Source organism: Tamandua tetradactyla, chromosome 3 (assembly GCF_023851605.1).
Source record: "Tamandua tetradactyla isolate mTamTet1 chromosome 3, mTamTet1.pri, whole genome shotgun sequence".
NCBI classification, from domain to species: domain Eukaryota; kingdom Metazoa; phylum Chordata; class Mammalia; order Pilosa; family Myrmecophagidae; genus Tamandua; species Tamandua tetradactyla.
Genome location: NC_135329.1, coordinates 119,576,710 through 119,648,798, shown reverse-complemented (window position 1 = coordinate 119,648,798; position 72,089 = coordinate 119,576,710). Strand labels below are relative to the sequence as shown.

The 72,089-nt window shown below is 36.6% G+C and overlaps 1 protein-coding gene across 5 annotated transcripts; it reads left to right on the top strand.

The window, feature by feature from the left end:
- The first annotated feature begins 30,331 nt into the window (after positions 1-30,331).
- On the top strand, positions 30,332-61,675 carry MMADHC (metabolism of cobalamin associated D). 5 transcript variants are annotated; one of them, XM_077153790.1, is made up of 8 exons: positions 30,332-30,351; positions 32,548-32,607; positions 34,436-34,580; positions 48,174-48,391; positions 51,481-51,586; positions 52,155-52,285; positions 59,397-59,483; positions 60,385-61,675. In XM_077153790.1, exons 2-8 carry the CDS (start codon positions 32,599-32,601, stop codon positions 60,577-60,579), a joined length of 891 nt encoding a protein of 296 aa, XP_077009905.1. In that variant the 5' UTR covers positions 30,332-30,351; positions 32,548-32,598; the 3' UTR covers positions 60,580-61,675. The 5 variants fall into 5 exon arrangements, with proteins under 5 accessions (XP_077009905.1, XP_077009901.1, XP_077009904.1 ...); XM_077153789.1 differs by lacking the exon at positions 30,332-30,351 and adding an exon at positions 31,963-32,030; XM_077153787.1 differs by lacking the exon at positions 30,332-30,351 and adding an exon at positions 31,963-32,094.
- The last annotated feature ends 10,414 nt before the right edge of the window (positions 61,676-72,089 follow it).

Sequence of the window (72,089 nt, the reverse complement as noted above, 5' to 3'; positions counted from 1 at the left end):
AAAAAAAAAAAAAAAAAAAAAGGAACTTGAAGAAGCTACCCAGAGTTACTGATATTCTGGTAATTTTCTAGTTTTGTCTCTTTAGTTCAAGAGAACTATTTCAAAATGGTATGTTAACACTCGATGCAGGGTCTGGGTTTCTCTATAATAAATCCCTTTGCCAAATGCAGGAATGGCAGACTTGATACTAATAAGAGTGAAGCAAATGGGCGAATAAAACTATCTTGATGTGGGAGCATTTTTCTGTAGGAGTTCAGTCTTGATGAAAGTGTCAATGCAAGAATTGGACTCCTAGGAGGGTTAGGGTGTCTTTTGACAGGACCTGCCAACTACTTCTGAGCAATAATGTTGGCATTATTTGAGGTGGCAGAAAAGATGCTTGCTTTCTGAGTTATTTAGTCAACTAGCTGAGCTACGTCAAGGAGAGGTTGGATGATTAAAGAGACACAAGAGATTGTTGGTTGTGGTAGTTAGGTTCAGTTGCCAACTTGGCCAGATGAAGGTGCCTAGATCTATTGCTGTGGACATGAGCCAATGGTACATGAACCTCATCTGTTGCTGATTACATCTACAGTCAGCTAGGAGGCATGCCTGCTGCAATGATGTTTGATTTAGTTGCCTGATACTTAAATGAGAGAGCACAATGTAGCACGGCCCAAGTAGCTCAGCATACCTCATCTCAGCACTTGCAGCTTGGCCCAGGCCTTTGAAGATGCAGAAAGAAATCACCCTGGGGAAAGTTGTTGGAACCCAGAGGCCTGGAGAGAAGGCCAGCAGAGATCACCCTGTGCCTTCCCAGGTAAGAAAGAACCTCAGTTGAAAGTTAGCTGGCATTCCTCTGAAGAACTAATGAGATAAATCCCCTTTTATTAAAAGCCAATCCATCTCTGGTGTGTTGCATTCCAGCAGCTAGCAAACTAGAACATTGGTTAAACTAAAGATACATCTTTTCCAGCAAAATCTTGTTGGGTATTACATTTTTTTAAAGAACGAACTTAAACCAAACTCCCTCTGCTTACCTGTAAAAGTTGAGGGACCCAGTAAGGAAATATTCAGGGAGGGACCCTGATAGTCCTGTGATCCAAGGATGTAAAGGGACCTTGGGCTGACATTCAGAAAAAGATCCAGAAAATAGACAGGTGGAAGGATAAACCGCTAGGAGCATTATAAAGTCTCAGTTATTTTAGTTGTGATGTTTTGCTGTATTCAACTTTGCTGGTAATGGCAGCCCTTGAGACACAATTGGGCTCCTTTCTTCACTTCCACATTTTATTTTAGATGCAGGATCACCTGTTGCTTCTTTGGCGCAGGCATGGACTTTTGTTTGTTGTTTGTCTGTTCTGCTGGGCACAGTCAACCACATGGTCAAAAAAGGATTAGAGATAAATCAAGGAGGAGACAGGCAGAGGCAAAGCAGAGAAACAGTCTGGGCCAAAGTGGATAAAGGAGTGTTATCACTGTGGGAAACCTGGTCATTTCAAAAGGGAATGCCCAAATTTAAAGAAAGAAGGTCAGGGGATAACCTGATGAATTTTGAAAATTAGGGAGGTTAAAGCCTCCTCATCTCAAGAGCCCACCAGGAGCCTTTGGTAACTCTAAAGGTGGGCCATATCAGGGAGAAATTACATTTTTTTGGTGAACACTCAGGCAACTCAATCTTCTGTGGCCCACGTTGCAAAGGGGATCAAATTCTTCATAGCTCCCTCACAGTTTCAGGGGCAAAAGGGGAAAGACTTTAAAGTCCCCATTTTCAAACCTACTGATCTCTATTGGGAAGATAACAAAATTATAAGCCCCCTGCTGTACATTCCAGAAGCTGGGAGTAGCTTGTTGGGAAAGGACCTGATAATACCCATGGGACTGGCTAATAGGCACAACCCAAAACTACTACATAGAAGAACAGCAAGAGTATTACAGTATCTGTATAAAAATAGGCCACTGCCATTGGGACTGGGAGGGGCAGGGAAGGGTTACATTGGAGGAATACGGCTTCAGGGGCAGAACTATGGAGGCTAGGATCTGAAGTCAGAAGGCCTTGGGAAAGTGGACCCACCCAAGCACTTGGAGAGGGTGAGCTTGCCCCAAAGGCAGAGGATGGGCCTCCACCTCTGGTGGAGGAATGGTGCCACCCCAGGCCTTGGAGAGAAGGTTGGGCACATTCCTTGGAAATTGGGGAGAACCTGTCTGCCACCACATGGAGGGGTTGAACACGTGCCCCAGAAATGGCAGAGAACCCAGGTGCAGCCCCAATGTTTGGAGAGGATGGATCCAAGAGGGGTGTGATCTCCACAGTGTTCCTCAAGGCTGCATTCAGAGAAAGGCAGGCAGGCCACTGTATAGGCCCTTGGAAAGGGTAGGACTGCCACTTTCTAAAACCCTGAAGATAAATAACTCTTAGACTTTGAAATCTAATGGAGTTTGCCTACAGGTTTTTGAAACTGCTTAGATCTGGTGACCCCTGTGTTACTTCCAATTCCTCCTTATGTAAATAGGAAAATGTATCCTATGACTGTCCCTCCTTTTTATGTTAGCAGCAAATAACTTACTCTGAGCTTTACAGGTCTAGAGCCTGAGGAGAATTTTGCCTTAGGATAGACCACGCCAGTAGCTGACTTTGCAAAAGACCTCTTCTTTAAGAATTATATGCTGGCTTTGTCCTCAGCTCTGTTATCCCTCAGCCACCTTGGCTTGCTGACCCAGACCCCCACCTCTTGAATTTGCTGTCCATCAACACCAACCTGGCACTTGGGTCCTCATCAAATTGTGGAAAGAGTCCAAACTCCAACTGGCCTAGGAAAAATGTTGACAACTGAAGTGGTCATCTGGGTGGCAGAGAAAAGCTAGACTCATCATGCCCAAGTGAAGGGACCAATACTTGAGCTGAGCAATAAGTACCCAGCAACACAATCTGATTCCTGGGAAATAATTCCACTTCAGACTCTTTAAAATCACGTTAAAGAGACAATAATTGTGAAGGTAAAAGGGGTTTTGAATTTGGAGTTTAGATTCTGTACTTTAATCTAACATAGTTAACAGTGACCCTGGCCAAAGGTCAGGTCAGATGAGGGATCTGAGGCTCAAATTTAAAATGATAATAATTATACTAGTCCTAATGTTCCAAATTGGGGACACAATAAGCCCTGTCAAATTGATAATGAATGTAACTGAAGGTTTAAAGCCCCAACTGTACAATTTGATGAAAGGCAGACTCAACAAAGTCACTAACAATGAGGTGGAACAAAAGAGGTTAAGCAAAAGGTTCATTTCATGGAAAAACAGAGCCACCTGGGCAGTGTTTCAAGAGGAAGAGAAAATGGTTGCCCTGTGGTAGTGGTAGGGGAGTGGTAGGTGGATTGGGTTTTTAAGGTTTAGGGTTAAAAGGTTGGGGGGGTGGGGGGACAAGGGTTAGGCAATTCCCTATTGGCTAGTTTTCAGAAATAGGGGGCTAAGTTTGGAGTTGGCAGCTTTCCATTGGTAAAGTTTAAAATTTCAACACTGCCTTAGGCACACAGGGTTATAAATGCTGGAAGGCAAAAATAAATAAGGGGAGTTTACACAAGAATGCATTTGCCAGAGAGTGGAGGCTAAATAATGGGAGGTTGTTGCAAGAAGGCAGATGCTGGAGGGTGAAGGAGATGCCAGGCTGAGGCAGTTTGGGGTAAGAGGTGCTTTTGAGATATTTGCCAGGGGTAGGTTACATCTTGGGGAGAAGGGATCCTGTCCTCTAGGCCTAACATTTGATGCTTGGTGAATAATAGTCTGCAGAGACTTAACTAATCAATGGCAATTGAATGGGAAAAACAAGTACTTATGTCCAGAGCATAAGAGGGTGTTAAATTTGATTCTCTCTTTGCCCCTCCTGGAATGATGTATGATGGACTACCCAATTTCAAGGATGAACCATGGACATGGAATTAATTCCAAAGACCCAAAGGCAGTGTAACCTGGTGATAATAACCATCAAGAAAGCAAATATCTAGCAGGGGGCTGCAGCAGAGATGCAGTAATAGTTGATAGAATATATGGGATGAGGACAGACCTCACTAGAAAAGACCATCTAGGAAGGTTCAAGATACAAGTCCTTTCCCTAACACCAATACTGCCCTCTCCAGTTAACTCTTCAATAGTGCCTAAGGACACTCAACTAAAGGTTAGTTCACCAATGCAAAATAATCCCAAAGTTGTCAGGGTGGACAGAAGAGAAAATTTGGAGCAAACCATAAGGATAGGGACAGGGTGCAGAAATACAAATGCCTGGGTGGAATGGATCATATATACGGTCCAGAGTCTAAATAAAAGCAATTGTTACACTTGTCCAACAGGCTGACCCACTGTTCTTGTCATGCCCTTTCTAGTGGGTATGGAGGAATACAAAAAAGAGTTCAAGTGCATGGTACTCTTTCTTCACAATACTACTCCTGGTGAAAATTATAGTATGTTGTCCCCTCTTTTCCCTCCAGTCAGGGTGGAAAAGCCAAGGTCATACCAGCTTCTCACCTCAGTTCAGGAAACCACTTTGTCTATCTCTCCAAATGGGAAGAAGGGCTACAGGATCTTGGGACCATGGTCTCACATACCCAAGCATGGAATGTGACTGAGGATAATACTAGCAATTACTCCAGTTTAACCACACCGCAAGCAGGCCTTTGGTGGTATTGTGGAAAGGGCATCTTCTGACCAATTTTACCCAAGAAGTGGAAAGGGACCTGTGCTCTGGTCCAATTGGCCATCCCATTCACCCTGGCATTTGAAAAGGAGGAGGACTGAGTTTATTTAAACAATATAGAGGTGCCAAGGAAAATCCCAGATGAATTTAAAGCTAGAAATTAAATAGCTGCAGGATTTAAGTCATCCTTATTCTGGTGGGTCACCATCAACAAAAATGTGGATTGGATTAATCAGATCAATTACATCAAGGATGCAGTTAAAGAAGAGCAGAAGAGTTGGATGCTACTAGCCAAAGAACATGGGAGAATAGAATGGCCCTAGATATGATGTAAGCTGAAAAGGGCGGTGTTAATATTATGGTCAGGGGTAGCTGTTATACATTTATCCCCAATAATATAGCCCCAAATGGAACTATCACCAAAGCTTTACAAGGTCTGAGGGCCTTATCTGAAGAATTGGTGAAAAATTGATGATGCCTCATGAGATGGTTAGAAAACTGGTTTGGGAAATGAAAAGGGGCGTCACTGTCCATGCTAACTGCTTTAACCATCATAGGTGGGGTACTCACAGCCCTTAGGTGCTGCATTATCCCATGTGCCTGAGGGTTAGTTCAGAGACTCATTGAGAACCCACTTAAAGAGGAAGATCCCTTGATGAAGGGTGTGAAAAAACTCCTATCAGGTTTGGAGACTAAAATGTGAAAACTAAAGGTTTTAAATACAGAAAAGGGATTTCTAAGAAACAAGCTAAGTTTAGTTTTCACAGAAGGTGATGCAGGCAGGGAAAGGGGAGAGCCTCTGACTCAAGCCTGGAACTGGTGCCAAATCCTTAATGGCCAGGGTCATTAAAATGTAAAACATAATCAAAGGGGGAACTCTTGGTGGGAAGTTCAAATTAGTTAGACTATCTGGATAAGCTGTAACCTCTGAAGTGTCCAATCAGTGGAGAAACAGGGGAGAGTCTGCAAACTAGGCAGAGGTATAACCATTTTAGTATTCTATTGTTCAGTGTACCAGCCACCATTTTTCAGTTAGGCACCCATTCTTGCAAGATCATAAATAAATTATTTTCTTCTCCACAATCAGATGAGCATTTGTTCTTCTTCAGGTATGGTGTTCTTTCTAACAATGGGTATAGCAATAGTCTCCTATCTGTCTGACCCAACACCAGCTCCTTTCCAACCTGCCCTCCTCACTGAAACCAGAGGATTTTCCTAAATTACAAATCTGATAGCATTTCTCTGCTTAAATCTGGCCAGATGATTTCAGTGTTCCTAGGGTTAAATCTATCTTAGTCCTGCATCAAGACTGACTAATATCTGGCCCCTGTCTACCTCCAATTCAATCCCTTGAACTACTTGCAACTCCCCTAAACTACCTACAGTGTTTCAGATTCTATACTTCTATTTCACACTGCTTCCTTTGCATGAAATGGCTTTGCCTATCTATATTTCTGCTTGGCATTCAGTAAAACACCCACTCATCTTTCAAAATGTGGCTCAAGCATCACATCCACTATGAAGTTATCTCTGACAGCCTCCCACTATACCATGATCACTGCCTCCTTGTCTCTCTCACCTGTATCTGAGAGATGATTTTCTATCATGGCAAAGATGAATAACATATGGTTATTCATATAACCAAATAATTCATATAATAAATGGTTCAAAAAATCTTATAATCATCATTCAACTAGAAATCTTCTATGTAACCCAAATAGAAAGAGGAATTATGAGGCATGAAAAAACAAGAAAAGAGTTACAACTAACTTCAACATTCAGCTCAGTGGTCCCCTCTCAGAAGTCACAGAGACTGTGCGCTCACTTGTGTTCTCAGAGGGCCCCTGAATATACTTCTATCCCTATTCTCATCATATCCTGCCACTTAATTCTGTCCTTTCTTCACTTATTCATTGATTAAAGAATTATTTATCAAGAGCCTACATTGTGAGATGCACAAAGCCCACACCATGATAGTAAAGAGACTAAACAAATAATTACACAACTGATTAAATTATAATTTCAATGGTAACATCAAAGATAAGTACAAATTCCATGCAGATTATTAATTTTTTTTTTTTTTTGCATGGGCAGGCACTGGGAATCAAACCCAGGTCTCTAGCATGGCAGGTGAGAACTCTGTCAGCTGAGCCCTGTGACCCTCCATGCAGAGGGAATTAACCATATCTTGAAAAAGTAACTATAAGCTGCAACCTGAAGAATGAGTAGAAATTGACTAGACCATAGAGAGTGAAGAGAAGCAATGTTCTAGGTAATGCAAATTACCTGTTATGTAAAGATAAGAAAAAAATATGACATGTTCATGAACCTGAAAGGATGTCAGTGGGACTAGAATGTTGAGAGCCACGGGTTGAGTGACCTAAGATAAATTTGTAGATCGGCAGGGCATGTAAAGAATGTTAAAGCATATGAAGGATTTTTTGTTTGTTTGTTTCTGGAAAAAAAAAAAAGGGAAAACATTGAAGGGTTTTAAGACAGAAAATGGCAATCTTCAATTTACATTGGGAAAAATCACTCTGGCTACAGAGTAGTATGTGCATTCTGGATAGGAAACTATTGCAGAGTTCAAAAGAGATAAGATGGCTTGCACTTGAATAATTGTAGTTGTAGGGGGAGGGGAAGGAACAAAATGACCAATATAAGAAACATTTAGGAAGTAGAACAATAAGACTCTGAGTAAAATTAGATATTAGAGGAATAGGGAAGATGGTGACTTAGTGAGGTGTGGAATTTAGTTTGTCCTCCAGAGAAGCTAGTAAATAGCCAGGAACAGTAAAGAACAACTGCTGGGGCCACATCAGTGACCAGACACAAAATGTGCTCCAGCCTGGACAAGCTGGACCAGCTGTGATCCCACCTGGAACAGTGAGTCCCCCAATCCATAGAGGCTGGCATCCTTCTTTCACAGGCTCCCAGATGGGAAAGGAGAGAGACTTTACTAACAGCAAAGTCTGTTTACAAAGTTGGGTGCTGTGCCAAACCAAGCTACAACTGTGGAGTTAATTAACAAATTCTGACTACTAAAGATATACCCCCAGCTCAGCTGAACCTCAAGTCAAAGCTGAAAGATTGCTGCTTTTTACCCTGGCACTGAGCAGGCAGGGCTGATGGAAAAAGAAGAAGAAAAAAAAAAGCAGAGGTTTTTTTGGATCAGATAGCACAAAATAATCAAAAGGGTATGGGCCCTGAAGGAAAGGAGTGGGCACATAGGACCTGGAGATACATAGGGCAATGTACCAACTTAAGCTCTTGATTGGCAAACCCAAGGTATAGGGCTCTGCTCTGAAAAGTATTTTTTTTTGTAATGGTGTTTCTACATTGTGACAGTTCTTTGGATACAACTGCAAGGCTTCTCAGACTCCAGTGCTGTAGGCAAGTGCGGAATTAAGCTTGTCTGAGAGACAAAGAGGCTGGTCAGGTGAAAAAGGAAATAATTCCCTGGAGGTTGTACCTTCCCCAGGAGAGAAGTGGGGCCCAGCTCAGGTAAAATCCCTCCCTGAAGGAATTCAGACCCCCAGGTTTGGAAAGCTGAAGCAAATAAAGCCAGCCTACAACCTCTCCTCTGTCTCAGCCACACCCCTAGCAGAGAGAGTCTGCTGAAGTTAAAAGTAACACATCACTTTATGCTGGTGGGACCTGCAGGCAGACAAGCACCACATGCTGGGCAGGATAGGAAAAACACAGAGTCCAGAGGCTTCATAGGAAAGTCTTTACCTGCTGAGTCACTCCCTCGGGGAAAACTGATGCAAGAGACTCTTTCCTCCTGAGAGGTCACTCTGGTCTGGGAAATCTGACTGGAGTCTATAATATCTAAGCAAATCCTCCTGAAGGGGAAAAAAAAGGCACTATACAGGCAGGCAAGAAACAAGAAAACAAGAACTGAAAAATTCTGACCTATTAAACAAAACCTAAGCTAGAGGTCTAGAATAAGTTGAACTGAATGTCAAAGAACAGATAGACAGCAAAGTCATCCAGCAAGAAAATCCCACCTAAAAAAGTGAAAATAATCTCCAGAATAAACTAGTTAAGGAAATTAAAGGTCTAGATGCCGGCAAAGAAATAATGAATCATATAGGAAAATTGAAGATATGGCCCAGTCAAAGAAAAAAACCAACAATTCAAATGAGATACAGGAATTGAAAGAATTTTTTCATATTGTTCAAACAGAAATGGAAAATCTCATCAAAAATCAAATCAATGAATTGAGGGAAGATATGAAGAAGGCAAAGGATGAACAAAAAGAAGAAATTGAAAGCCTGAAAAAACAAATCACAGGACTTATGGGAATGAAAATCACAGTAGAAGGGGTGAAAAAAACAATGGAAACCTACAATGTTAGATTTCAAGAGACAGGCAATAGGACTACTGAACTGAGGATGAGTCATTTGAAATCTGACAAACAAAAGAAAATATAGGCAAAAGAATGGAAAAATATGAGCAGGGACTCAGGGAATTGAATGACAAAATGAAGCACATGAATATATGTGTATTATATATATATATAATATATTATATATATATATATAATATAATATATATATATATATATATTATATATATATATATATATATATATATATATATATATTATATATATATATATCTGGGCGTCCCAGAAGGAGAAGAGAAGGGAAAGGGAAGAGAAAAACTAAAGGAGGAAATTATCACTGAAAATTTTCCGACTCTTATGAAAAACCTAAAATTACAGATCCAAGAACTGCAGTGTACCCCAACAGAGTAGATCCAAACAGAGGTATTCCAAGAACTTACTAATCAGGATGTCAGATGTCAAAGAGAAAGAGAAAATTCGAAAGCAGCAAGAGAAAAGTAATCCATCACATACAAGGGAAGCCCAATAAGACTATATGTAGCTTTCTCAGCAGAAATCATGGAGGCAAGAAGACAGTGGGATGATGCATTTAAGATACTAAAAGAGAAAAACTGCCAACCAAGAATTCTATATGCAGCAAAATTGTCCTTCAAAAATGAGGGGGAAATTAAAACATTTTCAGACAAAAAATCACTGAGAGAATTTGTGACCAAGAGACTGACTCTGCAAGAAATACTAAAGGGAGCACTAGAGACAAATATGAAAATACAGGAGAGAGAGAGATGTGGAGAAGAGTGTAGAAATGAAGATTATCAGTAAAGGTAAAATGAAGAAAAATTATATATGACATGTAAAATCCAAAAAAACAAAATGGTAAAAGAAAGTACTGCCCTTTCAGTAATAACACTGAATGTTAATGGATTAAACTTCCCCAATCAATAGACATAGATTGGCAGAATGGATTTAAAAACAGGACCCATCTATTTACTGTCTACAGGAGATGCATTTTAGACCCAAGGATAAACATAGGTAGAAAGTTAAAGGTTGGGAGAATACATTTCATGCAAACAACAATCAGAAAAGAGCAGGAGTAGCTATAGTAATGTCCAACAAATTAAGCTTCAAATGTAAAACAATTGAAAGAGACAAAGAAGGATACTATGTATTAATAAAGCAACAATTCAACAAGAAGACATAACAATTATAAATATTTATGTACCGAGCCAGAGTGCTCCAAAATACATGTGACAAACACTGAAAAGAGAAATAGGCATATCTACCATAATAGTTGGAGACTTCAATTCCCCTCTCTCATAAATGGACAGAACGTCTAGATAGAGAATCAATAAAGAAAAAGAATTTGAATAATACAATAAATGAACTAGTCTTTACAGATATTTATAGAACATTACACCAGACAACAGCAGGATACACCTTTTTCTCAAGTGCTCATGAATCATTCTCAAGGATAGACCAGATGCTGGGTCACAAGGCAAGTCTCAATAAATTTTAAAAGATTGAAATCATGCAAAACAAAATTTCTCAGATCATAAAGGAATGAAGTTGGAAATCAATAATAGGCAGAAGGCCAGAAAATTCACAAATATATGGAGGCTCAACAACACACTCTTAAACAATGAGTGGGTCAAGGAAGAAATTACAAGAGAAATCAGTAAATATCGAGGCAAATGAAAATGAAAACACAACATATCAAAATTTATGGGCTACTGCTAAGAGAGAAATTTATTGTCCTAAATGCTTATATCAAAAAAGAAGAAAGAGCAAAAACTGAGGAATTAACTGTTCACTTGGAAGAACAAGAGAAAGAACAGCAAACTAATCCTAAAGCAAGCATAAGGAAAGAAATAATGAAGATTAGAGCAGAAATAAATTAAATTGAGAGCCTGAAAACAATTGAGAGAATCAACAAAACCAGAAGTTGGTTCTATGAGAAATTAATAAGATTATGGATCCTAAGAAAGATTGACAAAAAAGAAGAGATAGGATGCAAATAAATGAAATCAGAAATGGAAGAGGAGACACAACTACTGACCCTGCAGAAATAAAGGAGGTAATGAGAGGATATTATGAACAGCTTTATGTTAATAAACTAGACAACATAGATGGAATGGATAACTTCCAAGAAAGGCATGAACAACCAATATTGACTTGAGAAGAAATAGCCGACCACAACAAACCAATCACAAGTAAAGAAATTGAATTAGTCATTAAGAAGCTCCCGAGAAAGAAAAGTCCAAGACTAAATGGCTTCACATGTGAATTCTACCAAACATTCAAGAAAGAATTAATACCAATCCTGCTCAAACTCTTCAAAAAAATTGAAGAGGAGGGAAGGCTACCTAACTCATTCTATGAAGTCAACATCACCCTCATATCAAAGTCAGACAAAGATACTACAAGAAAAGAAAATTACAGACCAATCTCTCTAATGAATATAGATGCAAAAATCCTCAACAAAGTTCTTGCAAATCAAATCCAGCAGCACATTAAAAGAATTATGCACCATGACCAAGTAGGATTCATCCCAGGTATGCAAGGATGTTTCAACATAAGAAAATCAACTAATGTAATACACCATATCAACAAATCAAGGTAGAAAAAAACTACATGATCATCTCGATTGATGCAGAAAAGGCATTTGACAAAATTCAACATCCTTTATTGTTGAAAACACTTCAAAGTATAGGAATAGAAGAGAACTTCTTCAACATGATAAAGGGAATATATGAAAAACCCACAGCTAACATCGTTTTCAATGGGGAAAAACTGAAACCTTCCCCCCTAAGATCAGGAACAAGACAAGGATGTCCACTGTCACCATTGTTATTCAGCATTATTTTGGAAGTTCTAGCTGGAGCAATTAGATGAGGAAAAGAAATACAAGGCATCAAAATGGGAAGGGAAGAAGTGAAACTCTCACTGTTTGCAGACAATATGATACTATATGTTGAAAACCCCAAAAAATCCACAGAAAACCTCCTAGAGCTAATAAATGACTACAGCAAAGTGGCAGATTACAGATCAACACTCAAAAATCTGTAGTGTTTCTATGCACTAGTAATGAGCAATCTGAGGGGGGAATCAAGAAAAAAATTCCATTTATAATTGCAACCAAAAAAATAAAATATTTAGAAGTAAATTTAACTAAGGATACAAAAGACCTGTACAAAGAAAACTACAAGAAATTGCTAAAAGAAATCACAGAAGACCTAAATAAATGGAAGGGCATACCATGTTCATGGATTGGAAGACTAAATAAAGTTAAGATGTCAAGTCTACCTAAGATGACTTATAGATTCAAAGCAATATCAATTAAAATCCTAAAAACTTACATCGCAGAGATAGAAAAACCAATTACCAAATTTATCTGGAAGGGCAGGGTGCCCTCAATAGCTAAAAATATCCTGAGAAAAAAAAATGAAGTCAGAGATCTCACACTACCTGCCTTTAAGGCATATTACGAAGCTACAGTGACCAAAACAGCATGGTACTGGCATAAAGATAGATATACGGACCAATGGAATCAAATAGATTATTCAGATATAGGCCCTCTAATCTGTGGATAATTAACCTTTGATAAAGCAGTCGAGCCAACTCACCTGGGACAGAACAGTCTTTTCAATAAATGGTGCTTGGAGAACTGGATATACATATGCCAAAGAATGAAAGAAGACCCGTATCTCACACCCTATACAAAATTTAACTCAAAATGAATCAAAAAACTAAACACTAGAGCTAAGACCATAAAATTTTAGAAGAAAATGTAGGGAAATATCTTATAAATTTTATAATAGGAGGTAGTTTCCTAGATCTTACACCCAAAGCATGAGCAGTGAAGAACAAAATTGATAAATGGGAGCCCTTCAAAATTAAACACTTTTGTGCATCAAAGAACTTTGTCAAGAAAGTAAAAAGACAGCCTACACAATGGGAGTCAATATTTGGTAACAGTATTTCAGATAAGCATCTAGTATCCAAAATATACATTAAAAAAAAATTGTCCAACTCAACAGCAAAAAGACAAACAACCCAATTACAAAATGGGCAAAAGACATGGACAAAACTTCTCAGAAGAGGAAACACAAATGGCTAAAAGACACACAAAAAGATGTTCAACTTCCCTGGATATTAGGGAAATGCAAATCAAAATCACAATAAGATATCATCTCACACCCACCAGAATGGCCATTATCAATAAAACAGAAAATGACAAGTGCTGGAAGGGATGTGGAGAAGGAAGCACATTTATTCACTGTTGGTAGAAATGTAAAATGGTACAACCACTGTGGAAGGCAGTTTGGTGGTTGCTCAGAAAGCTAAGTATAGAACTGCCATATGATCCAGCAGTACCATTGCTAGGTATCTATTCAGAGGTCATGAGGGTAAGGACACAAATGGACATTTGCACATCAATGTTTATAGCAGCATTATTTACAATTGCCAAGAGATGAAATCAGCCCAAATGTCCATCAACAGATGAGTGGTTAAACAAGCTGTGGTATATACATATGATGAAGTATTACACAGCTGTAAGACATAATAAAGTCATGAAGCATGTAACAACATATATAAACCTTGAGGACATTATTCTTAGTGAGATTAGCCAGAAACAAAAGGACAAATACTATACGGTCTTACCGATATGAACTAATATTAATGAATGAACTTGAAGAATTTCAGTTAAGAACAGAGGCCATTAGGAGATAGAAAGATAGTACATGCTGGGTAATTGGAGCTGAAGGGATACAGATTGTGCAACAGGACTGATTATAAAAATTCAGAAATGGATAGCACAATACTTCCTAATTGTAGCACAATAATATTAGTGCACCAAATGAAACTGAATGTGAGAATGATAGAGGGAGGAGGTCTGGGGGCACAAATGAAACCAGAAAGAAAGATAGACAATAAAGACTGAGATGGTATAATCTAGGAATGCCTAGAGTGTACAATAATAGTGACTAAATGTACAAATTTTAAAATGTTTTTGCATGAGAAAGAACAAAGGAATGTCAATATTGCAAGGTGTTGAAAATAGATGGTCACTCATATTTTAAAACTTTAACTTATATGTGAAACTAAAGCAAAAAATGTTTATTTGGTACAAAATTTATATTTTGAGTAGTGCATTTCCTAATATAACTTATATGGACAGTTTTACTGAATACCATAAGTACATGGAACCTTGACTAGGGCATGAGATTTTGAAGGTTTGTCCAGAGGGATACCCCAATAAATCCGAGAGTGATGCCATGATAAATCCCAGAGTGACTTGAACAGTGAATTAAAAAGTATTTGCAGGGCGGGCCGCGGTGGCTCAGCGGGCAAGAGTGCTTGCCTGCCGTGCCGGAGGACCCCGGTTCGATTCCCGGCCCCAGCCCATGTAAAAAACAAACAAACAAACAAAATATAATAAAAACAAGAAAATGTTTCCCTTTCTTCCTCACTTCCTTCCTTCCATCCTTCCTTCTTTCTCTGTCTTTCCTTCCCTTCCTCCCTCTAAAAAAAAAAAAAAAAAAAAAAAAAAAAAAAAAAAAAAGTATTTGCAAAGTCCCCTTGGGGGAATGATGAAAAAGGGGGAAAATTCTATGTCCCCATTTGGAGAACTCCTGATATTCTCTCAAGCAATTGGGACAACCAAATCAATAGGCCAAGCCCTCAATTCTGCTGTTTGTTCCTATGAAACATATCTCCACAAAGGATAGACTAATCCTACTTAAAATTAGTCCTAAGAGTCACCCCCAGAAAACCTCTTTTGTTGCTCAGATGTGGCCTCTTCCACTCAGCCAACATGGCTAGCAAACTCACCACCCTTCCCCTCTACATAACTCCCAGGTTGCAAACCTCCCTGTCTCCCTGGGATAGAAATCCTAGAATGAGCTGGGACTCAGCATCAAGGGATTGAGAAAGCCTTCTCAACCAAAAGGGGGAAGAGAGAAATGAGACAAAATGAAGTTCAGTGGCTGAGAGATTTCAGAGTTGAGAGGTTATCCAGGAGGTTATTCTTAAGCATTATATAAGCTACCCCTTTTTAGATTAAGGTGTATTAGGCTAGAGGGAAGTACCTGGAACTGTAGAGCTGTGTTCCAGTAGCCATTTTTATTGAAGACGATTGTATAATGATATAGCTTTCACAATGTGACTGTGTGATTGTGAAAACCTTGTGTCTGATGCTCTATGGTAAGGACAGATGAGTAAAATATATGGATTAAAAATAAATAAGTAATGGGGGAACAAATGTTAAAATTAATATATACATATATTGGATAAATGGGGAAAGAATGAATAGGGACCCTATAGAGATGCTAAAGAGAATTCTAGAAGTTTGAAAGAAAAGGACAACAGACAATAGATTGAAGCCACATGCAGAAATAAAATTCTCTAGTTAGGGTAAAACATGAGTTAATATAAATGCCAACAGTATTGTATTTTTGGTTCATAACTCCACTTTTTACTTCCTACAGAATCTAAAAGACAAACATATGAAATATAATCATAAATCAGTGATTTGGGACACATAATATAAACTATGCAGTTGTGACAAGGATGACATGAAGGTGGGGGTACTGAGGGGTACAGGAACATGGTTTGTATATACTATTGAAGTATCAAAGCAAATGAGATTGTTATAGACTAAGGATGCTAAATTTAGGCTCCATGGTAACTACAAAGAAAATATTGGATAATTATTAGAGACAAATTAATGTACAGGTTGTTGAGGTGGGGAGGGAATTGGGAAGTTAATACTTAATGGGTTTAGGGTTTTTGTTAGGGAGAGGGGAAAGTTTTAGTAATCTGGGGAGATAAGGGTGTGTTGGAATTATCAGTATGGGGTTTGTATTATTTTTATAATTTTCCTGTAAGTTGAAAGTACTTTGAAACAAAAAGTTTAAAATTAAAAAAAAATAAAAGTAAAGTAAAATAAAGACTTTCCCAGATTAAAAAAATAAAAATATTTACATATAAGAGGTCAGGGAAAAGGGTAGGCCATGGTTGCTCAGAAGGCAGAGTTTTCACCTGCCATGCTGGAGACCCAGGTTCGATTCTCAGTGCCTGCCCATGCAAAACAAACAAACAAACAAAAAAGAGGTCAGGGAGAAGAGCAGTCATTTGTAACTGAGAAATCAGGATTTAGAGATGATTTTAATTACTGAATCAGGCATATCAGAATAGACAGGGAAATACCTGAAATCTATGAACTGTAATCTAGCTGCTTTGATATCTGATAATGGTTGTATAGTTCATATCTTCTGCCCTTGTAATTGTAAAAACCTGGTGACTAACCTTCATCTGTACCCAGCACATGTTCAATAATCAGAACACCTCTAATGACATCATGTGGGGCCACTGTGCTCATTATCCTAACCTCTGCCCACCATTTCTCTAATAAAGCTGCCCAAATTATTGCAGTTCAGGGAGACAGATTTGGGGCCATTAAGCCGTCTGCTCTCCTACTATGCACATAGTCATAAGCACTTACTCTCTGAAATCCTGGTGTCTCAGGAATTGGTTATTGAGCATGTGAAGCAGAAGAATCCACTGCCTTTGTCCAGTAATAATTTGGTGATCCTCCAGGATGAATGCCTGAATCTCTGGAGCTCTAGCAGAGCAGGTAGGGCAGGTAACCCAGCCTTTTGTAGTTGCTGGACTGAATTTAGTCTAGAGGCTTGATAACTGGGTTTCTCTCTTCTGCTGGCACTCTAGAGACTTTTAAGAAAGCTTCAAAGAGAGAAACAGCTCCAGTTCCATGTCCAGACATCTGACTGGGTGAGTGGGTCATGAGGGTAAAAGTGGATCAGGGAGTAAATAGGAGATTCAAGTCCCCTTGACCAAGGCCCGGGTCACGCTTTCAGAATGATCGCATTTGCTCTGCCCTCTACATCTTCCAATTTTTGGTGCCATACTGTACAGGGTTTGAAGCCCTTAGCTGATCCAAAAATTAATAGATGTTTAATAAAATTAAGTAGGCCTGTTTAAGTTTTAGCTGGTGTGTTGCCTAGTGTACTACTTAGAGTTCTCTAGAGAAACAGAATCAATAGGAAATATCTGTAAATATAAAATTTATGAAAGTGTCTCACATAACTGTAGGAATGTAGAGTACAAAATCTGTAGAGCAGGCTGTGAAGCTGAGGATTCCGATGGAGAGTCTGGATGAGCTCTACAGGAGAAGCTCGCTGGCCAAAGCAGGAAGAGAACCTGTCTCTTCTGAATCCTCCTTGAAAGGCTTCCAGTGATTAGATTAAGTATCACTCATTGCAGAAGACACTTCCTTTGGCTGATTACAAATGGAATCAACTGTGGATGTAGCTGACGTGGTCATGATTTAATTCTATGAAATGTCCTCATAGCAACAGACACGCTAGCACTTGCCCAACCAGACAAACACATACTACCACCTGGCCAAGTCGACACGTGAACCTGGCCATGACACCTAAGTATCGGTTAATTGTTAAATTGGTGTGATAAGTGTTTTATGTCTGTTTATTTGTTAATTGATGTGTTCGGTGTATGTTCGGTATAGGGTTTGAGGCCCTGACCTAAATTTGTCTGTTGACTATACTTCTAAAAAAGAAAAGTGAATAATTTAACAATTAATTGGTATTTAATGAAGTTAAATAAGCCTGTTTAAATGCTAGCTTGTGTGTTACCTGAGTATAGTAAAAGTTGATGTTTAATTGTTAATCAGCATTTAATGCCTGCTTATTAGCTGGTGTGCTCAGTCTAGGTATTAATTGGTGTGTTCCCTTGTGTTTCCAGCTTCTAATTCTAGTGTTTTCCTCTCTAAATGTCCGTAGGCCTTCATTGAGCTCCCCCAGGGCAAAACTCTGAGTTATGGCTTGCTTAGCATCTCATGGGAAGGCATATGATGCCATCTTCAGGGCTCTGCATCCCTGAATGTTTGTGTCTAGGTGTCTGCTCTCTGTCAGCACTCCAAGCATCACCAATTGCCTGTGTCTATGTCAGCTCTGAAGCAACTGTGTTATCTCCAAAATATTTTCTCTTTTAAAGGACTCCAGTAAAGTAATCTAGATCCACCTTGAATGGGAGAATTACAACTCCATTAATCAGAAGGTCACAACTGAGTGGGTCAATCTCTATGGATATAACCCCAATCAAAAATTTCTACCCTACAATATTGAATCAGGATTAAAGGACATGGCTTTTCTGGGGTATACAACACTTTCAAATTAGCACAGGACCTATGTCAGAAACATGAGGAATCCCAAGGTATATAAGTTCAAAAAGAGACAATCTGCATAGAAGACTAAGAAGGCTTCAGAAAGACCAAATGACCATCAAGGGAACATCAGGCCATGGATGCTAAAATAAGAGTTTTAAGATGTAGTGAACACCTACTACATGCCAGGTAGTGTTCTATGTGCTGCGGAACATCTGAGAACAATGCAAATAGTTCTGTCCTCTTACTGCTTACGTTTATTGACTGATTCAAAGGAAAAAGAACAAAAACACTAATAAATATTTCCAATGGTTACAAGTGTCAACAAGATAAATTTGTAGAGACTGTTCTGTTCTACTGATGTTGCCATTGCGTGACCTTAGTAATAAATTGTTGAAATGTGCACTGCAGCTGGGAGGACTGGCTATTCTCCCAGAAAGAGATGGACTTTGATAAAGTTATCTAGGTCCCAGGAATCTTGTCTCAGCCCCTAGCCAGTTCCCAGGATACCAAACTGGGTCTAGTCACATCAGCTCACTGGAATTCAGCCACTATTGTGTAAAGATACCATATAAACAATATGCAAGTGGTTAGAAGAAAGAAGAGGAGGAGGAAGAGAATCTCATGTGAGGGAAAGAAAAAGAGAGAATCTTATCCAGAAGAAGATGCTTTGCACGGGACTTGTCCAGTTGGGCCCTGAAAATGCTGTCTCCAGGATTCCCCAGCACTCCTCTTTGTGTGTTGGTGCTGTCCCACCTGATGATGTAACTATGTCTCATTTCTAAAAATCTTTTAATAATCTTTTAATTACTTCTCTTATAAATTCTGTTTTTATATAACTGAAATATTTCATTTGTGTTCTCCATGAATCTGAAACCTATAAAGTCACAAATATCACATTGCTTTCCTGCAACATAATTGGCGTAGTCAGCAGGATTCACATTTCAGCATGGCTTCATAGTGGTGAAGGTCAATACGACAAGCTTTAGAAAATCTGTGTAAAGGATATGGATGTGTTCTTCTGAATATTGTAATGCTTTATTAGGACCATTCTTGATAGATTTGAAGTTGACTGTTTTTGTCCTTTTTGTATGCAGAATGTCGTTTTGGATTGGAATGTTTTATTTCTGTGGTTTTTACCTTCTACTGCTATAAGACATTTGGGGGTTTGTAATTTCATAACCCCTTTTCAAGATTTACTTGGAGTAGTGAAAGCCAAAAACTAAAAATCAAAAGGTGTCATCTCCTTCTTTTTTGGCTGTGCATTCATTGTTACAGATAATAGTGAAAAACCTGTTCAGGAGTTGGGAAAGGCATTTAGCAACATCTTTTGCAAGAGCTATGGCCTCCATCCAAGTACCACTAAGAAATTAATAGTGGATCATAAGCTTTGGACATCAACTAGGAGATAATGTCATTTTTGAAAAAGTCCTCTAAGCCCGAGGCAAAGAACCAAGAAATCCTGGGATGGTATGATTTACCTTACACACTTGCAAAGGAATGGGCAAAATTCATGGGACTCTGTGAATATTGGGGGAATAAAATTAAACAGGAAGAGCCTATTCAAGTTACTCTTTGTCTGGAAAGCATTCCATTAAAAAAAGGGAGAAAGGGGGGAAATGGTTGGAGTGTGTCGAAGAGGACAGGCTGTGTTAATGGCATATAGAAAAATGTGTGACTAGAGAGACCAGGTGTTCTAGTTTGCTAGCTGCTGGAATGCAACACAGCAAAGATGGATTGGCTTTTAATAAAAGAGGATTTATTTCATTTGTTCTTTAGAGGAAAGGCAGCTAACTTTCAACTGAGGTTCTTTCTTGCGTGGAAAGGCACAGGGTAATCTCTACTGGCTTTCTCTCCAGGCCTCTGGGTTCCAACAACTTTCCCCAGGGTGATCCCTTTCTGCATCATCAAAGACATGGGCTGAGCTGCTAGTGCTGAAATGAGGTATGCTAAGCTGCTTAGGCTGTGCTACATTAAGCTCTCTCATTTAAGCACCAGGCAATTAAATCAAACATCATTCATTGCAGCAGGCATGCCTCCTAACTGACTGCGGATGTAATAAGCAACAGATGAGGTTCACTTGCCATTGGCTTATGTCCATGGTGATAGAACTAGGCACCTTCACCTGGCCAAGTTGACAACTGAATCTAACTACCACACCCGGCAATTTCTGAAAAGATAAATTGTGAAAAGGAATTGGTAGAGCTTCAGGAAAACTGTCTATGCTGCAGTGTCAAAGTCTTATTTTGGAAAATCAAGCTTGTAATTATCAATCAGTAGCTGAAAAAGCTGCAGCCTGTGTGGCACAATATAAATATAAAAAAGAGACAACATAGGGTGGGCCACAGTGGCTCAGCAGGCAGAGTTCTTGCCTGCCATGCCAGACACTTGGATTCAATTCCCGGTGCATGCCCATGCAAAAGAAAGCAAAAAAAAAAAGAGATGAGGTAAAATAAACAAAAAGAAAATACATGCTGTAATAACATGCAAAAGAAAGCAAAAAAAGAGAGATGAGGTAAAATAAACAAAAAGAAAATGCATCCTGTAATAACCACTGCCACTGCTGATTGGGACCCTGATAAGTGGGATGAGACAGATAATGATGATGAAGACGGGAATATTTTAGATGAGAAGGTTTGTCAGAAAGAAAAGAGTTAATATCCTCTAGAAATAGGAACTCGCCCAATACAAAGGCAAAAAGAAGAGAAACAGGGCAATCAGATTACTTTCAAAACCACTATAGAAGATTGTACTCAACCAGAAAGAACTGACATTCTTAGCTGTTTTACTCAGAAAACTGGCGAGCCATTAATTGCCTGTTTAGTCAGAATTGCTGATGCAGGGGCTGGACAAATAGTGCTGGACTATGCCAATTGTATGAAATTTGTAGGAATTAGCACAAATTCCTTCATACAGACTGCTTTTCAGGCATTCAGTCAGCAGCCTGGAGAAAGTTCTAACTTGCTGGCATTGGCTGCACAAGGGTGTAATAAACAAGATACTACATGCCTGTGAAGTGATAGACTTCGGTACAGTTTGCAAGATGGCTATGCTATCTTGAGATTGAAAGAGGAAGTTATGAAGTCAGCAATTATATTAGGAGAAACCAACACATACGACCTCCTCACTGTCAATGCTTCACAAAGAAATGTTATCATTAAGCAGCACCTCCAACATATAAACACTTGATAATGAATTTAATGTAGGAGAAATAGACAAGCCATTTGACTGAGTCTTAGATAAAATGGCAGAAGTGGGAGACATAGGAGACTGGAATATAGGAGAAGGAGAGACCAAGAGATATGATGAGAATTGGTTCCCCAATACCAACTCCTTCTTAAAATAGGATTTCCCACAGAGACATGTTCCACACGCTGCTGGAAACTGGGATCAACCAAGAATGTATTAATGGTTTGCCAAATAATGAGATAAAGAGAATGTATGAAGAAAAATGTAAACCAAGTTATAGTCATAAAGTGATTACTGATTCACTCCTGACAAGGCAAAAGACCTGCGTCTAGCTCCCTGGGCACCTCTATACCCTAATTTAACCCCTTTCTTTCAGACAAAAGGATTAGGCCAAACCCCATTGTCTATAACTCCAAATTTGTGGCTCCCCTTTGTTTTGTTTTGTTTTTTTTTTTTTGTTTTGCATGGGCAGGCACCAAGAATTGAACCTGGGTCTCTGGCATGGCAGGCAAGAACTCTGCCACTGTGTCACCACTGCCCATCCGCCCCTTTTGTTTTGTATCTTATATTTTTGAATTGGGGAAGCCATTTAATATTAAGAAGCTCCTTGCTTGCAAATTTTATCTTCGCAGTTTTTCTCTACTTTTAAGTTAAAAAATCTGCTGACTTTGAGAAAACTCCTGTCTTGATAGATGCCATTAATTCTTGTTTAAAAATTGTATAATGTTTCAAATATGCATTGACTAAATCATTTTAAGTATTTTACATTATTCTGACAAATTTGATTTTTTTTGACAAATTTTATTTGATGGTAATTGTATGTTGCGAAAAGTTTGCTTGAAGCAATGACTTAAGTATGAAGAATATAAAAGATGTGTTTTTATTAAAAGGAAAAAGAGTAGTTTTGTCCCAAGATAAAATAAATAAAAAAATAAATGGATATTATAGAATAAGGAAAGTGTAGAATAAAGCCTGAATAGATATAGTAAGTTGCCAAAGGTTTGTGGAAGAGGAAATTATGATCAAAGGTAAAAAAGATTTAATAGATCTATCTACAAAAATTTTTTAAAAGCTTTAGTATTAAATAATATACTGATGCAAGACTAAAATTTGGTTTTCTCTCTGTCAAAGTGACAAAGTTTCCCTGGAACGTTAGTGAAAAGTTTTAAAAGCATTTTCTAAGCAACCGATATAAAAAGCAGAAAGCCTATGTTTTATCAGAATGACTTCTTGTACTTTATGTTAACTCTATCATGTACTTGACTGTGTAAGAAAATGAATCATCTCACTGTTTAAAACAGCTAAGTTTTTTCCTCAGCTTTAGTTAAGTAAGAAACCAAATATTGTTTTTGAACCTGACAAGTTATAAAATTTTGCTTTCTCAAAGTCAAACTCTAAAGAATATCTTTTTATTCCAAACAGTTGCACAGCATTTGTTCTTTAACTTTATAAAAATGAGGCACTAAAAATAAAGTTCATTTGATATGTTTTAGGTTGCATAAAAAATGTTTAGAAAATGTTATAAAAATTAAGTTACTCCAAAAAGTAACAGAATAAAAAGTAGTAATCAATTGGCAGAATGAAAGCAGTGCACCAGGTGCTAATGCAAGAAAAAGGAGGTGAATGTCGTTTATTTACTAATTCATAGGAAGTAGCCAATGGATTAACTACTTGGATGCCTATCTAGAAACAGAATATGTGGAGAATAAATTGTTGCAAAAAAATAGTGGGGAGGGAGTAGGTTGGAAAGGTGGGCAAGAACAAAGAGGTGAAACCAGTTAGAAGACTAACGGGAAAAGATAATGGCTTAAATCCCTCAAGCTTGAGGCTTGTCCTTATGAAACTTATTTCTGTAATGAGGAAGTTAAGCCTGCTGATACTTATGCCTATGAGTTAACCCCAGAGAACATTTTTTTTGCTCAGATGTGGCCTCTCTCCCTGGGCCAAATTCTGCAAATGAACTCACAACCCTCCCCCATACATGGGACATGTCTTCCAGTGGTATATGCCTACCTGGCAACCTGGGCATTACTCCCAGGGATGAGCCTGGCTTTGGCATCATGGTATTGGCAATGCCTTCTTCTTTTTTTTTTTTTTTTTTTTTCACATGGGCAGGAACCGGGAATCGAACCTGGGTCCTCTGGCATGGCAGGCAAGCATTCTTGCCTGCTGAGCCACCGTGGCCCACCCGGCAATGCCTTCTTGACCAAAAGGGGGAAGAGAAATGAAACAAAATAAAGTTTAAGTGGCTAAGAGATTTCAAATAGAGTTAAGAGATCATTCTGGAGGTTTCTATTATGTAAGTTTTAGTCAGATATTGCAAGTTACCACAGTATCTCAAGCACCAACTAACAGTAATCCTGAAAACCCTAAAGAATACCCTGGGCTCTGTCTAAAACTCTATAAAAGTTTTACCTATTAAGTTTACTTATTTCAGAAACTTAAAGCCTGCAGATGACTGCTATGACAGATAAGCCCTGAAACCCAGAGATACCAGTCTTTCCAAGACAACCAGTTTCATTCCTCTACCCCAGAATGTCAATGCCCTTATGCTAGTTTGAAGGGCTCTATGTACTCTAGAAAAGCCATATTTTAATCCTAATCAATCTTGTGGGGGCAACCATTTCTTTTAAACCCTTTCAGTACTGTATGTTGGAAACTTCATTAAATTATCTCTACAAAGATGTGATTCACCCAATTATGGGTATTAACTTTTGAATAGAGGAAGATGTAACTTCACCCACCCCATGTGGGTCTTGATTAGTTTACTGGAATCCATTAAAAGAAGAAGCATTTTGGAAAGAGTTCCTTTTTAGAATGACAAAAGCCATGAGGCAAAGTCCACCAACCAGTGACCTTTGGAGATGAATGAGAACACCCTGGGGGGAGCTTCATGAAGCAAGAGACCTGGAGAGAAAGATAGAAGATTTTGCCATGTTCGCCATGTGCCTTTCCAGTTGAGAGAGGAACCCTGAACTTCATTGGCCTTTCTTGAGTGAAGGTGTTCTGGTTTGCTAGCTGCTAAAATGCAATATACCAGAAATGGAATGGCTTTTTAAAAGGGGAATTTAATGAGTTGCTAGTTTACAGTTCTAAGGCTGAGAAAATGTCCCAATTACAACAAGTCTATAGAAATGTCCAGTCACAGGCATCCAGGGAAAGATACCTTGATTCAAGAAGGCCCATGAAGTTCAGGGTCTCTCTCTCAAGTGAGAAGGCATGTGGTGAACACAGTCAGGGCTTCTCTCTCAGCTGGAAGGGCACATGGCGAACATGGCGTTGTCATCTGCTAGTTTTCTCTCCTGGCTTCTGGCTTCATGAAGCTCCCCAGGAGGCATTTTCCTTCTTCATCTCCAAAGGTTGCTGGCTTGTGGACTCTCTGCATCTCATGGCTACATCGTTCTGCTCTGTCTGAATCTCTCTTTCTCCAAAATGTTTCCTCTTTTATAGGACTTCATAAACTAATCAAGAACCACTCAAATGGGTGGAGACATGTCATCCCCTAATCCAGTTTAACAACCATTCTTGACTAAATCACATCAACCAGGGAGACGATCTCATTACAGTTTCAAACATACAGTATTGAATAGAGATTATTCCACCTTTATGAAATGGGATTTATATTAAAACATGGCTTTTCTTAGGGGGCATGCTTCCTTTCAAACCAGCACAGAAGGTAACCTCTTGTGGTGCCTTAATTTGCATATTTTTATAGACTTGCTTTAACTGGGACATTTTCATGGCTGTAGAACTGTAAACTAGCAACTTATTATATCCTCCTTTTTAAAAGCCATTTCATTTCTGGTATATTGTATTCTGTCAGCCAGAAAACTTGAACAGATTTTGGTACCAGAGAAGTGGGGTGTTGCTGAGGTTTGCAAATACCAAACATGTTGGAACAGCTCATTAAATAGATAAGGGGAAGATTCTGGAGGAATTGTGAGAAGCTTAATAGAGAAGGCCCAGAATGCTTTGAAGAGACTGTTGGTAGAAATGTGGACTCTAAAGATACCTCTGACAAGGTTCTAGACAGAAATGAGGCATATGTTATTGTAAACTAGAAGGAAGGTGACATCTTGTTTTAAAATGACAGATAATCTGGCAAAATCAACTAGTGGCTTTGGCTGAAAGGCAGATTTTAAAAGCTATGAACTTGGATATTTAACAGAAGAGATTTCCAAATTAAATGTAGAGAGTGCAGCCTGGTTTCTCCTTGCAGCTTATAGTGAAATGCAACAGGAAAAGAAGCTGAGAACTGAGCTCTTAGGTACAAAGTAACCAGAAATTAATGTTCTGGAAAATTCTGAGCTTCCAGAGAATGGTGCCCCACATGAGGATATAACCAAATGTGGAACCAGTCAGTCATTTTAGAAAAGACCAGGATTGTAAATGGAGTTATCCAGGAAGGATTTGTGGATACCCCTGCTGTCTGATGGGTGCAATCCTTGCTTACTACATAGAAAGCCAACAAGAGTGCTGTGGGACCTGTAAAACAAAGCCACCGCCAGTCTCAACTGGGGGGTGGGGGGTCAGAATAGGGAAAATTTGAAGGTAAAGTAACCTCAGAGGCAAAACCATGGAAGCTAAAGCCTGAAGTCGGTGAAGCCTCGGGCCAGAAGAGCAGACCCACCCAAGCACGTGGAGAGGGTGAGTTTGCACTGAAGGCAGAATGAGGGCCTTCCACCTCATTGCAGTGGAGGAGTGGTGCTGCCTCAGGCCTTGGAGAGGGTGGAGCACATTCCCTGGGGATTGGGAAGAGCCTGGCTGCCACCACATGGAGGGGTTGAATGTGTGCCCCAGAGATAGCAGAGATCCTGGATGCAGCCCCAGTGCTTGGAGAGGGTGGAGTTGAGAAAAAAATGGTCTCCTCCATGTCCCCCAAAGTTGTATCCAGAGAGATGCAGGCCTCTGTGTAGGCTGTTGGAAAGGGTGGGACTACTGCTCTCTAAAACCCAAAGATAAATGACTCTCAGACTTTGAATTCTAATGGACTTTGCCCTGGAGGTTTTTTAAACTGCTTGGCTCTGGTGACCCCTGTGTCCCTTCCAATTCCTCCCTATGGAAATGTGCATATGTATCCTATGACTGTTCTTCCTTTGTATATTAGCAGCAAATAACTTGTTCTGAGTTTTACAGGTCCAGAGCCAGAGGAGAACTTTGCCTTAGGTCTGTCCATGCCTTTAGCTGACTTTGATGAGACTTTGTACTTGTCTTAACCTTGTATTGCATTTGTATTGTTACTGAAATGGTTTAAAGTTTTCTGATCTTATGATGGAATGAATGTATTTTACATACAGAAGAAAAAAACTTGATTTTTTTTAGGGTCCAGAGGGTAGAATGTGCTGGATTTATTAGTTTACAAATGTACAGTTCTAAGGCTCTGAAAATGTGTAATTTAAAACATCAACAGGACCCATACCTTCTCTAAAGAAAGGCCACCAGAATCTAGGATACCTCTGTCACTTAGGAAGGTACATGGCTGGCATCTGCTCATCCTTCTCTCCTAGGTTTAGCTTCTGGCTTCAGTGGCTCTCTCTCTGAGCTCCTGTGGGCCCTCTCTTAGCTTTTGCAGGGTTTTTTACTTTCTAAGCTCTCTAGCTTTTTCTGTCCTTTAACTTCTCATAAAGGATTCCAGTTAAAAAGGATGAAGACCGGCTTTGAATGGGATGAATCACATTTCAATTGAAATAATCTAACCAAAAGTTCCCACGCACAGTAGTTATGCACCCATAGGAATGGATTAAAAGCAAATGGCCTTTTCTGGAGTACATAACAGCTTCAAACCAGGACACCAACTAAGACACATTTTGCTTTATCTAAGATTAAACACTTGTTGATTTGAACAGCTGCATGGTATTATGTCCTGTGATTTTATAAAATCCATAAAATTGGACATTACTAATTTGTAGTAATTGGTAAAGAGTGAAATGAAGTTAGCTCTATGTTATCATAGGAGAGTGTTTATTAAATTAATTGTAAAGTGATTATTGGAAAAATGCTCACGCTTTCAGGAAGAACTGTTTTTAAATATCTTACAAAAAATACAATTGCCAGGAAGGAATTTTGCTCCTAAGTATTTATTTATTTTTATTTATTTTTTATATTTTTATACTGTTGATGTCTTCCTGTTATACATAGACCACAACATGTGATAGTAGTTTCCCCCTCTACCCAAATACTATTTATGCTTTGTACAAGATGCATATCTTTGAAGTACCTCATGCAAGAACTTATTTATATTAGAGTGTTAATCCTATGATTGAGGCTCTGTACAATCCTTTTCAATCTTATTGACCTTTAGTATAGCAATATTACTTATAAAACCACTGCCTTCACATCTATCCATTCCCTTAGATTTAAGTTCAACCTCACTAGTTAACCGTTTTTTACCCTTCTCTAGCTGCTATGTATCTCTAGGTCCCCTATATTCTCTATTGTAAGCCTCTGAGTTTACCTTTACCAAGGTCATAAAAGTGAAATCATACGGCATCTATCTTTTGTGTCTGGCTTATTTCACTCAAAAGTATGACCTCAAGGTTCATCCATGGATAACAAGCATCCATGTTATCAAATGCTTCAGGACCTCATTTTGTCTTACTGATGCATAATTTTATGTTGTGTATATATATCACATTTTGTTTATCCACTCCTCTGTTAATGGGAACATGGGTTGTTCCCATCTTTTGGCAATTGTGAATAATGCTCATATGAACATCGGTATGCAAATGTGTTTTTGTGTCACTGCTTTTAGCTCTTCTGGGTATATACTGAGTATTGGTATTGCTGTTCAGAGGGCAACTCCAAATTTAATTTTCTCAGGAATTGACAAACTGTATTCCATAGCAACTGTACTATTATGCATTCCAACCAGCAGTGCATAAGTGTTCCAATTTCTTAACATCCTCACCCACATTTGTAGTTTGCTGTTTGTTTAATAGCAGCCATTCTTATAAGTGTGAGGTAAAAAAACATTGTAGTCTTGATCTGCATTTCCCTTATAGCTAATGAAAATGGCATCTCTTCATGTGCTTTTAAGCCATCTGTATTTGCTCTTTGGAAAAATACCTATTCAAATATTTAGCCGACTTTATAATTGGGTTGTTCTTTTGTTGTTGAGTTGTATGATTTATTTATGTACACAGGATGTCAAACCTTTGTCCAATATGTAATTTCTAGATATTTTCTTCCACTGAGTTTGCTGCCTTTTCACCTTTTTGACAAAGTCTTTGAGACACAAAAGCATTTGATTTTGAGGAGTTCGCATTTATCTATTTTTTCTTTCATTGCTGTGTTTAGGCGTAATGTTTAGGAAGCTACCTCCAATTACTAGGTCTAGAAGATGTTTCCTTACATTTTCTACTAGGAGTTTTATGGTACTAGTTCTTATATTTAGGTCTTTGATTCACTTTGAGTTCATTTTATATAGGGTGTCAGGTAAGAGCCCTCCTTCATTCTTTTGACTATTGATATCCTATTCTCCCATACTCATTTATTGAAAAGACTATTTTGTCCCAGTTCAGTGGATTTGGGGGCCTTGTTGAAAATCAGTTACCATAGATTTGGTGGTCTATTTCTGCACTCTTGATTCAAATCCATTGGTCAATAGTTTTATCTTTGTGCCAGTGCCATGCTGTTTTGACCACTGTGGCTTTGAAATCAGAAGTACTAATCCTCCCATTTCCTTCTTAATTTTTAGAATAATTTTAGCTATTTGAGGTCTGTTTCCCTTCCAAATTGATTTGTTAACTAGCTTTTCCAAGTCTTCAAGACGTGGAAAAGACAAAATACTCCTAGGTATTTAACCAACTATTTAGAAAACTTATGTGCACACAAAAACCTGCCACAAATATTGATAGCATTATTCACAATCTTTAAACTCTGAAAGTTGTCCTTTAATGGGTAAATAAACTGTGAAATGTCCATACAATGGAATGTAGTTAAGTGAATTTTTTAAAAAAGAAAAAGAAATGAGCTATCAAGCTACACAACAACGTGGATGAACCTAGTGGTAGTTAGATTCAGTTGTCAACTTGGCCAGGTGATGGCACTTAGTTCTGTTGCTGTGGGCATGAGCCAATGGTACGTGAACCTCATCTATTGCTGATTACATCTGCAGTCACCTAGGAGGCATGCCTGCTGCAATGAATGATGTTTGACTTAATTTGCTGGTGCTTAAATGAGAGTGTGCAATGTAGCACAGCCCACGCAGCTCAGCATACCTCTTCTCAACACTCATAGCTCAGCCCAAGCCTTTGGAGATGCAGAAAGAAATCACCCCAGGGAAAGTTGCTGGAACCCAGAGGTCTGGAGAGAAGGCCAACAGAGATCACCCTGTGCCTTCCTGCTTAAGAAATAACCTCAGTTGAAAGTTAGCTGCCTTTCCTCTGAAGAATTAATGAAATAAATTTATTAAAAGCCAATCCATCTCTGTGTGTTGCATTCTGGCAGCTAGCAAACTAGAACAAACCTTAAATGCATTTCGCTAAGTGAAGGAAACCTGTCTGAAAAGCCTACCATATAGTTTCATTTACATCACAGTCTAGAAAAGGCAAAACTCTAGAGGAAGTAAACAGATCAGTGGTTACCACGGAGATTGAGGAGGTGAGGGAGTACTACTGAATAGATGAAGTATGAGGTATTTTTTTGGGCAGTGAAACTATTCTATAATAATGGATATGTGTACTCTGTAATTGTCAAAGCCCATAGAACTTGACAGCACAAAGAGTAGAACTTAATGAAAATTTAAGGTATAAATTTATGGAAAAAAATATTTGGGAGGTCTACAGATCACAGGATGGAATGCAGATTGTGACAAAAGAATTTAACTGTGTTACAAATGTATGAAATAACCTCACTGAAGGGGTGGCAGTGGATTGGGAGTAGGGTGGAGCGTGGCCTAAAGAACTTTGGAAATAGAAGACTATAAGTCTAAAAACAGATGGAATTGTATGTAAGACTTGCATTGTAGTTGTTAAAGTTGTTTTCCCATGAGGGTAGAAGCTAACAATTTCAACACTGCTGTACATGTATACTAGAACTGAAAAATGAAGTGAATGGATGATGGTAGAAGCCAGGTTTCTCACTGTTGAAGTTTCAGACATACAAGGGGAAAAGACTAGAATGATTCATGAGGTAGTGGACTAGTCTTGGAGACTCATACTGATCTTAATATAGATACAAATGGATATATAGAAATATTTATAAATATATGTATTTATTCAAATTAGTAAACACACATACATTTCTTTCCTCTGTCAGCTGAGAGAGCCTGTAAACAATGCCATTCCAAGGGCCAAATCCTGGTTTCTAACACCATTCTCCATTAAATGGTACCTGGGCCCCTGGAGACATAGCTCATTCTAGGCTGGGGCAGGAAATACAGGCGATGAGCCTGAACCATCTTGTATCAGAAAGTATGGACCTGCTCAGAAACAAACAAACAAAACCCCTGCAATCATGGGATCATGCCAAAGGAACATAGAAGCCAACTGAAAGAGTTCCCAATGGCCACAGCTGGAAAATTTGAGCAACAAAATAAATAAAGAAGCAACAAATTATAACCGAAAGTATAAAATAAATATCCATGAGTTCAAACTGATATAAACGATTGGATAAATAGATGGAGAAGAAACAAATATCCCATGGAGAAGAATTCCAAATAATTTATGAAGATATTCCACCCTTAAGGAGGTGGAGCACAACTCCGCACTCCTTAAGAGTGGGCTGTGCATAGTAACTTCCTTCCAAAGAGTGCAGTATGGAAAAGAGAGATGGAAAAGTAACTTCACAATGGAGAAATCACTAAGCTGGGTGATCGAGGTCAACATTAATCCTGATAAGTCATCTTGACAGTATGTACCCTTTATACAATGTGATAAAAAGGGTACTTCCATCCCAGAACATATAAAGCCAGTCTAACCATGGAAAAAACATCAGGCAAACCCCAAATGGTTGGACATTTCTACAAAATACCTGATCCGTACTCCTCAAAACCGTGAAGGTATCAAAAACGAAAAAGTCTGAAATGTCCCCGTCTAGAAGAGCCTGACATATGACGATTCAATGTAATACTGTGTCCTGGAGGGGATCCTAGAACAGATAAAGGGCATTAAGTAAAAATGAAGGGTATCTGAATTAAATCTGGACTTCAGTTAATAAAAAAGTAAATAAAATTCATAAATGAAAATGACAGTTATAAATAATTCGTTTAATATATAGTTATTGAGACTATTATTGGCACTGTTGGTAGGACTGGAGACAGAAAATGGTAAGTGCTCTTTGATCAAAAAGCAGTGAGTCATGCAAAATAAACAATTAGTATATAAAGAACAGCATCTCTTGAGAGCAGCAGAAATGCTTGGAGATGAGAGGAATCTATCACTGCCAAATAATTTCCATCAATGGATGGGAACGACCGGCGATGCAGGTCCCTCCCCCATCTTTTAGCCTCCCTATTTTGCGCATGCGCATCATCGGTTCCATGCTCCTAACCATCGATGCGCTCCATAGCAACTTCTTCAGCCTGGCTTTGCCGGCGTAGATGCTAACACAGCTGCCGTCGCCGCCGCCATTTTGACACCCGGGAGAGTCCGGGTCTGATAAAGTGTAGTCGGCGGTGGTGACTGGTACGGATGGTTTCTGCCCGCAGTAGCCACTCCAGATTCGCTGGTCTTGGGGCCACAGCACTCGGTATTGCCCCTGTTCCCACAAGAGCCCTGTCGCTGTCCCCAGGTCTCCTGTCACTGTCTTTAGTGTCTTTTTTGCTTGCTCAGCCTGAATCTTTACTTCGGCTTGTAATCAGACAGCACTGACCTCTATTAAAATCCTGATTCTCCTCTCAAGAGTCCTATATCCTAGCAGCCGTAGTCCGTTTCCCTCCCCCACGCTGGGCCGAGTTGGTTTTCAGCGGACATAAATTGGGAGGGCTGAGCTGCAAGGCCTCTCTTCAAGCAGATGTCTGTCGGCCTCGCTTTTGTGCCTGTTAGGAGCTGGGATCCAGTCTGGCCCCCCTTGTTACTGGGGGAAGTTGGACTTTGGTCTTGTCGTGGTGGAGGGGCACAGTAGATGATATTGGGCGTTTTCCTAGTGTCTGTTGCTAGAGCTTGCTCTGTCACTAGCTTGTTTTGTTTTGTCTTTTCCCAGGAATCACTTTTCATAAGAAAAGATATTTTGCGTCTTTTCTCTCCGCAAGAAATGGCCAATGTGAGTAAAAGAGAGTGAAATAATTTGGGGACTTGTTAAGAAATGGAGGGGCGGTGTTATGATGGTGTGGGGACCATAGTATTTCTCGTGAGTAGACCTAGGGTAACAAAACTGTCAAAGAAAGAAAGGGTATGAAAATATGTTGTCGTATTTTCAGGGTAGTTTGAACACATTCCACTGTGTATTACAAGTGTACTTATTTCTACAGTTTCATTTTTAGAAATAGAAATTTAATGCAAGCATCCTTTATTTTTTAAACATTATTTCAGTAAACATTTAGTATCTCTTTTTTAAGTCCTTTTATTATCTTTGATTAATTAAATTGAAGGTTTGTAGCACAGCACAGTTTCAACATAGAAAGTAGTCTTTCTTCTCATACGAAATGAGAGCAAGGAATATTATTCACTCAGACCAGAGATAATTGACTGCAATATGCTAATCTATTGGTTGGTGACTAACCTGACACATCCTACCATAAGGAGTTCATACATCATGTAGTAGGGGACACGAGATATATGTGAAACTGATGATAATGAAGGCAGAACGTAATTTAATTTAAAAAGTTGCACTAGGGCGGGCCATGGTGGCTTGGTGGCAGAGTTCTCACCTGCCATGAGGGAGACCTGCGTTCATTTCTTGGTGCCTGCTCATGCAAAAAAAAGTTACTCTAAAGGTACAATGCAGATTCAGTGTTTTGTGATGAAGGGAAATTAGGGTTCTGGGATCACTCAATGGAAAAAGCATTGAGCTTGAGTTTTGAGATATGGGTGGGATTTAGATATTTGAAGTTTGGGTGGGAGGAATAATCAGAGCATTTCATACCAACTCTGTGCCCACTCAAGTCCTTTCTGTATATTGCCATTAATGTTGCTTTCCTTAAAAACAGCCCTTAATTTATCATTTAACTCTGACTCTTCTCTGCCTGTGGGTTACAGTTCTGACTATCTTCATGTAATAAGCCCTTGACTGTCTGTGTCAAATATAAAGTCCTTTATAGTTTGCCCAAAAGTAGCTTTGAAGCCTATTTTTTACTGTACTACTTCTGACCACCCTCATCGAATTTGTAACCCTTTTGAATATATAAACTTTTATGGCTTTACACCCATTGTTCCTTATAGCCACTCATTAAAATGCCCCGCAACTGTAGACAATATATAAATAAATGGTGCCACTATGTTCCTACAAAACAGCAAGCTGAATTCAGCCACAGTTTGCTTACCCTACATTAAATTATCCTGACCCAAGTATTTTGCTAAATGCATTAAAGGTGTATACAAATTCATTGTATCTGACCTCAGAATTCAGGAAATGAACGTAAGAGCAGGTATGTGTTAAAACGAAGGACAGAGGACATTACTCTATAAAGAGGAAAGAATGGTGTGGGAAATAATAGGATTTATAGCAGTCATAGAAAAGAGAAAGTAAAGTTTTGGTCCAAGGGTAGGTTTTGAAAATTTTTTATCTTGAGAATAGAAGAATGTTATTAGGTGTGGTGCGTTTTTAGTTTTGTTGATGAATAGAGCAACTTTTAGAGTTCCATTCCTTCTCATGTATAGCTCTCTTGAATTCTGGCCTTTACTGGAAAACACATATATTTTTACCTAAAGTAACTTATTCCTTGTTTGTTTTTTAAAAGTATAAATGCTTTTTCCTGAAATTATAAATATACATAATACTTGGTAATAATGTGTTCAATAAAGGTAGAATAAATGTCAATTTTAAAAGATAGATTCCAGCATGAAGATTTACCAGAGACGGTATATATTTGTCTATTAAAAATATTATTTATACCCTGAACAAATTGTATTAATTGTTGTATCATTTTTAGGTGCTCTGTAACAGAACCAGACTGGTTTCCTATCTTCCAGGATTTTGCTCTTTAGTTAAAAGGGTCGTCAATCCCAAAGGCTTTTCAACTGCAGGATCTTCAGGTTCTGATGAATCTCATGTTGCCACTGCACCTCCAGATATATGTAAGTAAATGTTATTGATGCTTTAGTTATATTTATTTCAAAACATTTGGGGTTGTTTCCTGTAGTATTTCTTCTTGCGGTTTTATAGTTGTATTTGTTCCATTGGAAATAAAATCAGAGTTTTTACATATTTACATAAGAAAGCTAAAATATACATCAACAAGTGAGTGGATAAACAAAATGTCATACAAACATACACTGGAATATTATTCAGTCATAAAAATGGGTGAAGTTGGGTGCATGGGTGGTTCAATGGTAGAATGCTCGCCTTCCATACGGGAGACCTGGGTTCTATTCCCGGACCATGCACCCCAAAAGAAAGGGGAGGGAGTGAAGTTCTTATACATGCTACAATGTGAATGAATCTTAAAGACGTTATGTTGAGTGAAATATAAGGACATTGTATGATTTTACCGATATATAATAACAAGAATATGCAAATTCATAAAGATAGAAAGTAGGTTACAGATGAGGGTGAGGATGAAAAAAATAGTACTTAAAGAATACAGACCTTCTGTTTTCAGGTGATGGAAAAATTTTGGTAATGTATGATGGTGATGATTAAAATGGAGAATTTTATGTTGAATATATGTTACCACAATAAAAATTTTAAAAAAAGAAAGAAAGATACACAATTAAAAAGAAAGACTAACTATTGGTTTCTAAAACTTATTTTCTAAGATTAAATTCCTTCCTGGCTATCTTCAGTCATGCAGTCCCCTTCCCCCAAACAAATTTCCTGGTCCTATTAAAACATACTTCTTGTCATTCTTTGCTAAATTTTTAAAATGTTGTTGGCACTTACTGACTTTTCTGAATGTATTTTGAATCAACAACTTACCCATGATCTCCAGAGTCTACCTTTTCTAATCTGTTATGCACACCACTTTCATGTTAATCTTTCTAAAATATTTAATCATGCCACTTCTTTGGTAAGCCTTAATTACCTACTGTTATTTTCAGCAGCAGTTCCCAAACTGTCCTCAAGCTGTGAATTACTATTCACTGTTAAAGAAAATTTCTTTAAAGTTTTTAGTTAGATATGTTTGAGAAACACACTATATTCCTATCTTAGAAGACATAATAGTTGCACACAAATATTAAAGGTTTTTAGAATCTTCACTTAGTGTGTCTAAAGACATTGCACATGGAGACTTTTTTTCATGGAACACATCACTTTCAATGGAATATGAGTTCATTTGGCATTCAGAGCCTTCTATCTTGCCCCAATCTTCTTTCTTTTATTTAGAGTAGGGGTAGGTTTAGAAAAATCATGCAGAAATTACAGTTCCCATATAACACTCCCTCACACACAAAGTTATCCCATTAACATTTTAAAGAAGTGTAATACCCTTGTTAACAATTAATAAAACTATATTATTATAATGCACTATTAACTATGGCTCATGGTTTACGTTAGAATTCAGTTTGTTTTGTACAGTTCTATGGCTTTTTTTGTTTGTTTTTCTTCTCATAATATATGTACAGTATACAATTTCCAATTTTATCCACTTCCAATTATACAATCCAGTGGTGTTAATTAAATTCATAATATTGTGCCATCCCACATCCATTACCAAAACCTTTTCATCACCCCAAACAGAAACTCCTTGCTAATTAAGCTTTAATCTCCCATTCTACCTAACCCCTACCTAGAATGCACAGTAGCATGTATTTTAGTTTCTGACTTTATGTATTTGCAGCTTTCACGTCATTGAGATCATACAATTTGTCCTTTTTGTCTAGCTTATTTCACTCAAAGTAATGACTTCAAGGTTCATCCTTTTTTTGGGGGGGGACTAGAAAATTAGAACTTACTTCCTTTTTAAAGTTAAATACCATATTTTGTTCGTCCTTTCTTGAACACATAGGATGCTTCTACCTTTTTGCAGTTGTGAGTAATGCCGCTGTGAATATTGGTGTGCAAATATCTGTCCAAATCTCTGCTTTTGGTTCTTTTGGGTTTATACCTAGAAGTGGGATTGTCAGATCATAGGGAGATTTTATGCTAAGCTTTCTGAGGAACCACCTGTTTTAGTTGCATAGCTGCTAAAACATAAACCATACAGTGGGATGGGTTAAACAATGGGTATTTGTTGGCTCACAGTTTTGAGGGTAGAAGAAGTCCAAAATTGCAGCATCAACAAGGTGATGCTTTCTCTGTGAAGACTATGATGTTCTAGGGCTGGTTGCTGATGATCCTTGAGGCTCCTTCGCTTTTACCCCACATAGCAATGCACACGGCAGTGTCGTATTCTTCCTTTCTGGGTTCTGCTGACCCCCAGTGCGCCAGTTAGAAGCTGTTATGTACCTCAGAAAAGCCATGTTCTTTAATCCTCATACAATATTGCTCGTTGGTACCTTTCTGATTGTTTCCATGGAGATATGACACACCCAGTTGTGGGTATTAACTTTTGATTAGATGATTTTCATGGAGATGTGTCTCCACTCATTCAAGAGGGGTTGCTTATTGGAGCCCTTTAAGAAGGAACCATTTTGGATAAAAAGCTTTAGAGCCAACAGAACAAACAGCCCCCAGGGAAGCCATTTCATAAGAAGCCTTATGAAATGAGGAGAGAACATCGCCATGTGCCTTTCCAGCTGAAAGACAAACTCTGGACACCATCGACCTTCTGGAACCAAGATATCTTTCCCTGTATGCTTTAATTTGAACATTTTCATAGTCTTGTCTTAATTTGGACATTTTCACAGCCTTAGAACTGCAAACTTGCAACTTAATAAATTCCCCCTTTTAAAAACCATTCTGTTTCAGGTATATTGCATTCTGGTAGCTTGCAAACTCACACACCCAGTTTCTTGATGCTCCTTGTGGCTTTTCTTTCTCCAATTTCCTTTGCTTTTTAGGACTTCAACCTTACTTGATTAAGGCCTACCCTCATTTGGGTACATCTTAACTATAACGTCATCAAAGGTCCTATATACAAATAGGTTTACTCCCTCAGGGCCAGGGGTTGGAACCTGAACAGGCTTTTTTTGGGGGGGGGGCGGGGCATGATTCGGCACCTGATACCACCAAACCCTTTTCAGAAGAGACTGTACCATATTATATTCCAGCCACCAGTGTATAAGTGTTCATATTTCTCCACATCCTATATAATTTATTTTCCTTTTTTTGAATAGTAGCCTTTCTAATCTGTGTGAAAGAGTACTTGATTATGATTTTGACTTGCATTTCCCTAATGGTAATGATGTTGAACATTTTTTCATGTGCTTATTGACTATTTGTACGTCTTCTTTAAGATATGTCTCTTTAAGTCTTCTGCACATTTTTTAATTGGGTGGTTTGTCTTTTTGTTGTTGAATTGTATTAGTTCTTTATATATTCTGGATGTTAAACCCTTATCAGATATATGGTTTCCCAGTATTTTCTCCCATTCTGTTGGTTGACTTTTTACTTTCTTGCTAAAATTCTTTGATACATAAAAGTTTTAAATTTTGGCAGAGTCCCATTTATGTACATTTTTTGTTGTGGCTCGTGCTTTTTTGTAAAGTCTAATAAGAAACCATTGCCTTACACAAGCTCTTAAGATTTTCCCTGTCTTTTCTTCTAGGAGTTTTGTAATTTTTGATACTTATATTTATGTCTTTGATCCATTTTTAGTTAATTTTTCCATATGGTGTGAAATAGGGGTCACCTTCATTCTTTTGCATAAGTCTATCCAATTTTCTTATCATCGTTTATTGAAAAGACTTCTCCCTTGAGTGAACTTGGCACCCTTGTCAAAAATCTTCTTGACCTGTGCACCCCAAAATATATATATATATATATATAAGATTTGTTTCTGAATGCTCAGTTAGATTTTTTCGTCTGTATGTCTGCCCTTGTGCCAGTACTCATGCTTTTTTGATTACTGAAGTTTTGTAGTAAGTTTTAAAATTGGGAAGTGTTAGTGCCCCAAGTTTTTTTTTCTCTTTCAAGAAGGTTTTGCTATTCCAGGCCCATTACCCTTCCATATGAATAAAAGGATTCATTCAGTTTTCCATTTCTGCAAAGAAGGCTTTTGGAATTTTTATTGGGATTACATTGAATCTAAAAATCACTTTAAGTAGAATTGACATTTTAGCAATATTTAATACTCCAATCCATGAATATGGAATGTCCTTCTTTAATTTCTTTCAGCAATGTTTTGTAGTTTCTCTTGTGTAATTCCTTTATCTTTGGTTAAATTTATTCCTAGATATTTGATTCTTTTAGTTCCTATTGTAAGTGGAATTTTTTTTCTTGACTTCCTTTTCAGGTTGTTTCTTACTATGTATAGAAACACCACCGATTTTGCATGTTTATCTTGTACCCCACTACATTGCTAAATTCAGTTTTTAGCTCTGGTATCTTTGTTTTGGATATTTCATGATTTTCTCTGTATAGGATTATGTCATCTGTAAGTAGTGAAAGTTTTACTCCTTCCTTTTCAATTTGATTGCCTTTATTTCTTTTTCTTGCCTAATTGCTCTGGCTGGACATTCCCTTACAATGTTGAAAAAAGTAGTGACAGTGGGCATATTTGCTAATTCCTAATCTTAGAGAGAAAGCTTTCAATTTTTTACCATTGGTTTGATGTTAGCTGTGGATGCCTTTTATCATATTAAGAAAGTTTCCTTTTATTCCTAGTTTTCTGAGTGTTTTTATCGAGAAGTGGTCTGGATTTTGTCAAATGCCTTTCCTGTGTCAACTGAGATTATCATGGTTTTTTTCCTTCATTCTATTACTGTGGTGTGTTATATTGATTATGTTGAACAACCCTTGCACTCCAGGAATAAATCCTGCCTGATCATGCATGGTGTAAAATTCCTTTAATATGTTGTTGGATTTGATTGGCTAGTATTTTGTTGAAATTTTTGGCATCTATCTTCATAGGGGATATTGGTCTGTAATTTTCTTCTCTTGTGCTGTCTCTAGCTAATTTTGGTATTAAGGTAATACTGGCCTCATAGAATGAGTTAGGAATTGTTTACCCCTCTTCAGATTTTTGGAAGATGGCAGAGTTTGAGCAGGATTGTGTTACTGCTTCTTGGAATGAATGTTTGGAAAAATTCACCAGTGCAGCCTGGACATGTATTCTGCTGTTGCTGGGTGAGGCGGTCTATATATGTGTTAGATGATTTATAGTAACAATCACATTTTCTGCTTCCTTGTTTGCCTTATGTGTAGGTGTTGTATCCATCGTTGAAAGTGGTGTATTGAAGTTTCCTACTGTTAGTATAGAACTGTCCATTTCTCTCTCAAATCTGTCAGTATTTGCTTCATATATTTTGGGGGTCTGCTGTTAGGTACATATATATTTATAATTGTTGTGACTTGTTGAATTAATCCTTTATCAGTATGTAGTGTCTTTCTTTGTCCCTTGTAACTGTTTTTTACTTAAAGCTTTATCTGATAGTATAGCTACCCCAGCCCTGAGAAAGTGGCCCTGCCAGTTTTTGCTAGTCGTTCAAAGATTCCAACAGAGAATAGAACACTGGAGCCTCTTAACGCTGCCATCTCAGGAGGATGTCCTATTAATCTTAACCACAATTTTCTTTTATCACTCCATCGGTAACTACTCCCCAGTTTGTGCCATCTGAAAATTAGCATATATGCATTATAAATGAGTTTTTCCTTCAAAATATATAAAGGATTAGTATCCTAAGTGCATAAAGAATTTTTATAGAACAATAGGAAGAAAGACAACCTATTAGGAAACAAACGCAATGGATATGAACAGGCCATTCATGGAAGAGAAGACCTAAATGACCAGTGAACCTATGAAATAAACTGAAATCCACTAAAACTATGGGATATTTACTTTCTCTAATAAACAAGAGAATTAGATAATGCTAGACACAAATAGTCTTTACAAACCATCTGCTTCAAAAATAGCCAACAGGTTTTATTTTATAAAACTGACCCCTGACGCTCATTAGTGGCTGACTAGAGTCTTGTTACTCAACATGATCTGTAGGCCAATAGCTTCAGCAGCATCTGGGAGCATGTTAGAAATACAGAATCTTAAACCCTACTCCAGACCTACTATATCAGAATCTGCATTTTAACAAGTTCCCATACTTTTTTTAAACACTTTAAAGTTTGAAGGGCACTGGGCTAGAGTATTTGTGTTGAGAATTTTGAAACATTATCTAGGTTCAGCAGGAAAGAGTGCCATGATTGATGGGTGATAGCTTATCATAGGTATGGGAAAGGGATATGGTGGCACTCATGGAAGCAGCTGTAGTGACGTGACCATTTCTAGTCACTCAGTCCTCACAGTATTTTTTAAATTATTATTGCTAAGTAATGTGTACAGCAGTTGCCCTTCCTTTCTCTAAGCCGTACCCCCACCCCAACTATATGTTTATTTTCTACTTTATTCTTCACTGGAGGACCTTTAAGTTTTTACTGAAAAAAACGAATGTGGTCTGTTCTGTTGTGCTTATGTAATTCATATTAGCTCACAGGGAATTATATCAAGATAGGTTCATATACAGTTTTTTCCAGCCGATTAATGTTTTGTACCACCAAGTAACAGTAGCTAAACTCAGAGTGTACACTAACACAATTGAACTCAGCAGTGACAGAGGAATATAATAGTTTCCACAATGTCCTTTTATGTCTGTTTCTTCACCTTGTTTTTCCTCTTGGTTTGGTCACATGCTTTATCTTTAACTTACAGTTCTCCCCAATCTTAGTGTATTTTCTCGTTATCATAATTCACAAACTTCAGTCCTTCTTTATATACCCTTCTCTTAATTCCCTTTACTCTTTATTCACACTTAAAATAAAATACTATTATTTAGCATTTCTTTCGTAAGAATTTAACATGTCTTTTTAACTGTGTTAGTTTTTAGTGTAGTAGTATTGTTTTTATTGATCCTCAAGTTATAAAAGTCCTTAGGTCTGTTCTAAACCTGTTTTGTCCAAAAGCCTTATTTTTTTTAATTATTTATTTTTTATTGATATGTATTATATACATATCAATATTTATTGATATGTATTATATATATATCAATATTTATTGATATGTATTATATATTCACATACCATGTAAACATCTAAAGTCTACAATAAGTACTTCATAATACCATCATGTATCTGTGTATTTATCATCACAGTTGACTTTTTTTTCCTTTTTTTTTGTGGAAAGTAACATATATACAAAAAAGCAATAAATTTCAAAAGCATATCATAACAATTGGTTGTAGAGCAAATTTCACAGTTTAGTATGAATTATCAATTCCACAATTTTAGGTTTTTACTTCTAGCTGCTCTAAGAGACTAAAGAAAATGTCAATATAATGAGTCAGCAGTCATACTTATTTGTTAAACCTGACCTTATCTGTATAACTCCACAATCACATTTGATCTTTCTCCCACTCTTTAGGGGTATTTGGGCTATGCCCATTCTAACTTTTTCATGTTGGAAAGGGTTGATATATGGGATAGGGGGATGAAACTAGTTGATGTTCTGTAGAGCTGGCCTCTGCATTTCAGGACTTAACTGTTCCAGGGACCCATCTGGAGGTTTTGGGTATCTAGAAAGTCTCCTTAGTGCACGAAACCTTTGTAGAATCATATATAACGCCCTAGATGTTCTTTATGATTGGCAGGAGTGGTTTTGGTTGTGATTTGGCAAACTCTGATAGGTAGCAATGTCTAACTGAAGCTTGTGTAAGAGTGACCTCCAGAGTAGCCTCTCTACTCTGAACTCTCTCAGCTACTGATATTTTGTTACACTTCTTTTCCCCCTTTTGGTTAGTATAGCATTGTTGACCCTATGGAGCCAGGGCCAGGCTCATCCCTGAAAGTCATCTCCACGCCACCGAGGAGACTTTCACCCCTGGATGTCATGTCCTATGTAGGGAGGAGGGCAGTGATTTCACTTGCAGAGTTGGGCTTAGAGAGAGAGACCCATAATCCTTATTTTTATTGCATGATCTTGCACATCAGAATGCTTTCCAGAAACACAATATGACACCTGATGGCTGAAAAAACACTAGAAATTAACAGTACAGAAGTATATTGAATAAGAAGTAAAATTCTTCATAAACTACTACCCCCAGTCCCATGGCCCTCCCTAAGGATAACCACTATTAAGTTTATCTTTCCTTTTAGATCTTTTTCTCTATTTAAAAACATGAATTGTAAGGACATAAAATAAATGTCTTACATCCTATTCTTTGACTTAGCTTTTTCTTTTAATGCAGAATACCTTGGACTTCATTCAATGCCACTTCATTTAGGTTTATTATATTTTTTAATAGCCATCAAGCATCCATAGGATGAATTAAAATACTCTATTGAATCCTCTTCTAATAATGGGTACAGAACCATTTCCATTTTTATTTATTAAAAATAGTGTTTTATGAATATCCTTGCTCATATGTCTATGCCAGGGTGTATTTCATATCGAGCTAGAGTATGTGTATTTGATAAATACTGCCAAGTTTTACTAGTTTACATTTCTGCCAACAGTACCTAAGAGGAGCAATTTCTCTACACCCTTAGCAATACTAGATACAATTAATCTTTTTCTTTTGTGCCAGTTCCATGAATGGAAATGTTATCTCTTATTTTTGTTTGCATTTCCTTGATTTCTACTGAGGCTTAATAACTTTTCATGCTTAATACCTTTAGACCTAGATACTTGCTTTTAATAAATGCTTGTTGATTGAATGAAATTGGTATTTTTTTCAGTGAATCCCCTGTTTCTTTCCTCTATTTTCTGTTGGTTTGTCTTCTTGTAATTATTAAAAGAACAACTTAATAATACCACCATTAATCTTTCATCCTAAATTTCACAAAAATATTTTTCTGTGCCTGACACATATTTATAAAAATTTTCCCGAGTACACTGGTTGAAATTTTTAAAGGGATGTAGTATTTTTTATTTAAAATAAAAATTTAAATTGGTTACAGATTTTTTTTAGTATATTTATTGCAATATCTTCATGTACCATACAATCCATCCGAAGTATATAATCAGTGGCTTACAATATCATCACGTAGTTGTGTGTTCATCATGATGATCATTTGTAGAATGTTTGTATCACACCAGGAAAAGAAATAAAAAGACAAAAGAAAAAATCCAAATAACGCATACCCCGTAGCCCTCCCTCTCGTTGACCTAGTGGTCAACTGTATTATAGTGGGTACTATAATCTACCCAATTTTTTTTTACCCCTATTCCCTCCTATTATTTATTTTTCCCCTTACTTTTTTATTCATCTGTCTATACCCTGGATAAAGGGAGCATCAGACGCAAGGTTTTTACAATCACATGGTCACATTGTAAATGCTATATGTTATACAATCCTCTTCAAAAATCAAGGCTACTGGAATACAGTTCAGCAGTTTCGAGTACTTCCCTTCAGCCACTCCAATACACCATAAACTAAAAAGGCTTATCCGTATAATGCATATGAATACCCTCCAGGATAACCTCTCGACTCTGTTTGAAATCTCTCAGCCACTGAAACTTTCTTGGTCTCATTTCTCTCTTCTCCCTTTTGGTCAAGAAGGCTTTTTCAATCCCATGATGCTAGCTGGGGAAATTTAATATTTCCTCCTTTTTCCCTGGTCCCAGACTTTGCAAATATTTTTTTATTCTCTGCCCAAATTGCTCTTGGATGTATCGCAGTGTCACACTAATCTGTACAAACCAACAAGATCTCACTCTTTATTCAAGATTGCATGTAATTATGATGTTTGAATAAACTGATCATACAAGTTAAACTAGATAATGTGCCATAAAAAATATAAATTTTGTACCAAATAAACATCTCTACCTTTGGTCTCCCACAGAAGTTGAAGTATTAAAATATGGACTATATCCTTCTGTACCCTATATTCTGATTTACCCAATTCTATCCAGATCAGCTTCATTATCTCTAGTCGAAGTCTGGTCACTTTTTCCATTTTTTTAGCATTACTGTTATGGGGTAATGCTGACTTTCATAGCTTCAGAACTCTAACTCTGAGTTCAGGTGTCACACAAATAGCCCAGCATCTCAAAATTTAGAAATAGCAATTACAATTCCAGAATAGTTGTGACTGCTGAGAGAGTTTACAATCTAGGAATCTTTACTATAGGCCCCAACCTGAAAACCCATGCTCTCACTTCAACTCTCCAAGCTTTTATGTTCTAGTTAGTCCATATGAGTGAGGCCTGATAACATTTGTCTTTTCGTTTCTGACTGATTAATGGTGTCTTTTACCCGCACAAGTTAGTTTTATTTAGCCATGTCTATCAATAAATATTTTTGCAGTTTTTATTTTTCATGTCATGAAAAAGCCATGCCCACCCCAGTAGATAAAAATATTCTCCTGTATCTCTTTATTAAATGTTTTTAACTTTGTTTTTTGCATTAACTCTTTAATTTACCTGGAATTTGCTTTTGCTTATGGAATGAGGCATAAAAATTCAACTGTTGTGTAATTGCCATATTAGTTTGCACGCTGCCAGAATATGATATACCACAACTTTTTAAAAAATTGACTTTAATAAGTTATAAATTTATAGTTGTAAGCCTATAAAAATGTCCAAACCAAGGTATCTAGGGAAAGATAACTTAATTCAAGGAAGGCTAATGGGTCTGAAACAGCTTTGTCAGCTGGGAAGTCACATGGCTAGCATCAGCTTGTCCCTTGCCCCTGACTCCATTGCTTTTAGCCTCTACTCCTATGAGGGTTCCTCACTTTCCTTCTTTGGGGCTGGCTTTCATCTCTTGGCTCTCTGCAGGTCTGGTTTGTTTAACAGTTCATGGCTATGTTTGCTGGGGTCCAAGCATCTCCAAACAGCCATATCTCTGTTCTCCACATGTTGGCATCTGTGTCAGCTCTGCTCTCAAGTTTCTGTTGGCTTTGTCGTTTCTGACTCTTGAAAATACTTCCTCTTTTAAAGGATTCCAGTAAGCTAATCATAACCTACCTGAATAGGTAGAGTCACATCTCCATATAATCAAAAGGCCACACACACAACTGGGCACGCCACATCTCTGCGGAGATGTTCTAATCAAAAGCGTCCACATACAATGTTGAATCAGGATTAAAAGTGGCAGCTGCTCCCACAAGATTGGATCAGGATTAAAACATGGTTTTTCTGAGGTACATAATATTTTCAAATTGGCATGAATTCTATCATTCTTTTAGATTAAATTCCTATAGATACATGAATCTCTTTCTGGGTTCTTTCTTTCTTTCTTTATTTTATTTTGGCTTATGTCAGCACCGCTGTGACACTTTGTTTACTCCAGTAGAAGCTTCCCTTTCAGATGCATAGGTGAGGAGCAAGTAGGCATATTAGGGAACCTCCAACATTGTCAAAGTTTTAAAGTACAACTCAGTCTCTTGTTTAAGAATTGCTGTTACTTGTCCATTATAAGAAGTTTGTGCCAAGATATAAATCAGTGCATTGCCTCATTTATCAAAAATGTCTTAGTAAGAAAAAATATAAGCTGAATTAAACAGTGATTTGTGAGGTAGTTGGTTTATACTCTGTTGCAAGCTCTTCATCTCTTCTTAGACTGATAACATAGAGTTCAAGGAATTTGTCAATGTGCAGGCCATACTGACTTAGCTCTACTCTGGTGCATTCATCCTGTCAGACCAGTGCCTCTTTTATATTTTGCAATACCCTGTGTACTCTGCTGAAATGACACTAGCTGATAGCACTGGCCAACACATAAGATTTTAAAAATAAATCAGCATGATGCCCTAAGTATAATGTGAATTTGATATGAAAGGAAAGTAATTTATATAATGAAATTATATGCAATGCAGAATGCAAATATCAGGGCATAGCTATACTTGAAGACCCACAGTTGATACTTGTATCTATACATAACATATCATGTACATCACTGTGAATGCATCAACTACAAATGCAAACTGATACAGGTCTATTGTCTTAAACAATCTCCTGCCATGAGCGGTTTGCTGTCAGTGATGTGTTTTTTCTGAAACAATAGCAGTTCTTGGTAAATTCCAAACAAATTAAGACCAATTAACTCAATGTATTTGGTGATAGCATCCCTATAAAATTCACTGTAGGGTGGGCAGCAGTGGCTTAGTGGCAAAATTCTCACCTGCCATGCCAGAGACCCATGTTCGATTCCTGGAGTCTGCCTATGCCAAAAAAAAAAAATCAGTGTATATTTAAATAATGTGAAATAAATTATGTTTTCTTTATTTGTAAAATAGAGCTAAGTTCTAAGCTCAGATAATTATATACAGGTTTTCTAGCTATGTGAATGTAGTCATGCAGCTTAGTTTTCCTTGTGCAGGACTGTCTCTTAAACTCAGTCCCAAAATTCCCCTCAGCCTAGTGTCTAGAAACTCCCTTAGAGTCCACTTTGTTTATAAGATTGCTCTTGGATTTAACCTAGAATTACACCCCTGGAATGATTGATCTTATATGTAGGAAGCTGGGTGACAGTTTAAACAAACTGTCCATAGGCTGTCTAAATTACCTAATGATTGTCTCTAGGCTGCATACATTCCCTATTCTTTTGGGAAGGATAGCACTTACCTTTGCAGCAACCTTCTGTGCCTGCTTTGTTTGGGTTTTTACTGTTTTTCTTTAATCTAGTCTCCTTTGCTTTCTCTCTTCCAAATATCCTTCAAAACTTCTGGTTCACTGTTGACAATATTTTCTTTCTTATTTTCTAGTACTATCATGGATTTTTATGCTTTATTATATGTTTTCTGCAGTTTGCTGAAATTTTTTGGATGGAGAAGAGGTAAATGTTTGCACTCAGTCTGCTTGCTACCTTTAACCAGAAGTTATACTACTTTTATAATATATGTGATATTAAAAAGCTGCCAAAAAATCTTTTGACATTTAATTGAGGATCTCATATTCAATCTGGTGCTCAGAAGAAAGGATCATATTGCCACACAAATATTTTCCTCCTCCCATCTAATATTTGCAATAAATTTTCTGATACATATGCATTAAAATAAATTTAACATATAATTTGGAGACCATCAAGATGAAGTAAGTTCTCAGAAAATGAGCACACCCTTTGCTTGGAATGATTTATGGCCTTTTATGAGATGAGCAAATATTTAAAAATGTATGATAGTTGGTTATAGTACTTTCCTTACTTTGCCTGCAGTCCTTGACATCCACCCCATTCCTAGTCTCCAGCACATAAATGGAGACTGGCAATAGAATGAAATTCAAGGATAGACTTATTTGAGAATGTAAGAGATAATTTAGAAACTGTAAATTTTTTTAAAAAAAAGAATGTTTAATATTTTGCTTTTGGGCTCTAATGATGCCTGCATCACATCAAAATGCCATGTATCTGTCTAGTCTGATACTTTTATTTTCTGATAAACAAAATTGATTTGTTTGACTGCCTGTGAACTGACAACTGGTTACTTTGATTAGTGTTTTAGAAATGATATGAAACTAATTTATATTCACACTGGAAAGCAAATTTCAGAAATTGTTTAGGTTTTTTGGTTTGTTTTTTAAGGAAAACAATGCTAACTTTTGGGTAAAAAATACATAATTGTAAAAAGAATAGTTTTTCAGTCTGCCAGTGCACTTGACTATTATGGAGAAAATGACTCATTTTGTTGTTTCTCTTTAGGCTCTCGTACAGTATGGCCTGATGAAACTATGGGACCATTTGGACCTCAGGATCAGAGATTCCAACTTCCTGGAAACATAGGTTTTGATTGTCACCTTAATGGAACAACTTCACAGAAGAAAAGCCAAGTTCATAAAACTTTGCCCGATGTTCTAGCAGAACCTTTATCAAGTGAAAGGCATGAATTTGTGATGGCACAATATGTAAATGAATTTCAGGTAAGTTGTTTATTGTATACATTTTTAATATTAAGGCAGTGTTACTTTCTGATTACAATTAATGAGCTTATTGCTGAAGTGAAATGAAACCCAAAAGAACATAATTCTAGTACAGTTCACTTCCAATTTTATTTCAATACAAAAACAATATATGTAGCTTTTTAAAAATTGACATTGTCCTATATATTTTTTTTACTTTAGATTACATTCTTTTTGAGGTCACTATATAGTTCTTTAAAAATACGTTTTTTAAAAACTGCATATTTCATACATACATGTTTATTCCTGTTGTAAAGTTAGGTTCCATTTTCACATTTATAAATGATAACTAAAATCCATATATGAAACAAATTTAGACAAGTTTCTATTGTTCCTTTATCCACTTAGAAGCTGAAGAAAATTTTGAGATTCCTGAAATTGTTCAGTTATAATAAACTAAAAAGGAAGTGTTAAAAAACAGTTTCTGAGGTTTTTTTTAATTCTTTGTGTTTTGTCTCCGTTTTTTAAACTGACATTGCATCATGTTCATTCTTTTTGTCAAGCCCCTGATGCTTATGACTTTTTACATTTCCACATGGTTTTGGAATATTTTTGATCAAAGCCATATTGTCAGAAGCAACAGCCCCCCACAGTTATTAAGAGCCATATTAGATGACCTGATATTGACTTCCCCTATCTTCTTATTTCAGTTTTTTTCTAAGTCTTCTTGGCTGCCAATTAAATGATTATGTCTTATTATTAAATGACAAGTTTCTGTCTGTCTTCTATTTTAACCACTCCTTGCTAACTTAATACACTGGTTTATTCCACAGGCTCTTTTTTTTTTAATAAAGGGGGATTTTTCATCCTTATAGGGAAATTCATTTAATAGAAAGATATAACAGTTCCAATGCATTTATAGCATAAATTCAAAGCATACAGCATAAAATGACATAACACAAAGGAGAATTTTTTAAATTCCAAAATAATTGTTGGAGATGTAGGTACAATCTAGTTAGTATAGATAATACTTCAAAAGCACAGTTGACTAACTTGTCCTAACTAGGGCATTAGATTATTGTTCCCAAGATACAGAATTCTTTTCATGCGTCTTATCGGCATATATAAAATAGTCGATATACTGGGCCAAAAATAAACACATCCACGTGTTAAAATCATAATGACTGTGTTGTTTGAGCACAGCTTAATAAAACTGGAAATCAATGACAGAAATGTAAGTAGAATGTCAAGAACCATGAAAGAGCTTATGCTTTTAGAGCCATATGAAGTCAACTATTTATTTGAAATTACACCTGGTTATTGTCTGTTTATATGCCAAGGGCTTCATACCCACGGGGTTTCTGTACTGCACAGGCTCTGTTTTTATCATTTCTAACTCGATATTTCTATTTCCAGTGTTTCTGTCTAGTTCTGTATATCTGTCTCCCTGCTTAGCATCTTAGATGTCTCACAAGTCTAGATTTTACATGTCAAATACTGAAGTACTCCTTTTTTTCTTTAAAAACCTGCCCTTAGTTCCATATTAGTAGTATAAATGTGTTAACCATATACCCACTATCTCAACATAAGAGTTATAGCTCCAACTTTGACTCCTCTCTTTGTCATACCCCCATAAATGCTAAGTGACCAAATCTCGTTGCTTCCATCTCTGAAATAGCTCCTAAATTTTGTATCCCCTTTTAATTCTCAGTAATACTGCCAGCTCAAGACCTACTTATCTTACCTGGATTCTTTGAGGTATTATAGCATGATAGACTTTGAAAATAGAATACATCTAGCAAAGGTTGACTTTGCCACTCACTCCATTTTGTGACCTTGAGAAAGCTACTTAACCTTTCTTAGCCTCTGTTTCTTTATATATAATATGGGTATGATAATAATAATCCCTAGCCCGCAAGGTTGCTATGAGGAGTAAATGTGAAAATATGTATAAAACATTTAAATATACTAAGTAATTATAAATGTTGCCTGTTACTATTGGTCTGTCACTAGCTTCTCATTCCACATTAACACCAGCAGTAGCTTCTTTTGATCTGTATTCCTCCTTGCTTGTAGACCCAAGTGAAAATTTCTAAATGTGGCATAAATGGCCATTTACAGTTTTGATCCCTTACCTTTCCCACCTTATCTTCCACTACTTTCCACTCCCTCTGTGTGCCAACCTTTTTAAAATATACCATTTTTTTAAATATACCATCTTCGGGCAGGCCACGGTGGCTCAGCAGGCAGAGTTCTCGCCTTCCATGCTGGAGACCCAGGTTCTATTACCAGTGCCTACCCATGGAAAAAAAAAAAAAAAAAATATATATATATATATATATATATATATACACCATTCTCTTTCACCATCAGTACCTTGATATGATTATTATCTCTTAATGATTGTTCTTCCTCCTGAATTTCTAAAATATCCCACCTATTTACCTATTACCTTTACATTAACAAGATGTAAGTCATATATCCTCATTTTAACCTTTTCCTGATTCCACTTGGCCAAACAAATTTCTTCCTTATCTGTATTCCCAGAAGACTTCCTTCATAACTCTGTAGCACTATTCATATTAAAATACATTTATTAGTTTTTGCTTATTTTTCTTCTAGGGTTGAGATCGCTGAGAGTAAAGACTGGACATTTTACCATTTGTCTGCTTCTAACATAGGATCCTATTATTTAACCGTATTATTTTGTAAATTAATATTCTAGTCCCCATTTTACAGATTACAGAACCAAAGAAGAGAAAGGATAATCAGATACTATGACAAAATAACATTAACAGGTGACATTGTAAGACACAATTATGACAGTTTAGTTGGTTTCTTAACCAACTTCTTTTCATATTAAGTCTCAGATTATTAATATTTTATTTTCATGTCTTGTTCTATTCAGTATATCTTGAGAACTTTCAAATCTTACATTCTTGAGAACCAGAGAACCATTTGAGTATATAAGAAACACTGATTATTACCTTTTCAGTTTTCAATGTGTCCCTCCAACTCCAATTAGATTAAGATTTTATTTTTTAAATCATATGTACAATATTTTATTCAACCTCCAGATTTTGTGTAATTGTATTTCTTGTTTCCCTTAGGGTAGTGTTGCACCTATCAAACAAGAAATTAATAGTGCAGAAACTTACTTTGAAAGTTCCAAAGTAGAGTGTGCAATCCAAATATGTCCAGAATTGCTGCGAAAAGGTATGTCATAGTTTACATTTTAACACTAATGTGTATTAGATAATGTCACTAGTTTTTTAATGCTTTGTATAATGTACTGTAGAAATTATAATCTCTGTACCTTTATGTTTTAATCTGTATGTAGGTGGTTACATGCCAAGATAAAAGCTTTCATGCCCCCTACTGTCTGGCTCCATGCTGCCATTAGATAGGAGTAGTAGACATTTTAATAGCTTCTCCTCCCACCCCAAAGCTTAATTTAAATCATTTCTACTCCTGGGTGATTATTATCGCTATAAGTCTATAAGCTAATTGTAATGGAGATGTACACTTTATTACGAAGTATAATATCTAATGTAATACAGAGAAAAACCTTAATAAACTTTTTAAAAATTATACTACCAGCAGTAACATATAACCTTAATTGCCCTTCAGAATTGTTGGTAGTAACTTTACAAAGATAATGTGCATTTATAAAAATAAGATAATGTCATTCTGATTTAACTTAATCCATTTTTCTAAATAAGTAATTTGATGCAGTGTTTCTTTCTATTTTCTCCCTGGAATTTTTATTCTCTTTTCTTTCAAGACTTTGAGTCACTATTTCCAGAAGTGGTCACCAGCAAACTAATAATTCTGACTGTAACACAGAAAACTAAGAATGATATGACTGTTTGGAGTGAGGAAGTCGAACATGAAAGAGAAATGCTCTTAGAAAAGGTAACTATTCCAATTGCTGGCAATTAAATTTTGTCATCTTGTTTAAATGCCAGTAACCAAAATTATTTAAAATGTTGGGTATCTGTTATTAATTCTCTGCTAAAGTATTTCAGTACCAATGTGTCTTATTTTTTTGAGAATGAGTGTGCCTCATTATTTTAGTATCCTTGAAAACTTAGATTCTTTCCAGTTCTTTCCTCAAGTAAAAAAACAATTATGCCTGTTTAGAAAGTACAGTTAAAGATAACAAAAAAGCAAAATTTACTTTTAATACTCTGGCCTTCCCTCATCTTTTCTCATGCCCCCTTTATCTCTATAAACCATGTCAAGTAAAAAGTGAAAAATTTTATCCCAGTCCTCTCCAAGGAGTAAGTAGTAACAGTACCATACAGTACTTTATATTCACTTTTTTTTCCTGTGCTTTGCTTTTAACTTACAGATATCTTTTTGACACCTTTCTGCGGTATTATAATAGATATTCATTCTTTGGAAATCTGCATAGTATTACATTACATGTAATCATACTTTAGTTTAAGTATTTCCTTAGTGATTTATTAATTGAAAATCAAACTTTTCTATTACAGGCAAAACAGTGAATTTTTTTATGTATATATTTTTACATATACACTAGTGTCTAGATTCCTAGAGAATTGCTGAATAAAACAGTATGTATATTTTAAATTTTGATAGACTCTGCCAACTTACCCTGCCCACCAAAATGATCGTCCTTGTATATGTGCTCTCACCCTAGCTTACCCTTGATATTAGCATTTCTTTTCATTTTTACCAATCTGGAAGTGAGAAGTGGCAGCTTACTTGGATTTGGATATTTAAATAATAGACTTAATTTTTAATTCTCCATTGTTATTTCTCTAAGAGTTTGGTTTGGGATCAATACTGTAAGTCAACTTATTTGTCTGCAAGATGGAAAGGGATATTCTTCTGCCTATCTAACAGGTTAAGGATAGTTCACTTGGTTGGGTACCTTAACTAACTTTAGTTGACTGTCCTCTGTATGATTACCATGCAGATAATGTTAGGAATTGTTTTATATTTTGTTTAGGAGTTGGATGTTTGTTTCTCTTCCTTCATGGTTAAAGGAAATAATTTTTATATAATACTGTTGAGTATGTAAATTACAATATGTAGCTTTGCTAATAGATCTCTTGTAGTAAACAATCAAGAACAGCTTATTTGCCAATTAGCAAGGAAGTTACAGTTAGCCTGATTTTAAGGAGATCTAAATTTAGAGAATTGGGTCTTTTATAGGCAGGACCTAACAAACATTTTCTATTTGTGTATTAAGATAATACTTAGTAAATATTTACTCATAATATTATCATTTAGCAGCTAGAGAACTCTCACATGTGCATTCCATTAGTGGTTTAAATTTTTGATCCTTTAAAGACTCTGACAATTTGATGCTGACCCCTACAGTTGTAACTTGGTTTCCCTGTAAACAATTTTAGGGCTTTGAAATGGCAATATGCTTCATGATGTGATTTAAATGTGCCTGTGACTACTTTATTTTCTATTTTTTTAAAAATTGGATTTTTCTATTTCAGATGTTAGTGTTTATATTATTTTTTTGGAGCCACTTGTAGCTTAGCATCCACGTAGGTATTTTATGTTTTATGGTTTCAATCTGTTCTAATTTTTTCCAGCAGATGTCAGTGTTTGCTATTGACGAATAGAAATTTTATGACAAACACTCAAACTGGTTCATTGTTGTGATAATATGGGATTCTTAGTTAAACTTTATAAGCATTTGATTGCATCATTTTTCTCTCATTGTAGAATTTATGTGTATGGCATGTCTATTAAATCAGAGTAACTTTAATGAGTGTTTTCTAGACCATAATCAGTTATTTCCGTATTATTTTTAAGAATTAGCCTCCTAATTCTTCCTGATAAAATACAGGAAGATAGATGATATTGTGAACCATTGATTATACACTTTGGATGATTACATGGTATGTGAATTAAAAAATACGGCAATATAGTATAAATATTAAGTATAGAAAATAATCTAAAGAATATGTATTATTTTAATGTTTACCATTAACTTACAAGAAGGTATCTGGAGAAAAATTAAGTTTAGGCAGTATACCTCTATGGCAGAGATCTTTGTAAGCTTTTTCTCTAACGGGCCAGATAGTACATTTTTAGCCTTTAGTAGAACCTCTGCCTCAACTACTCAGCTACTCAACTCTACCATCGTAGTAAGAAAGCAACTACAGGAAATATGTAGGTAAATGAGTGTGGCGGTGTTGCAATAAAACTTTTGTAAATAACAAAAAGCAGGCAGTTGGCTGAATTTGGCCCTCAGGCTTTAGCCACTTGACCCTGATTTAGGACAAAGTCTGTGTTCTTAAGTTCAGCCTTGGATTCTCAGCTGAATGCTAGAGGTTCTCAATGAGGTCTCTTCTGTTTCCCAGCAGTGCATCTCTCAGCCCAGCAGCAGGCAAGCCCTGCTAAGGCCTCTTAGAATCTCACCTTGTGCATGCACAACACACCCTTAGCTAGTGACCCAGAGAGAATGTGCCCTTTGTGGATCTTCTCCAGTACTCTGCCCCACAAATTCCAGATGCTTCAGCAGTCCAGAAATCTGCTTTCTACCTCCTCAGTTCATGATACCTTCACTTTGCTTGATGCCCCAGGCATAAAACTGGAGAAAATAAGGGAATCATTTGTTTCCCTTCTCAAGTGTTATGGTCTTACTCTGACTATTCTTCCTGGTCTGCCTAAAAACAGCTGCCTCACATACTTTATCCAGTTTTATAGTTTTATCAGCAGGTTGGCAGGTTTGGTGCTTGTTATGACTGAAAGTAGAACTGTGCTTTTGTTTTTAAACCCTCTGGTCTGCTCTTTTTTTAACATTATAATTTGGCTTTAATATATGTTACTGTCCTTTTACTCCATGGACTTCTAATAAGGCTAGTAAAGACATCATAGGAGAATTAGGATAAGACCAAGTTTTTAATCTCAAGTGATATGTGCAAGTGCTATTTAGTGAATATACACTACAAAAAATAGAGGAGATATACAGTGAAAAGTGGAAATCCTGTCCTCCAACTATTCGATTCTTCTGTTGTCTTTATGTGCCTTTTCAGAAATATATATTTCTTATTACTCCAGGAAAAAAAAGGGTTTAATAATGTGGCATTTAACATTTTACTTCTAGCTCTCCAGATTAGCTCCTATCTTGCAAACTGTTTTGTAGAGTACCCTTTTATTGTGCAGGAACTTCATTCAAGCCCATTAGTGTACATCCCAGCCCATGCAGCACAGCCATGGTTTACTTAGCAAATATTCCACCTGCACTGGCTGGGGGTTGTTCCAGATTTTCCTTGAACTTATGCTGAAATGTTAATCTTCCTACCTAATCTTTTTTTTTTTTTTAACTTTTTTTTTATTGTATAATATAACATATATACTAAGAAAGAAAGAAAAAAGCAGTGGTTTTCATAGCACTCTTCAACAAGTAGTTACAGGACAGATCCAAGAATTTGTCATGGACTACCATACCATCATCTCAAATTTTTCCTTCTAGCTCTTCCAGAATATAGAAGGTGGGAGGGAAGGAGTATTTTTTTATCATCACAATTTTTTTTTTTTTTTGTAAAAAATACCATATGAAAAAGCAATACATTTCAAGGCACAGCACAACAGTTAATTATAGAACAGATTTCAGAGTTTGGCATGGGTAATAATTCCACAATTTTAGGTTTTTACTTCTAGCTGCTGTAAGATACTGGAGACTAAAAGAATTACCATTTTAAAGATTCATCAATCATAATCGTTTGTTAAACCCTAATCTTCTCTGTATAATTCCACCATCACCTTTGATCTTGCTCCCACTCTTTGGGGTATTTGGAGTATGGCCATTCTAACTTTTTCATGTTGGAAGGGGCTATCAATAATATGGAGTAGGAAGATGGAACTAGCCAATGTTCTGCAGAGGCTGGGCCCTCTAGGGTTTAGGACTTACCTGGTCCAGGGACCCATCTGGAGGTGGTAGGTTTCTGGAAAGTTACCCCAGTGCATAGAACCTTTATAGAATCTTATATATTGCCCTAGGTGTTCTTTAAGATTGGCTGAAATGATTTGGGTTTTGGGGTTTGGCACATTATGATAGGTAGTAATGTCTAACTGAACCTTGCACAAGAGTGACCTCCAGAGTAGCCTCTCGACTCTATTTGAACTCTCTCTGCCACTGATAATTTATTAGTTACACTTCTTTTCTCCCTTTTGGTCAGGATGGCATTGTTGATCCCATGGTGTCAGGGCCAGACTCATCCCTGAGAGTCATCTCCCACTCCGCCAGGGAGATTTTCACCTCTAGATGTTTTGTCCCACATAGTGGGGAGGGCAATGATTTCACTTACAGAGTTGCACTTATTGAGAGTGAGGCCGTATCTGAGTAGCAAAAGAGGTCCTCCGGCAGGCTGAGCTTCTCCACTACCTCATATTTTTCATAAGAGTAAGCCTCAAGATCAAGGGCTTGGCCTATTGATATGGGTGTCCCTAATATTTGACCCAATATCACGGGATTCCCTGACGGTAAATAAAGTTCCATATTTTTTCTCCCATCCCTCAAGGGATTTTGCCAGTACTTTTAGATTTTCTGCGTAATCTATCCTAGGATGTATCCAGGCATTACATAAAGCTATACAAGATTAAAGGCCCTCATTTTTATTCTGGGCTCCCTGTGTTTCAAGTGAGCTATCCAGACAGGTTGAGTTAGATTATGTGCTACAGAATATTTAAGTTCGGGACAAAGTAAATCTTTCTTCCCTTGGTCTCAAAGATTAGTTGCTGTTCTAAAATATCTTCCTTACGCCTGTGTTCTGAGTTACCTTAATCCTGACCTGATTGGCTTCGTTCTCTTCTCTCAATATCGGGTTGCATATATATATAAAACAGCCTCCCAAAATCCAGAAATAATAATTACCACTTCTAACTAAATGTGTCTGCTATTAGAGCTTGCAATCTAGGCCCCTGCTTTCTTTATAAGTGTTTTCAAAAGGAGACCACACGATAATTGTTCTCTCATTTCTGCCTTATTTGCCTCACCGGTTCATTCACATCATTGCATGCCTCACAACTTTCTTTGTTCCTTTTTGTAGCAGCACAATATTTGATCAGATGTTTACACCGTCATTTGCCAATCTCCTTCTCAGTCAGTGCATCCTTCAACCACCTGCATTCATTAGGCATCATGTATAATGTCCAAAGTCCACAGTCCATCAACACTCTCAATGTTAGATAATTTCCTTGTTCCCAAGAGAAGGATGATAACCAATAAATACACCCTCACCAGATAGGAAATCTAAACTTTCCCTTAACTTTTGTCCCTCCCCTCGTTGTTTAACTCTGCTGTTGCTGTGGTACTGCTGATGTTTTCTTATTAAACATAGCCCATAGCATGCAATAGCAGTTTTCCCCCTCTACCCTGAACTTAAACACTCTTTGTACATCAATCATACCTTTGAAATAGTTCTTGCAAGAACTTATTTATATTTCTAGTGTTAATTGGGGGGATACATGGGTCTATACAACCCCTTCAATCATGTTCACCTTTAATATGGTAATATTACTTATAGAACCACTAGAGAACCACCTTCATTTCTATCTATTCCATTAGATTAGAGTTCTACCTCTTTAGCTAACAGTTCACCCATCTCTAGCCTCTATGTATTGCTTAAATTCCCTATATTCTGTATTATAAGCCCCCAATTTTATCTTTACCATGGTCATACAAGTGGAGTCATAGTATCTATCTTTTATGTCTGGCTTATTTCACTCAGCATTATGTCCTAAAGGCTTATCTATCTTGTCAGGTACTTCAGGACATCATTTCGTCTTACTACTGCTTAATATTCCATCATATGTATATACCACATTTTGTTAATCCACTCATCTGTTCATGGGTACTTGGATTGTTTCCATCTTTTATTGATTGTGAGTAATGCTGCTTTGAACATTGGTGTGAAAATTGTGTCCCTGTTTTCAGCTCTTCTCGGTATATGCTGAGTAGTGCTATTGCTGTGTCATAGGGCAGCTCGCTGTTCAGTTTCCTAAGGAACTGCCAAACTGTCTTCCATAGCAGCTGTACCATTCCCACCAGCAGTGCATAAGTCTCCCACTTTCTCCACATCCTCTCCAACATTTATAGTTTCCTGTTTATTTAATAGCAGCCATTCTTATAGGTGTGAGGTGATATCTCATTGTCTTGATGTTCATTTCCCTTACACCTAATGAAAATGAGTATCTCTCCATGTACTTTTGAGCCATCTATATTTGCTCTTCAGAAAAATGCCTATTCATATCTTTAGCCCATTTAAAATTGGGTTGTTTGTTCTTTTGTTGTTGAGTGCTTAATTTCTTTGTGTATATAGGATATCAAACTTTTTGTCTAATGTGTGATTTCCAAATAATTTTTTCAGAAATATTTTGACTGTTAAGCATGTGAGTGGATAGATAAGTTTCTTTGAAGGACATGGTGTTTTGTTTTGTTTTCTTGGCATGGGCAGGCCCTGGAAATCAAACCCCGGTCTCTGGTAGGTGAGAATTCTGCCACTGAGCCACCATCGCACTGCCCCACACAGTGTTTTTAAATAAACTAAGCTTTTCATAATGAATTTTTTTCCCTTTACCTTATTTCTAATGTCTCTTTAGTGGTTCAGAATAACAATAATAGCTTATTATTCATGATAAACACAAAAGTTAATAGTGCAGAACTGATTAGAAAGAGATCATACATAGGAAATAATTTAGAAGAAAAATGTAATTTAGACTTTTTTTAAGAAATTAAACTGTTATATGAACCATTAGTCTTGTAAAATGGTAAAAGTTATTTTATGACTTTACAGTCTAATTTATCATTACTTTTAATTTCTAACTTTATGCATTCTCTATCTGAAGTAAAATATATTCAATTAAAAATTTATTAAAGGGTGCATGGGTGGTTCAGTGGTAGACCTTCCATGCAGTAGACTGGGTTCCATTCCCGGGCCATGCACCAAGAAAAAAATTTTTTTCTTATTAAGAATAAGATAATCTGTAGTGATGCCATCTTGAACATATTACATGTGCCTTTTTTTTGTAGTTCATCAATGGTGCTAAGGAAATTTGCTGTGCTCTTCGTGCTGAAGGCTATTGGGCTGACTTTATTGACCCATCATCTGGATTGGCAGTGAGTAATATTAATTTTGAAAGCTAGATTATATAATTGGAAATAGATATGGTTTGAAATTTATAAATTGTTTACAATCTTGGTAAAAATAGGTCTTTTAAGAGTTTTTTTAAAACCTCAGTTTTACACAGGGGAATACTACTTTGAGTCACTTGAATTCACAAATTTTGATGGAGCTATTTCATTTGCATATAAGTTTCTCCATCCTTTTTTAGTTTAAAATAAAAACAATTATTAATTTCCCCTAGATTAGGTATTAATTGACTTATATTGACTTAGTGTGTTTATTGTTAGTTGAAAATTAGAGCTGTCAGTATGGGCAAGTTTCTTTAAGGGCAATCCAAAATTAGTTTTAGAATTGAGTGAAGAAATAGGTTAAAAAGAAATATTTAGAAAAAGATCTTTTTAGAAACTAACAAAGTTACACTTTGAAGAAAATAACTGAACCACTATTGTGGTCACATTTTAAATTCTGGATATAACTTTCAGTTGCAAGTAGTAACAATAATTTTAGTTTTTTTTGAATCTCAAAATAGTAATATCTCACTGTCAAATAAAATATAGTACAGACTCTAACTGAAAAATGCTTGCTCAGGGCTTTTGTTTCCCAGTGTTGAAAATTATGTATAATTTAACCTTCTTTAAAGGTTGTACATTTGGTTCTAAGTAATGTGAAAGTTGTTAGCTCATTTCACATTTCCATGAATACACAGGTATTGTGCAGGGGTGGGGCAGTTCAGATGTTACATAGAACATTTTTATTTTTCCTTATTTGATTTGTTTTTTTTTAATTATTTGAAGTATTAATTAGTAGGTATATATGTTCGTGATTGCATAAAAATTATTGTTACAATATGTTTCTTGCTGATGAAGGTATGATTTCATTTTTTATTTCCTCCAGTTTTTTGGACCATATACAAACAACACTCTTTTTGAAACAGATGAACGCTATCGACATTTAGGATTCTCTGTTGATGATCTTGGCTGCTGTAAAGTGATCCGTCATAGTCTTTGGGGTACTCATGTGGTCGTAGGAAGTATCTTCACTAATGCAACACCAGACAGCCATATTATGAAGAAATTAAGTGGAAACTAGCAATGTCAGTTAACTTGCCATACTATCTGTAGGTAACATTTGGATTGATCTAAAAACACTGTCAAAGACTTCAGTTTTTAAAATATACTTATTTGTAGGTATTTATTTAAATGTTTATAAATTTATAAAGTTGGCAATTGATTTATGATCTTTAAATCCCAGATTTTCATTATTCATATTATCATTGAATATACATGCTGAGTGCATCCACATTATATAAAATGTAGTAATGAACATGTAACCAGGGTATGAAGATCTGATATTGTTATTTCTCCCCTTTATTGGAAAAATCTCAGTTTCAATTATTTTACTCTGAAAATAAATCATACATTTGGTTAAAATTATGTGCCTTTTTATTACAGTATTTTTTAAAATTTGCTTTGTAAAGATTCCTAAAAATTACAATATTAATGTTTTTAGGTGCTTTTTTCTTAATAAATACAACTGAGAATTCTAGATTCAGTATAGATTTTATTTTTTCTAATTTCCTTTTTTTTCTTTGGTGTTCTGCTACCAGTCTATTATTTTGAAATTTTGTCTGTACAGGAAAAGAGCAATAAAGATAACACTTCATCTTTATGTTTAAAAGGGTATGAATCTTATCCTTATGTATATTATAAAAATGACTTTTACTTCCCATATTGAGACAGATAAGTATTATTTTATTTTCAAAAAAGACTGTGCCTAATCAAGTTTCTCTAATTTTAACAATAGATTGAAATTGCAGTACTTGACAAAAAGGCCTCGTTTGTGACATTCTTTTTTTAGAACATTATAAACATAAAAAAATCCTTTTCCATTTGGGAGGCTTTTACTAATAGAAATAGTGACAAATCTTGGGAAAACAACTTCTGTGAAATAAATTATTGAAATGGATTTTTCTTATGTTCTTAAAGCAAATGCCTGTTTTTAGAAAGGGGCATATGGAAATGACCAACTTAAACTTGATTTAAATCTTGCTTAGTTGGGTGGTGCAAGGGTGGCTTAGTGGCAGAATTCTTGCCTGCCGTGCCAGAGACCTGGGTGTGCCGGAGACCTGGGTTCGATTCCTGGAGCCTGCCCATGAATAAAGAAAATAAAAAACTTGCTTAGTTAACATGTAGCTTGATAATGTGTGGTTTATTTAAAAGAGTAAAAGCTGCAGAGATTTCATTATGAAAAAGATGGAATGGCAATTCTGGTAGCTTTTTTGGAAAAATATTATCAAGTACAATATATATACAGAAAAGTGCTCGGTAAATTTTGCATGTCCTTAACTAGCACCCAGATCAAAACACAAAACATTACTCACACTCTAATAGCCTCTTTTGCTCCCTTTCAGACACTACTCTCCATCACTCTGTCACCCTTCCAAATTGTAATCACTACTATGATCTCTTACAATATAAATTAGTTTTGCCTATTTTGATGCTTTATATTTATGAAATCATATAATATGTTCACTTTTGTATCTGGCTTTTTTTACTCAACATTGTGATATCAGCCCATATTATGCATAATTATAGAATACCTATTTGCAAAAATTTTACCTTTTCAGTGGTTCTTAATTGGGGATGATTTTGGTCCTCAGGACATTTGTCAGTGCCTAGAGACTTTTTTTTAATGTAATTTTATTGAGATCTACTGATAGACCTCAGAAACTATCTGAAGTATTCCATCACTGGCTCACAGTATCATCACACAGTTGTGTATACATCCTTGTGATCAAATTTAGACATTTTCATTACTCCAGAAAAGAAATAAAAAGAAAACCCAAATCTTCCCATATACCTTTATTCCACCCATATTGACCCATAGTATAGATGTGGTACATTTGTTACTGTTGATGAAAGAGTATTAAAATATTACTGTTAACTATAGTTCATAGTTTGCAACAGATAATTGTTTCCCATTTACCTCTCTATTATTAACTCCTTTTTTATTAACTTCCCATTTAACTCCTATTATTAACATTAGCTCTAGTTCATAAAAGAACTTTTTTATATTTGTACAGTTAATCATAGACATTGTCCACCACAAGATTGACTGTTATACATTCCCATGTGTTAACCTCCATTTTCCTTCTGGTGACATACATGACTCTAAACTTGCCCTTCCACCACACTCACATACCATTTGCACCATGAATTATTCTCACAATAACATGCTACTGTCACCTCTGTCCATTTACAAACATTTAAGTTCAACCTAGTTAAACGTTCAGCATATACTTGGCAACTGCCTCCCATTCTTTAGCCTCATTCTATATCCTGGTAACCAGCATTCTATATTTTATGTCTATGAGTTTACATATGATTAGATTCTATCAGTGAGATCATACAATATTTGTCCTTTTGTGTCTGATTTCATCTAACATAATGTCTTCAAGGTTCATCCATGTTGTGTGCTTCAGGACTTCATTCCTTCTTCGTGCTGAATAACAGTCTGTGGTATGTGTATGTCACGTTTTGTTTATCCATCTGTTGGTGAACACTTGTGTTGTTTCTATCTTTTGGCAATTGTGAATAATGCCATATGAACATGGGTGTGCAAATGTCTGTTTGCATCCCTCCTCTCAGATCTGGGTAGGTCCTAAGTAGTGAGATTTCCAGGCTGCAAGGCAACTCTACACTTAGCTTCTTGAGGAACCACCAAACCGTCCTCCAGAATGAGTGTACCATTTTACATTCCCACCAACACTGAATAAGTGTTTCTCCACATCCTCTCCAACACTTGTAGTTTCCTCTTTGTTTAATAGCAGTCATTGTAGTAGGTGTAGAGATGATATTTGATTTGCACTTTACTAATAGCTGGTGAAGCTGAGCATCTTTTCATGTACTTTTTAGCTATCCATATTTCCTCTTTGGAAAAACGTCTGTTCATGTCTTTTGCCATTTTTTAAATGGGTTGTTTGCTTTTTATTGTTGAGTCGTAGGATTTCTTTATATATACTGGCTATCAAACCCTTATCATATAAGGGTTTCCAAATATCTTTCCCCATTGAGTTGGTTACCTTTTCACCCTTTTGTCAAAGTCCTTTGAGACACTGAAATACTTGATTTTGAGGAGTACCCATTTGTCTATTTTTTTTCTTTTATTTCTTGTGCTTTGAGTGTAAAATCTAATAAACCACCGCCTATCACTAGTTTGAAACACTAGATGTTTCCCTACATTTTCTTCTAGGAGTTTTATGCTACTAGTTCTTATATGTAGGTATTTCATCAATTTTGACTTAATATTTGAACAGGGTGTGAGATAATAGGGGTTCCCTTTCATTCTTTTGGTTATGGATATCCACTTTTCTAACCCCATTTATTGAAGAGACAGTTGTGTCCCATTTGGGTGGTCTTGGCAGCCTCATCAAAAATCAGTTGAAAAACCTCAGATCTAAGGGTCTATTTCTAAATTCTCAGTTTGATTTCATTCATCGATATGTCTCTCTTTATGCCAGTACAATGCTATTTTGAACACTGGCTTTATAATATGCTTTAAATTCAGGAAGCAAATTACCTCCCATGTCATTCTTTTTAAAGATGTTTTTGGCTATTCAAGGCCCTTCCAAATAAAACTGATAATTAGCTTTTCCATTTCTGCAAAGTAGTCTCTTAGAATTTCGATTGGTTGGTATTGCGTTAAATCTGTAGATCAATTTGTGTAGAACTGGCATCTTCAAGACATTTAGCCTTCCAGTCCATGAAGAGGGAATGTCTTTCCATTTACTTAGGTCTTTAATTTCTTTTAGCAATGTTATAGTTGCTAAAGTACAAGTCCTTTACATCTTTGGTTAGGTTTATTCCTAGACACTTGATTCTTTTAGGGGCTATTAGTGGAATTTTTTTCATGATTACTTCCTTAGTAACACTCATTACTAGTGTTATAGAAACACCATTGATTTTTATGTGTTGAACTTGTATCCTGCCACTTTGCAGAACTTGCTTATTAGCTCATGTAGTTTTGCTGTTGTTTTTTCTGGATTTTCTAAATATAGAATCATGTCATCTGCAAACAGTGACAGTTTTACTTCCTTTCTAATTTGGATGGCTTTTCTTTCCTATTTTTTTTTGAAAATTATTCTAGCTGGACTTCAAGCACAGTGTTGAATAGCAGTGGTGACAATTGGCATCCTTGTCTTGTTCCTGATCTTACTGAGAGAAAGCTTTCAGTCTCTTACCAGTATGATCAGTATGATGATTCAGAATGATGTTAGCTATGGTTTTTTTCATATATGCTCTTTATCATGTTGAGGAAATTTCCTTTGATTCCTACCTTTTTGAGGTATTTTTATCATGAAAGGATGCTGAATTTTATCAGATGCCTTTTCTGCGTCAATTGAGATGATCATGTAGTCTTTCCCTCTTAATTTGTTAATGTTGTGTAGTACATTAATTGATTTTCTTGTGTTGAGCCACCTTTGCATACCTAGGACAAAATCCACTTGGTCATGATGTATAATTCTTGTAATATGTTGTTAGATTCTATTTGCAAGTATTTGGTTGAAGATTTTTGCATCTGTATTCATTAGAGAGATTAGTCTGTAATTTTCTTTATTTGTATTATCTTTGTTTGACCTTGATATTAGGGTGATGTTGGCTTCATAGGATGAGTCAGGTAGCTTTCCCTCCTCTTCAGTTTTTTTGAAGACTTTGAGCAGGAATGGTATTAATTCTTGGAGTGTTTGGTAAAACTTGCCTATGAAGCCATCTGGTCTTGGGCTTTTCTTTGTTGGTAGGTTTTTGATGACTGCTTCCATCTCCAGTTGTGATTGGTTTGCTGAGATCTTCTATTTCTTCTTGAGGCAGTGTAGGTTTTTAATGTAGGCATTTAGAACTATGAATTTCCTTCTCAATGCTGCCTTTGCTTTATCTCCTAAGTTGTGATACACTGTGTTCTTGTTTTCATTTGTCTTGAGATGTTTACTGGTTTCTCCTGTAATTTCTTCTTTGACCCATTGATTGTTCAAGAGTGTGTTGTTTAATCTCCATGTATTTATGTATTTCCCAGTTCTCCATTTGTTAGTGATTTCCAGTTTCATTTCATTATTATCAGAGAAAGTGCTTTGTATCATTTCAGTCTTTAAATTTATTAAGACCTGTTTTGTGCCCCAGCGTATCATCTATCATGGAGACTTCCATGAGCTCTTGAGAAGAATGTATATTCTGTTTTGGGGTGCAATGTTGTATATATGTCTGTTAGGTATAGTTCATTTATCATATTATTTAGATTCTCTGTTACTTTACTGATCTTCTGTTTAGATCATTGTCTATTGAAGAGAGTAGTGTGTTGAAGTCTCCCACTATTATGGTTGAGTGGTCTGTTACTCCCTTCAGTTTTGCTAGTGTTTGCCTCATGTACTTTGTGGCACCTAGATTAGGAGCATACATATTTATGATCTATTTCTTCTTAGTGAATTATCCTTTTATTAATATATAGTGTCCTTTATCTCATAACATTTTTGCATTTAAAGTCTATTTTGTCTGATGTTAATATAGCTATCCCAGCTTTCTGTTTTTACTATGTTTAATCCGTTAACATTCAAATTATTACTGTAAAGGCAGTTCTTGATTCAACCATTTTAACCTTTGTTAAAATGTTTTTATTTGTATGATCTATTTTTTTTCTCTTTTTATCCTTCAAGTTATCCTTACTAATACTTTTCAATTCTGTATCCTCCTCCAGACCTCTCGCCTGTCTTCTTTACACCTGGCAGGACTCCCTTTAGTAGTTCTCACAGAGCCAATCTCTTATTAATATGAGCTCTCTCAGCTTCTGTTTATCTAAAATAATTTAAACCCTCCCTCCTTTTTGAAGGACAACTTTGTTGAATAGAGAATTCATGGCTAGCCATTTTTCTCTTTCAGTATGCTTCCCTCCATAGTGTCTAATGAGAAACAGCACTTAAATCTTATTTGGCTTCCCTTGTATTTAGTGAAGTGCTTTTCTCTTGCTGCTTTCAGAACTTTCTCCTTCTCTTCAGCATTTGACATCTGATTAATGTTGTCTTGAAGTGGGTCTATTTGGATTTATTCTGTTTGGTGTGTGTTGAGCTTCGTGGATTTGCATATTAATGTATTTTATAAGGGTTGGAAAATTTTCAGCCATTATTTCTTCAAATATTCTTCCTGGCCCTTTTCCCTTCCCCTTCTTGGGCATACCCATGATGCATTTATTTGTGCACTTTGTGTTATAAGTCATTTCCCTGAGTTCCATTTTTTTCTTCATTTGCTTTTTTGTCTGTCCGAATTCAGCTGATGTGTCTTCTCACTTGCTGACTCTTCTTCTGCCTCTTCAAATCTGTTTTATGTCTCTAATATATTTTTAATTTCATCTACAGTGTCTTTTATCTCCATGTCTGTTATTTTTCTGTGTATTCTTTAAAATATTTCTTTATTCTCTTCTAGTTTCTTCTTAACATCCTTTATATCTTTATACACATTTTCCTTCATTTCTTTGAATTGATTCAGGAGATTTGTTTGCACATCTTTGATTAGTTGTCCAGATTCTGTATCTTCTCTGACTTTTGATTTGTTCCTTTGACTGAGCTTTCTCTTCTTGAGTGTGCCTTGTGATTTTTTTTAATGATATCTGGTCATATGACTATCTGGATGGGTCTATTCTGGAGGTTAGGTTCTCTCTTTTCTAGGATTTAGTTGTTGCCTGGGTTTCTATTATGGGACTGCTTTAACAGTTGGGTTGTCCATATTTCTCAGCCAAAACAGGGTCAGGTGCCCAAGCAGGAAATGTAGACCAGCTCGGATGGGCCTAGGATAGGGTCTGCCCTTCAGTATTCCCCCTGCCCAGCAGATGGTGCTGTTTGCTGACTTACTCATTCTCAGAAACTGTTTAACCCCTGCCCCGAGCCCTATAGTGTCTGACTCGGCAGGGCTGAATCTGGGATTCCTGTGCCCTCACTTTGCTGGCCAAAATCTGGCTCTGTGCAGGGCTTTATACCCCTTTGTACTTGGGGTAGTGGATTCCCTTAGTCTCCCCAGTCTGCAGCTGTGTTCCAGGCAAGACTTGGCTGCCTACTGCTGTTGTTGTCAAGGTTGGAGGATGGGCACCAGGCCTTTACAGTGGGGATTACAGTCTGTCCACATTTTCTCAGACTGTCTATCCCTCACTGACCTCAGCCTTAAAATGTCCTCCCCTATCCCCTGGGTCCCCAAACAGTTGATTTCAACAGTTTCTGCCTGGCTACTTGCTGCTTTTAGGGAAGATTTTGTGGTTTGCTCCTGATCCTCCATTTTGGAAGCTCTTCTTTGCTGCCTTTTTGTATTCCACCCTCCCCAGTGGCTTAAATCCTGCCATTGGTCCCTGTGGGCTTGGGTCTCTTTGGATGTAGTTGGGGATCTGTCTCACTGCTGAGAGATTTTAGTCTGTGTCCCCATGAGATGTGAGAGGTATCCAGCTACTGCCTCCAGGCATTTCCCAAGCTGTGTAGAACTGAATGAGGGGGAGCAGAGATGACTGGCAGGTCCAGGACAGAAGTTTCCTACCTGATATTTTTCACTTTCTTAGATTCAGCATTTGTGGGATCCTTCTCCAGAGGGAACCTTCATTCAGAGTTCTGGACAAGTGAGAATTGTCCCCCTTTTTTGGCTGAGTCTGTGGGAAAAGGTTCCCAGTAGCTCTCTTATGTTGCCATGTTGATGATGTCACTCCTAGAGACATTTTTGGTTGTCACTGTGGGGGCGGAGTGTGGAAGAGGGGGGTTCTAATGTCCAAGAATGCTGCTAAAGATCCTACAATGCACAGATCAGTTCCCTACAACAAAGAATTGCTTGATCCACTGCCTTGCCCTACTGTCTCATTGTTCCTACTGTGTATAATGCTTATCCAGGCATTTCCTGCATTTCTATACTCAAAGAGCCATATTCCCTTGAAAATTCGTCATTTTCTTTAACAGTTCTTCTGGTTGAAAAAGATACTTATTGCATATGTGGTGGCTAGTTACTGTATGTACGATGGAAGGGTACATTGTGGCAGAGCTCTTTTTATCATCTTGCCTTCTAATAGGAATTCCAGGAACAAATAACATGATCTGCTGTAAGTGCCAAGTAACATTTTTTTTCTGAAGTGTTATGGCACGATTCAGGTCTATTTAAATAAAACTCAAGAGACTTTTACTGATAATAGGAGAAAGTGGTTGACCATTATGTACTGCCGTTAGAAAACAACGCAGCTGACTATTTTGTCATGTTCACATCAAGACCCCATGAACAAGAAAGAATTTGTAAAGTTATCCATCTTAACATAAATTTGCTACCTGGAACTGAGCCATTGAAAATATTAGACCTGTCATGGAAAATATGTTTTTGTGAAATTTACATTTTGACAAGAACTTGGGAATTTTTACATAGATATAAAATGCTGGAAGAGATCGTTCAGATCGTCTGACTTATCCCTTATTTTATATTAGACAAAATGAGAAGGGCAGATAGGCGCATGCATTAGATCACATAGCTGGTGTGATGCTGAAGACCCAGCATTGGAACGTGGCTATGGTTCTATTACAGTTTTTTTTTCTTCCTATATTAGCTGTTTATAATGATAACCGAGAAGCCTATTAACTGCTCCGTTAAAAGATATGAGGGTTGCCAAATTTAATCTGATAGAAGTTTAGAGTTAACCTAATACTGCTGCTGTATTTCATAGATAAAGAAACTTAGGAATTTATCCCATTGAGCTCTGTGTTCTCTCAATTTCCTTTTTGAAAAATCTGAAACATGTATCTAAAAATTTAATTATAGAATGCTATACTTCAAACTAGTTCTCTGGCTTCAGGTTCACAACCTTTATGTCTTTTCTAGGCGTCTGTCCCTTGTAACATCAACCTAATCCTTACATCTGAGCAAAATTCTGCTTTTCCTTCCAACTCTCTTTCCTCTCCTTATAATTGGTTCTCTTGTTGCTCCAAAGCTGGGTTTCTTCATCTGGGCACTCTTGACATTTTGAACCAGATAATTCGTTGTGGGGACTGTACTGCATTGTAGGATGTTTACTTAGCACCATCCCTGGCCTTTATATACTGGATACCAATGGCACACCCCTGTCATGGCAATCAAAAATGTCTCCAGACTTTGCCAACTTTCCCTCCAAGATTACCCCAGTTAGGGTTGCCAGATTTAGCAAATAAAAATATAGAACACCCATTTGGATTTGAATATCAACCTTACTTGAGAATGAGAACCTGATCATAGGCACCTTCAAACTGGGTGGTCCTCAACTGTACATTTGAATCACCTGGAAAGCATTTAAAATTACTGATGATGTGTCTCAACACCCACAGGTTGATTTCATTAGTCTGATGGTGTTTGGGCATCAGTAATTTTTAAAAGCTCCCCAGGTGCTTCAGATATGCATTAGTCTACTTTAAAACTCAGTAATAGTGCATTAAAGGGGTATGTAGGAAAATAACAGGAATTAATGTTTTAAGGAGAAACAAGAAACATGAAGGCTCTAGTGTTCTGTGTTAGTGACCTAAGAGGGCAAAAATCCATTCAAAGACTCCCACTTCCACCTGAAGCCTTTCCTTACTATTCCAACCATTACTGATCTTTCCCTTGATTTGTAAGTCACTTGGTCTACATCACATCATTTTGCACTTGATTAAAAACTTGTACACACTTTGTTGCATTTTTTGTTTTTTGTCTTAAATTTTGTCTCCCATACTTGTAATATTTCCTACCAAGCTTACACACACAGTAAGTAAGAATCTTCACTCTCATCCTCTCATTTCTAGCCAGGATATTTTAAGTTTTTTCATAGGTTTTTATTTGCCCTACCCCCACTTTGTGTCAGTGGCATACATGTAAGTTGTAATTTAATTATCCAGAAAATTCAAATTCTGATTTTGAGCATTTGACTTCAGTCATGGTATTGGAAGTTATAATCACTTAAACTCATGTTGCTATTATAGAAAGCTACAGCAATTAAGACATAGTAGGTATTGGCACAAAGATAGACAAAATGATCGATGAACAGAATGTAAAAATAGACCTACACATAAATGGTCACTTGTGTAACACGCACTGAGAAAAGGATAATCTTTTCAATATATGGTGCTGGGCCAATTAGATGTTCATATGGAAAACGAATGTATTTTTTCCTTAAACCATACACAGAAGTCACTTCCAAATAGATTGCAAGTCTAAATGTGAAAGATAAAACAAGCTTTTTAGGAAAAAAATAAAGATCTTTGTGACCTAGGAGTAGACAAGTTTTTTTTTGAATAGTACACAACACTAATCATAGAAGGGGAAAAAACTGTGTTGAATTAGATAATTTTAAAATTAAGAACTTGCAGTTCATCAAAGACAAAGTAAAAAGAAAATAAGGTTGAAGAAGGTATGCAAATGTCTATACTAGCACTATATGTAAAAAAAAAAAAAGTAGGAAAATATTCAAATGCCCATCAATAGAACAAATACCTCACTTGTGGCATGCTCTCATAATGGAATGCTATATAATAATGGAAGTGAATGGTTTTGACTACTTGCAACAAAATGGATAACATTAATAAACATAATATTGCACAAAATCTAGACATAAAAGCATACATATATAACATATATATAACATATATACATATATATAACTTCATTAATAATATGAAGTACAAAAACAATGCTATACTAATGGAAGTCAGGATGGTGATTCATGTTAGGAGATGAAGAGGAGTGACTGAAGGGAAGGACAAGGAGGTTTCTGGAGTGTTCATAAAGTTCTTTTTCCTGGATTTGAATGCTAATTGCATGAGTAATTTTTTTTAATATCTTGTAAAAACTCAACTTGTATACTTAAGAGCACTGCTTTGTATGTATACTATATATCAACAAAAAGTTTTCAAAAATGCAACTAAATCCACTTTAAATAGTGGTAGGACCTATTTAAAAATAACTGGTACCCAAAAAATGACTCAAAACTGAATTCATTAAAAAAAAAGAACTAGAATTTATGTTTAACTCTCAGAAATTTTGGAACAAAATTATGAGTTTTTAAAAAAATATTTAAGTATAATTTCAACAATAGATTAATTCTTAGAATAAACAGAACAAACTAAATTTGCAAGGCATGTAACTTTCTCAAAATATTGTATTATATACCATTAGACATTTTATACTTTTTTATAGCATGATCAACTTGCCACGGGCTTCAAAGAGTTCCTTAGATCAAGTCTAATCGTTTTATTTTAGACTTTTTAAAGTAGTCATCCCTGTAGAATTGCATTTTGGGCACATTTACAATTTTACTTCAATTTATTTGCATGAGTTGTCATAGTCATTAAATTTGCTTCTTAAAATGAAAACATGTTAATAGATAAGGTTGTAACCCTTTGATCTCATTCTTCTGAATAAAAATATAGGCTCTAATTGCTTTCATTTCCTATCATATGTAGGACTGTATTTATTACACATTCTTGTATAGGCTATATAAACAACAATAATCCCAAATTTATAATGAATAGTGATATAATGATCCAAACATAGGCATTAAGCTCTTTAAACACTGGTTTATACTCAGCATCCTAAATT

Coding starts and splice junctions, on each gene's coding strand:
- MMADHC (XM_077153786.1), top strand. CDS start 32,037: ATGGTTTCTGCCCGCAGTAGCCACTCCAGATTCGCTGGTCTTGGGGCC. Junction 32,095..34,475: donor TCTTGGGGCCACAGCACTCG/GTATTGCCCCTG, acceptor CCTATCTTCCAG/GATTTTGCTCTTTAGTTAAA. Junction 48,392..51,480: donor AATATGTAAATGAATTTCAG/GTAAGTTGTTTA, acceptor TGTTTCCCTTAG/GGTAGTGTTGCACCTATCAA.